Source organism: Larimichthys crocea, chromosome XV (genome assembly GCF_000972845.2).
Source record: "Larimichthys crocea isolate SSNF chromosome XV, L_crocea_2.0, whole genome shotgun sequence".
In the NCBI taxonomy this organism is placed as follows: Eukaryota; Metazoa; Chordata; class Actinopteri; family Sciaenidae; genus Larimichthys; species Larimichthys crocea.
Genome location: NC_040025.1, coordinates 11,336,320 through 11,407,590, shown reverse-complemented (window position 1 = coordinate 11,407,590; position 71,271 = coordinate 11,336,320). Strand labels below are relative to the sequence as shown.

At 40.7% G+C, this 71,271-nt stretch overlaps 4 protein-coding genes across 20 annotated transcripts in view; 2 read left to right on the top strand and 2 right to left on the bottom strand.

Annotated features, from left to right (window-relative positions):
- Positions 1-17,354: 17,354 nt before the first annotated feature.
- znf217 (zinc finger protein 217) lies at positions 17,355-22,450 on the bottom strand. Of its 5 annotated transcripts, none has more exons than XM_010737047.3 (5): positions 22,307-22,450; positions 19,494-20,835; positions 19,196-19,303; positions 17,718-19,100; positions 17,355-17,615 (listed from the first exon to the last, which is right to left on the bottom strand). In XM_010737047.3, exons 2-5 carry the CDS (start codon positions 20,809-20,811, stop codon positions 17,503-17,505), a joined length of 2,922 nt encoding a protein of 973 aa, XP_010735349.3. In that variant the 5' UTR covers positions 20,812-20,835; positions 22,307-22,450; the 3' UTR covers positions 17,355-17,502. The 5 variants fall into 5 exon arrangements, with proteins under 5 accessions (XP_010735349.3, XP_019129325.2, XP_010735350.3 ...); XM_019273780.2 differs by lacking the exon at positions 22,307-22,450 and adding an exon at positions 22,117-22,300 and having other exon boundaries at positions 17,491-17,615; XM_010737048.3 differs by lacking the exon at positions 22,307-22,450 and adding an exon at positions 22,131-22,300 and having other exon boundaries at positions 17,491-17,615.
- A 5,116-nt stretch (positions 22,451-27,566) lies between these two features.
- Positions 27,567-40,234, bottom strand: bcas1 (brain enriched myelin associated protein 1). Of its 11 annotated transcripts, none has more exons than XM_019273933.2 (17): positions 39,931-40,054; positions 39,736-39,826; positions 39,517-39,595; positions 38,337-38,743; positions 34,138-34,317; positions 33,096-33,152; positions 32,669-32,704; positions 32,219-32,434; positions 31,995-32,075; positions 31,330-31,392; positions 31,169-31,210; positions 30,969-31,034; positions 30,578-30,616; positions 29,754-29,876; positions 29,567-29,647; positions 29,062-29,277; positions 27,567-28,572 (listed from the first exon to the last, which is right to left on the bottom strand). In XM_019273933.2, the coding sequence occupies exons 2-17, from the start codon at positions 39,772-39,774 to the stop codon at positions 28,492-28,494; spliced, it is 1,806 nt and encodes a 601-aa protein (XP_019129478.2). In that variant the 5' UTR covers positions 39,775-39,826; positions 39,931-40,054; the 3' UTR covers positions 27,567-28,491. The 11 variants fall into 11 exon arrangements, with proteins under 11 accessions (XP_019129478.2, XP_019129479.2, XP_027144745.1 ...); XM_019273934.2 differs by having other exon boundaries at positions 31,995-32,069; XM_027288944.1 differs by lacking the exon at positions 34,138-34,317 and having other exon boundaries at positions 39,931-40,055.
- Positions 40,235-42,024: 1,790 nt separating this feature from the next.
- pfdn4 (prefoldin subunit 4) lies at positions 42,025-47,207 on the top strand. 2 transcript variants are annotated; one of them, XM_010737044.3, is made up of 4 exons: positions 42,025-42,145; positions 43,737-43,844; positions 44,167-44,307; positions 46,638-47,207. In XM_010737044.3, exons 1-4 carry the CDS (start codon positions 42,116-42,118, stop codon positions 46,767-46,769), a joined length of 411 nt encoding a protein of 136 aa, XP_010735346.1. In that variant the 5' UTR covers positions 42,025-42,115; the 3' UTR covers positions 46,770-47,207. The 2 variants fall into 2 exon arrangements, with proteins under 2 accessions (XP_010735346.1, XP_027144738.1); XM_027288937.1 differs by having other exon boundaries at positions 42,126-42,225.
- A 19,087-nt stretch (positions 47,208-66,294) lies between these two features.
- Positions 66,295-71,271, top strand: part of LOC104923878 (N-acetyltransferase family 8 member 3) — a 5,565-nt gene continuing 588 nt past the window's right edge. Inside the window, exons 1-3 of one of the 2 annotated variants that reach the window (XM_027288339.1) lie at positions 66,295-66,985; positions 70,275-70,419; positions 70,957-71,271. The exon at positions 70,957-71,271 is cut by the window's right edge and continues 588 nt beyond it. In XM_027288339.1, coding sequence (XP_027144140.1) covers positions 70,401-70,419; positions 70,957-71,271 — 334 coding nt within the window. In that variant the 5' untranslated portion in view covers positions 66,295-66,985; positions 70,275-70,400. Of the gene's footprint in view, positions 66,986-70,150; positions 70,420-70,956 lie in introns of those variants that run through there. The other variant, XM_010737075.3, reaches the window with a different exon arrangement.

Here is a 71,271-nt window from a genome sequence, read left to right as displayed (position 1 = left end):
CAAACATAAAACTTAGATCAGCTGTATTTTTAAAGGTGCGAAGGGGAAGTCACCATACTCGAAAAACCGAAATCAACATTTCAAAGTCTTCACGGAAGCCCTTGACTTTTGTGGCAGATCACAGAGGAGGAAGTGGATTGGCAAGACTCATTTACATTGTTCAGGGGGAAAAGAAAAAAAAAATCGCTGGCTGGTCGAACTTGAAAAGAAAGATTCCTCCTTTTTTTTTTTTTTTTACGAGCTTAAATATATATATATATAACCTTTTGTGTTACGCTCACGCAGAGGGAAAAATGCTCCAAAATAAATAAAGGCTGGAGTTACATGCAACTAAAAACAAGAACAGGACAGATAGGTGTAAAAATCTTTTATTATATTAATGTTTTTTAAAAGAGAAAAAGAAGAAAAAAGAAAAGAAGTTTGAGTGACTCCTTCAGCAAGCCAGATCTGTGGACCTGTCAGTTGATTAGTCCTCTTGATTACCATTTATAAGAGGCCCCAGCGCTCTATTATTTGCATTCCTATTTAGCCATGATTTTGCAGAGGGCACACCGTGATTAAACTTGTCAAGAGGCCTGATTGACAGGGTCAGATCTTCACATTGCGTCCTGCTGAAATGAGAAAAAAAAAAAAGAGAGAGAGAGAAAGTAAAATAGACACTGGATGTGTCAGCTTCCTTTTCCTTTTCCTCTCCCGCTGAACTCAAGCTCAGCAAACTCCCCCCTCCTCCTTCCCTCTCTCTCTCTCTCTCTCTCTCGTTCCCTCTTACAATCTCGGTCAGGAATGTTTTAATTTTAGGGATAGATTCTGCCTGTCAAAGCGAGGCTAGATGGCCCTGTAGTTCAGACGATGAGATGTGTGATGGGTGTAAAACAATAAAAAATAAAAAAAAGAAGAAGAAAGAAACGAGTAGGAGACGAGGAGAGAACAAAGAGGAAAAGAGCTCACTTTATTGGACAGATTTAATTACACCGAATAGAGATTAAGGCAGGCAATCCACTGAGGTGTGAAATTAACCCTTGATTACTGATGAAGCTCTGAACAGAGGCTGAAAACAACAGTTAAAAAAAAAAAAGATTGACCAGTTGGAAGTGGTAATTATTTCAGATATCACTTCTTTTTTTTTTTCTTTTTCAGTCTGGATAGGTAATGTTGGCATGCATAAATGAACGAGGATCGGTAACTACATTATTAACCAGGCTGAAAACGCTAACACAGAAGGACTTGACATGATTTGAAATCTAGCAGCTTGCTTGCATCAGAGATTACTAACCTTTCTGTTACACTGGGCTCTTTCCCTGGAGGGGAGTGAAGCCATGGAAGAAGAAGAAGGAGAAGAAGAAACACAATTAAAAATGCAGAAATTAGTTGATGCAAGCTGCTCTTTCTAAATGATGTTGTTGACTTATTCTCATGAAATCCTGCTGTACGGACTTTATGTAAGGCTGCAGATACCTGCGAGCATCTTCACAATAAACAATATCACATATTCAGAAATAATTTCACCTTATTTGGTGAGATAATAATCATTAATTCAAAATAAAACTTGTATTGTGCAAGAAAACTACAAAATAAAAGCATCATTAGTTAAGACGTGTTTCTCGCACCGTGATGTTTATTCATCTTACCGTCGTAACACGTTATCATCCAGCAGGGGAAATGGGACATCCACTCGTTCAGACCTGATGTTCACAACTCGCAGACAGCCAAATGCCCCGACAAGGCTAGCTGTTCGTATAATTAGCAGTAATTAATGAACAGAAAGCGAAGACTCGTTTGTATTTTAAATTATCTTAAATGATCCCATTAGCACTTGTCATAGTCCTGTACACTAAACAGCGTGAGTTCAATTAGATTTTTGTCATATTAAAGTGGTTTCACGATGCCACATTTGAAGTCTTCCAGTTGTGCTTTTTTTTTTCTTCCCCTCCAAATTATCTGCAAGATGGCTCCGACAAATCTTCCCCCTCCACGCCGTGAGCTTCCAGGCCTCTGAGATCACAGCCATCCTGGTATATCTATATTTTGTGAGTGTTTTTTCCTCTGCGACACTTTGCACTGTCTCTCATAAAAATAAAAAATAAAAGTGCTCAGTGAAGTGTATTATATTGGGTAGCTAGGCTAAACCACCACTGCCTACCTCTTATCCCTAACTGTGCGTGCATGACAGCATGCATACAATAAAATATGTACCCTGTCTTGTACATTTCATTCCCGGTGCTGAACGGACAAGGGAGGAGGACAGAGAGGAGAAATAAAGTGCCATAATGAATCTAAAGGGCATAATTCATTCTGATCAAACGCACTCAGGGATGAGTCATGCTCCGGTGAACCCTTCTGACCACTGATGGGTCCACGGCAGAGAGGAGAGGACGAGGCGGGATTGACGAGCGCACATAAATTCTAATTATTCCCAATGTATGCGATCCTGCAAATGGCCGTCCTCACAGTGGTGGCCGACGACGGTTTTCTCTGACAAAACCGCCACCGCCGCCCCCCTCTCCCCTTCTCAAAATGTCCCCTCAGACTTTTTATGAAGCGCTCTGGCTGTAAACCTGGGACAGGAGCTATAGAGCAGAAGGAATGAAAGCAGCGGGTCGTGTATAGTCGGGTACAGAAGGGAGAGAAAAAAAAAAACACACCGGCTCCGGCTCTGGTGCTGGGAAAAAGAAAGGTACGATGATCAATTAATCCAGGCAGTAATTGGATGAGTGTGTATGTAAAGCGGTAATGCTGTAATGAAAGTCATCCATTGTGCACATTCTCTCCCTGGCCGGTGAACCATCCCCCTCATCATCCTCTGGATCTCAGGTGCTTAGCCATGCAAATCTGTCTGACAGCCCAGTACATCTCTGTCTGCCTAATTGGACAGTATAGAGTTGTTTATGGATATTGCAGACATTTAGGACTCAGTTGGGGGCTGCTCAAAAATCATTAGCAAACGGCCCCTGTTACCGGACTGTCAGCTTCACTTCACCGACGTCAAAGCACTGCGATAAAAAAATGTTTATCTCTGTCAACAACAGGGGGAAAAGGCTCTTTTTAAATGGAACAGTATACTTGCTGAACATTCAAACATGTTATGAAATGAGAGTATCTGGATTCAAGCAGCTTGTTATACCACTCCCGCCGCTAGTTTTTGATGTGTAAGCGAGGTGGTGTTTTTGTTAATTAGAAAAACACTCCATCTGTAGAATTTGCAGCGGTGGATATTTACACATACCGCAGATGAAAGGTGCAAGAATATATCCTCAGACTGCCTTCCAAATATTTAGTTTTACCGCCTCATGCTCTCTTGTAATCCACATGTTTGTTATTTGGAAGATTTGAAGCTGCTATAATCAATATTTTTATATCAACAGTGGCTCAAATGACCGAGTGTGTGCAGGCGCTTCACTTCCCTGCGGTTTCAGCAGCTTTGAGATCATTGTTTTTGGTTTTATGGCCCATTTTGGTTCACCAGACAAAGCCAACAGCTTAGCTGGTGAACATAGTGAAGTGTAAAGAACCAGCTAGTAGGTGGAGACCAAAGATGGAGCTAAAAGAGAGTGAGTTCTGGGCTAGGTGGACACGAACATGACTCCAAATGTTGCTGCGTGTCTGCCGGGTGTGTAAATATGGCTCTATTAGTGAACACGTTCATCATTTCAAGTTAAATCTTGATGTGTTGTGTTTGCAGCTTCTTTCCATCGTCCCAAAGTGCCAGAAAAACAAAATCAGTTATCTGAAGAATCCGTCTCCTCCACTTCATTCACATCTCTCAGAGACACATTAAAGAAAGGGTGTTCAGGATCGGCGCCGCACAGGCCGAGATATCCTGACTTTTATTCTCTAGTATGAGTCAAGCTTCAGAAATGCTGGATCAATTCCCATAATGCAACACAGTTGCTTCTTTTCATTATGATTTATCTGCCTGTTAACTGGCCTCATTTTTCAGACGCCGTACCCTGAGTTTGGTACCGCAGGTTTTCCGTCAAATAGCTGAGGTTTCAGACCTCGAAATAACCCTGATGACATAATCAGGGTTCATTTCTCAGACTTCACAAAGCTTCCCTCAGAGCCGCGGAAGACATTACATGCTTGTTTTCACAGGCTCCGACTTAATCTGTGCAAACTGATGCCTTTAATAACAATTTTCATAATCGGTAAATAGTTTCAGTCATTTATCAGCCACAAATGACAAACATTTGCTTTACAGCATCTAAAATGTGGAAAAATTTGCTGCATGTTTCAGTTTGATAAGATTGTGCATGAAATATCTTTGAATAAAAACATTTAAATATGTCACCTCAGACTCACTATTTTGTGGTTTGTGGACTAAACAATTAATCAATTAATAGAGACAGATTAATTAAACATAATTGGTTTGTCCCACTTTACCAAAGAATGAAATGTTTCTGAAAGAATTTAAGAATCTCCATTGCCAGAAAAAGAATGTAATATGCATAATTATAATTCATTAGTGTATAATCGCCTAAAAATAAGAGTTGTATTTTTGTTATAATAAAGCTACAAACAACTTGACTTGTGGCTGTAACATTTTTAATAGTTGTTGAGTTGTTAAATGTCCCAAACTTTTATTTCAGACTCAGAATCCAGATAAAAGACAAGAAATGAAATCAAATAAATTAGATATAAAAGTTTTAAGGGTGGCAACAACTGGAAGACTAAATTATCCATCTGGCTTTTCTTTTCTTCTTCTTTTTGCCACTTGGGGGCAGCAAAAACAAGCTGTGAAGACAATACTGACATATTACCTTTCAAGATGATAGTTACCGAGACAATACTGACATATTACCTTTCAAGATGATAGTTACCGGAGCAATATTAGCATTTCCAAGTCCAGTACTCTCTTATTTTAAGTTCCGTTTTTGGTCTCTACCAACTCCTTAAGCAAGTATCTTTCTCTAAGAATTGTGTTTTTGTTACCTTAAAATAAGTCTTTTATATCTACAGGCACTGCGGGTCCTCTTCCATGGAGTCGACAGGGTTACAATCAGCAACTACGCCGCTAGATGTCACTAAATCCTTTAATTAAAACCACAAACGTAACATTTCTAACATTCCACATTCGATTCGACGCAGCACACACCTCTTTCTCTACCTTTTCATCCTTTTACACGAGGCGGCTGCCCCCTCCACCGAGCTTTCCGCCGTCTCCAAGCACGAGCTGCAGGTTTTCGGCTTATGAATGTTCAAATTGAAGGCGCTCTGATTTGCATGGCTGAACACGGTGAGGCAGGGGGAACAGGTCAGAGGGACTCCAGACACAAGCTTTTAGAGGGATGAGGCTGTGCCAAGCCGCACGGAGGCGATGCGCTCATTGCACTGACGTGACCTCACACACAGCGTGAACAAAAGAGGAGCTAGAGGGCTGCACCAGGATCACACACCTAACAACAGATAGCTGCATGTACGGTACTGTAAACATTACAGAACGCGCAGCGACGACTGAGATTTATCATCAGAGTTATTTATTAACGTTCATTAACACAAAGCCGTTTCAAAGACAAACCTTCAGCCAACGGTAATGGCCGTGTCATCAAGTGCTCTTCCATTTTTGCAGAGGAACTGTTTTATCATTGCACTTATCTCTGTCAGGATGCAAATGTACCGGACGATTGATCGGAGTGACCACGGAGGAAAAGACTTTACGAAGTGCACAAAAACTGGTGACAAGACAAGGGTAAATTCAGAAGGTGGTGCTCTTCTTCCGTCTCCCCCTCTTTCTCTCTCTCCGGCTCTTTAAGCCATTCCAGCTTTATAGCTGAGCCAATCAATGGCAAACCAGTGTCTATTGTCTGTTCTGTGCTCAGGCCACTGCCCTCCTCCAGCACCCCCCATTACAGAAATGTTTCTTCCCATCAGTGCCTTTACTTATCACTTCCCGGGTGACATTGAACTTCCTATGCCCCGGCCGCCGAGACACATCTCTGAACTCACACAATTACTCTTCATCCCCACTAACAATTTAGTAATGAAGTATTGATTTCCAGATTCCTCTCTTATGGATGATATTAGATTTTGTTTGATAAACTGTGCCTGGGCCTCTAATCTGCACTGTCCCTTTTCCCACTGTCTGTAAAACAAAGTGCCACTGGAGAGATAATGACCAGGGAACATCGATGAACTCATTTCATCAATTTGTAACACTTGACAATGAAAAAGGGCAGGCATTTTTCAAGCAGCAATGTCAAAGTTTATTGCTCTGGGTACGGTCTTATTGGAAGCCAGACATCTTGAGCAGCGTTCAGCTCTAATTTATGGGCCCCAATGTGCCAGTTACTTTTAAAGGAAATGTTTGGATACTGGGAGGATATTAGTGTTGCACCTGGGTTGTCTGATTTCCAGGGCCACCGGGGATTCATGTGTCATGTTCGAAAATACAAAAGCAGGAGAGGAGAGGCTGAGACTCTCGGTTATTTGCGATGCAAGAAAAAAAATGCTGTTTAGGACATGAATCATGCTGAGATGTTACGTGCAAGTCACACATGCACAGATGCAAGAGCCGCATAAATGCCTGAATCCTAATGCTCCCTGGCTAAACACTGTTCTCTCAGCATTAAATGCACCATTACTAACAAAGCCCACGTAGGTGAGGGCTAGAATTTAATCTCTATTCTGGGTGTTTCGTCCCTCAAAAAAAACAAATACATTGCATGTATAAATACATCTCGTTTGCAGCTGCGGTCTTTACTAATTGCAAATTGGAATAATTGGACTCAAAGCATGTTTTCCTCGCCAACTGTTGCATTGCGAACATGAGCCAATTTGCAGTACAGGTCAAATGTATCACATTTTGTCACATTATCTGCAAAGCATATGAGATATGCACCGCAGTTCAAATAAAGCTACAAACAACTTGACCCGTGGCTGTAGTATGAAATTATGTAACGTTTCAGTATATATTTATATTTGTTTTCTCTATAAATGTCAAGAAACAGACACAGAAATTCAATTCAGACTCTTTTATTTCAAATAAATAAAAATAAATTAGATATAAAGGTTTTAATAGGTATTTTTGCCTTACAGAGGCTGTTATTTGTACTTGTACCAGCAACAACTGGAAGATTAATTTATCTGGCTGGCTTTCTCTTCTATATTTCTATAAGTTATTTTTTAACCTGCACAAACACTTTATTGCCACTTGGGGGCAGCAAAAACAAGCTGTGAATCCAGCTAACATATCACCTTTCAGGTTTTTACATCCAGCAGACACACAGACGACCATGTCCAGTATTCTCTTACTTGTTTTTGGTCTCTACCAACTCCTCAAGCATTTGTCTCTTTAACAGCTAGATGCTCATTTAGCAGAGCTATTCCTGCTAAAAACAGCTGCCGTCTGCGGCCACAAATGATGCTACGAGAGCAGCGAGAGTGAATCACCACCTCCTTTCACATCACTAGTCATGTGATCCATTATTAATATAAAAAATGTTCATTACAGCCGCTTTAACGTCAGGCTGCATCTTATACATTTCATATGTCATTTTCAGCACTTAATGGTACAAAATAATACACACACACACACTCGTGCTGCACGATTACAGCGTCAGACATACTGACCTGAAACTGACCCAGTTCAGTGGAGTAGAAGTCATCTCCACTTCTGTCAGAGCCTGAGCTCACCGCTGGTCCACAACATGTTTGCTTCGTTTAACGTTGTTTGCTTTCCTCTAATTATTTTAATCTTCATATTACGTGTTTCACACACGTTGTGTTTCTGCTCTGTGGGGTTAAGAGCGTTGCAGTTTTTGTCTTTGCGTGTCTGTTTTCTCTATTATTCATTATTTGTATAATGAATGACCAGTTTTTGAGTCACGCTGGCAGCATGACTATGACTATTACTGGATGGTCTGCCATGAAATTCTGTTACATCCTCCTCAGGATGAATTGTAACAGTGATCTCTTAAAGGACCAGTGAGGATTGTGAGCTAATAGCCAAAGCCAACAAAGATATGTAGAGGTAGCAGCCTTCCTATCGTGAAAGAGAAACTATGGAGGCCAGGAAACACGCAAACATTAACATGTTAGTAACTACCAGCATGCCTGACTTCAGCCTCACTGTGCCGCTGGCGTGACTCTAAATCTGGTTAAACCAGACTTGAATTAGTTTGATCTCATCAGCTGTGAGTTTATGAAACAGATTAATCCTGGTTCTGTTTGTTAAGCTTAATTCAAGTCAGACTTTTCACAGTAAAACTCGCTTTTCTGAGCCACCTATCTGTTGTCCAATAAAGGTGTTAGTAGTTTATTACATTTTACCGGCTGATGTTTAGCCGCTTGTGAAGTTGGGAAGTTTCGCCCCGTGGTTGGATGATGGCAGAAGAAACACTGCAGCATTGCTGCCTCTAGATTAGTTTATCTCCTTAAATATCACAGAGGCAACTTTACATGAAGCATCCGACTACTTCAAACTTGTATTTTTTGCATTAAACATATATATAGATATATATATATACGGTGCATCGCCGTATGCTCAATAACCCCGGCAGTGTTTTTCTTTATGTGTGCTCCCTTGCAGACAATTTATCTGGTGCAAAGTCAAATCATTTATTTCCCCTCATTCATCCTGATAGAATGAGAGACCCGAGGAACAACAGCCAATTTAGACTGAAAATCCCAGTTCAGCTCAGGGTAATCTGATTTCTCTGCTCCCCAGAAATCTACATGTATAGTGCTTATCAACTGGATTACTGGCAGGTAGGAAGAATAACCCAATTTGAGGTTACTTGTTTCTCTGTGTGTAGTATTCAGTGTCACATCGCATTAGAAGAGGAGGGCTATTGCTTTGTGGGATGGATGCGTAACTTCCTCGCTCCTCCTTTCCCCGATCTATCCGCTCATTCATTCGCATGTTGTTGGAGTTTGTTTTTTTGTTTTGTTTTTTTTTGCATTACACCACACGTAGGATAACAAAGTAATCGAATGTAAATGTTCTGCAATCAGATAATGGCTTTAAGAGATGGATTTAAAAGGCAGATTCAGGCCTGTGCATTTTAAATGGACATTGTTTGTCTTCCTTCTTGTGGTGGAAGTGACAGATCTGAGATGGCGACACAGCCAGGAGGAGCAGGAGGAGGAGCAGGAGGAGGAGGGGACCTACTACTAGTGGTGGTCCCGCTCTGATCCCAATATGGGCTATATAAGGGGACCTCCTTCCAGACTCCCCCATCTGGGGATATTATACAGGGTCGAGTGTGGGTTGTGGTAACGGATGACCACCATCCACGTAACCTCATCACCGCAGAGGTCAGTCTCCCTCGAACAAGAGCAGAACTCCCTCCAAGGTGATTATTGATAAAGGATGACACGCCAATGTAGACACAGGGAGAAATTACACTCCGGGGCCAATCACTGCTCCTCTCTTGTTTCTGCAGAGGGAGACCTTGCTTAATGTATAAATACTGTGGTGGGACACTATTCCCATACCTATTGAGTGACTATAAAAGAAACGGAGTGGAAACCATCAGGGATGCAGGGAGCCATGTCAGTTTCCTTTAGACACAGTCCTCCTAATATCTTTTAAAGGAAACAATCATCTTTCCTGATGAACCAAAATGTCCTATAGCAGCCAAGGTCAAGTACGCCAACCACACGAGCAGAGACACAGATACACGGCCACAGAGAATGCATCATGTGTTCAACTGTGCATTATGTCCTCTCGTCTCGTCCCCCCCCCCGCTTTAGTCCACTACAGGGTACGTTTCGATCTCAAGGTGCTGAAAGGCAGATGGTTCACACAAAAGTGGTGTCTTAAAATAACACATTAACAACGCCGAACACAGCCCACAGGCACTTCTGTTCAAACCTGGAACTCCACTGTTTGTCTTTGTAATCACATCTATGGACCGGAGAGTAAATGAACTGCCCCCGTTTCAAATTTATTGGTTGTATATCCACACTGTAATGTAAACAAATGTTAATTAATGCGTTTGTTCTTTGCCGTAACTCATTTTATGGTAGGAGGCGTTCATAAGTGGTCGACAGTTTGATAACAGCACATAGTCGTAATCTAGCTTTAAAAGATGTTACAACACAATGTATAATTATAATGAATCAGTATATAAATATTGTTATTGCTTCATTTTAAGGCTGAAAAATACAAAATACAAAATGTTTACACGACATTAAGTATTAAAGATCCAGTGTAAGTGGAGTAATATTTAAGAGGCTCTATATGTGCTGTAATATGACATATGTTTTTATTAGTGTCCACAGAGTCCATCAGGTTTAACCAGCACATTTCTACGGTAGCCCAGAACAGACAAACTCAACACTGACTCTAGATGGGGCATTTATTGTTTTTGGGGCCGCTGTAGGGAAAGAGTGAGCGGGTTGCAATCCTAAACTACACCCCTTAAACAGTGCTTCTTTAACTTGTAAATGTGACATCATTAACATAATAACATGTAAATGTTTCCATCATAATGCACAGAGTTCTGTGCGTAAGATGCACATTGTTGCTCAGCGTGAAAGAATGCCATTACGGGAATAAACTTAACAATGAATCACTTGTCATATTGTATTTATTAGCATGGATCACGTTTTATGACTGAGCTGGATAATTCGGTTGAATCGTGTCCACAACAGGCCTTTCTGCATGAGAACATGTTCTAGTTTTTTTCAGATTTTGCTCAGAAAAATTATCCAAATAACTTCTTGGAACAGGCACCAGATTCTAATATACAGTTATGATCAGTGGGAACTGTTGCAGTATTTAGCTTTTCTAAATAATCAGGATTTGTATTGTTCCTAAATCTTAATATCATAAACTATATACAGCTTGATGTGACTTTATAATATTATTAAACATTATAAAGGTTAAGATTTGAAATAATTTCTATTGTCTTGTTATTAGTTTTAAATTTCCGTAAATTCATGAATAGTATTTAAACTGTATAGATGTATATAAAGCTAATATATATGATTACAACAAATACATTGTGCAATTATAAGCATACTTATACCTTCCTGCCATGACAGATTTATTGATTGTTTCTTATGTAGGCTGAACAGATATACACAGATATAGACAGACTCATAGGTTATTTAATTAGAAGAGAAAACATGGCTTATAAATATTCTAATGGATAATGAATATGTCTTGCAAAGCATCTTACCATACGTAATAAATATACCGTGTTCCGCATGCGATCCAAGCTGCAAAAAAAAGCGAGCAGTTAATTAGGTGACATCGTACGAATATTTACTGCACTGTAGCTTGTTGATGAGAACTGTAAGACGGGGAAACTCAGGGAAAACAGTTGCTTAGGAGGTGCCATGTCCTACCAATCACTCTCCCCTTCTAAAGGGGCTCCAATGGCACCTGAGGGGGAATCTCATGGCTGTCATCCCAGAAAGCCTGCCGCACTGATGCCTGCTTACCATCTGCTCCCCATATGAGCAAAAACAGGCAATTGTCTCAGAGAAAGCACCTCAATCACACTGTCAATGAACTAATATACTCGAACATGTTTCTCAGGTTGGTTTGGACAATATCTTGGTAGGAATCTGCAAAGCTGGAAACCCCTATTTGGCTCAAAGAGATAACAGTAAATGATCGTGTGTGCATGCAGTGTAGGTCGAGTGGGTTTGAAATGTATATCATAGCCCTGCCCTGTCTCAGCATGGACTTGGCATCTGACGGTGAAAAAAGCAGAACAGTGGGACCCTGTCAGTGTTACACTTCCTGTAAATAACCCCTCCATGCCTTTGGTTTTATCATTCCCTGCAAATGATTCCAGGCCCCTCCAGAGTCGACAAGAAATAGCATTATTTTATGGCATGGAAAAAAGAGGAGATAAAAAGAGGAGCCGGGGAGAGAAAAAAGGGAGATGGGGCTAAAAAAGGTCCTTCAGGGAACATGGTGTAAATGAAGTTCCAGGAATGACACAGGCGAGCAATGAGGCGTGGATGGAAAATATACGCTGCACATCATCGGATAGAGATGCCAGTGAAAATGGCTTCATTGAAGTGTCAGCCCTCATCCATCAATCAATCATCCGCAAGAAACAATAACGCTGCAGCGATGGGGCAGCTTTTATGGGGCTTACTCATGGGTATCGGAAACAGCACTTAAGTGTAGTTCTGACACTGGGAGAAAAACAGAGGTGAGGTGCTCGGCTTATTCCACATGCAGGTAGAGCAGATAGGAGGCGGGGAGGGGACTAAGTATACAGTGCCCCCCTCCTCTTTTGACTGGAGAGCTTTGGACGGAGGAGTTTTTATCTCTGCGACAGCAGCGGATTTCACCGTTTGTAACATCCGCTTTGTCCTGAAGGCCTGATATTGATATTTTAGATTTACAGTGTGTTTATGCTACTGTATGATTTTTTACTTCTATTGAAAATTAAACCAGACTAACACGCTTATGTTTAGCTGAAATGTTCATCGCCTTTGATTTACTGATGCTATAGATGAGGTTCTGATGAGCCGGACGCAATAAAAATAATTTTTAAATCAATTAAATCATTTATTTGGATTAATATTTTGCATGAATTTATTTTGTGAGTAGCCGTGTAATAATCAAGATAATGTACAGTGAGTGGATCATTGTTGTGATCACCCTGTCTGTGGTTTATTTTGCAATAACGACCAGCTCCCTGTACATTATCCCTTTCTAACATTTATTAATTAGCACTGAACACAACAGCTGAGCCTGGTGTAGTTTACAGTCCTAAACCAAAGTAGAGGACTCATTAAATTTAAAAAACACAGAGGAAAAGTCGTGTTTTTTATCCTCTGGGGACCGTGAATGTTTGTGCAAACTCTCATGGCAATCCATCCAATATCTGTTGAGATATTTGTGTCAGGGTTTGTAGACAAACAGACGTTATAGTAAGTTATCTTTGTATCTATCTTGTGCGTCTTTCTCTTTGTTCAGGAGGTTGTTATGCCGTTAAAAGCTGCGTGCTATGATATATATTAGCCTAACAGCCGACCAGAATCATCATGAGTTTACTCGCAAATAACCTCATCAGACCAAAGGCACTGGAAATAGAACACATTCTTCAAAGCTGTATCGATGCTCGGCGCTCTCCCAACATAAAAATAAACAGAAAAGAAAAAATGCTAAATGGTCCAACAGTCGCTTTTGCTGTATGTGAGCCTTTTGATTTCCCCAAACCGAGTCTCTTGATGGCTTCTCAGCAACATGAAACATGACACGTCATCTATTATTCTGTACATGTGCCTTGCTATCTCAGCCCGCTCCATATGGCCCCTGTTGTCTCCAGACACCCAAATCCCTTTCCTAAGGCCAGGGGCTGTTTTTGTGGGAACCATTACATTGCTCCTCTTCCTCAGAGGAATGGGGTGACGATGATGAGCAATCACAGCCAGAGCAGACTTTCTGCCTCAAATTCTGACAAGGATATTCAACAATTGACCGTATCTGCTTTGTTGGCCCAATTGCTAATTCATGCAAGTTGACAATCTGGAGGCAACAATTATGAGTGATGAAAGGACTGAAAATAAAGGAGGAGAGAGCACTTAAGGGGAAGGAGGGAAACATGAAGTTTACTTTGCAGGGAGGGAGGGAGGAGATTTGATAGTCATACTACTGGAGAGAAAGAGGCTGGAATTGCTTAACACATCCTCAGTCACAGATGAATGTATCCACAAACACTAAACATAACCTCCTCTGAAACCAAACACTGAACAGATGAACGGATGGCAATGCAAGCAGAAAATGCCATTTGTGTACTGAATTGTGCACTCAAACGGCTGCTGCGTGAATCCGTATCACACAGAAAAAGCTAATGTGCGACGAAAGAAACTCGACAAGGAGCCGCGAAGACCTCAGGTGTTTTTTTTTTTAATACGCCAAAGCATTTTGACAAAACAAAAAAAATATAAAATCCCCAAGTGAATTTGCATGAAACATATGAGATTTCTTGGGTTGTCATGTCTAAATCGCTGCATAATTGGCAAGGAATGCATCATGTTGGGATGAAAATCAAATCAAATGTCTGATCAGTACAGATAAAAATATCAAATAAATAAAGTTCTAATCAATGAAAGGAAATACCTGAGAGGTGCACCATGTGAAGATCTTTTCTTCCACTACATCACTGTGTCAAATTATTATTATTTAAGGCTTTCAAGCCCAGCAATGAGTGTGGTGTAATGAAAAGGAAGGCCTGCGGTGCCATTCTTCCGGCGTAGGTAAAGGTCAGTACGAATTCTGGCGGAAATGTACACATTTTTTAACTTTTCTCAAGGTCCAAAAAAAAAACAGGAACAGGAAATGGAGAGAAAATATCAAAAGTGTATCTTTGCCTATCAAAAGGAGACTTCTGACACGAAAACCCCCCTCGCAGCAGTCTGGACACGGGGATCGAGAGTAACAGCATGCATGTCATGAGCGGTTGTCAACTTGCGTTCGCTGCCATGCGTTTGCACTAAGTTTGCCATAGTGTGTGTGTGTGTGTGTGTGGAGGGTGGGTGTGGGGGAATATGAGGGTGATGCTAAGTGAAATGCTCATTTTGCGTTTGTGATTACCAAGGCCCATGGGCGATATGCACTAATGTGAGCTAATGCAATAGATTACACAGTGCTGGCCCAGGGGAACAGACAGCAAACAGATGTGGTCTACTCAGAAAGGAAAGGAAAGAAGAGGAGGGGGGGTGAAATCAAAGTTTAAAGTGTTCAATGTGCTGAAGATTGTCCCTTGCAATTTGTTGTTTACAGAATGTAGCGCCGTGATCGCTTTTGTCAGTCATCTGAGTTTATAGATATGGGATGAATTCAACACTAGCGTCCTGATGTCGTGCAGATGTGGAGGCTGTTAACCGAACTTCTCTCTGGAAAGCTTTTTAGGAAACGAACGCTCGTAGAATCACAAAGCGCCGCCACCAAACTCTTTTGTTTGAATACTTTCAAAACCACGCCGCCATCAGTGTGTGTGTCGTTGTCTTTGACAGCATGATGGGCAACACCTGTGTGACACGGCCAATGAGGGTGTGACCACAACACAACACAGCCATGTTTACTGCTGGAAGTTTGAAAGCAAAGAGAGAGGAGCAAGAAGACTTTAATATTATACTTCCAGCATCAAGACTAATAGATGATGCATTTTACTCTATAATTCTGTATTTTCTATATTAACCCGGCAACAATGCACAGATTAATCTAACTCCACACGTCGGCCTGCTGCTCAGACTGAAGCCTTTGAAAGAATCCGACACAGCTCTGATCTAGACTTTGTAAATACTGCCATCTAGTGTTCAACCTGAGACATTGACGGGCAAAGTAAACACGCCACATGTTCTTTAGTCCTAATGTAAGTGACAATAATAGAATTTAAAACATACTTTATTGTGCAGAAGAGTCTCGTACATGCAGCCTGTGTCGTTTAGTCGTATCACTCTGAGATCACGTTACTTCAGGAGTATGCGTGTTACAGTGCACCGATCATAAACAATCAGTACTCAATTCATCCAAATTAATGATTTTCATTCATGTCCGCAACCTGCAATTAAAGTCGTCACTGCCGGCTGACCTTAAGTTATTAAAGTTAACATCTTTTTGGTTTCTGTGTGTTTCCTTCTCGTTTTGAAACCGAACATTTTAATTCTTTCATATTTATTTTTTTCCTTTAACAACTATTTAACGCGTTGCTCTTGTTCCCATGTATATTTATGTGTGCTAATGAACCCCAGGAAGACTTAACAACCACAGAAGAGGAAGAAGCCAATTAGGATCCTCTCAACATTAAACAGCCTGAAGAGAAAAACATGCATTAGATTTACAGGAGGTGGAATAAAATGTCTGTTTTTCTATACCTATGAAAAATGAAAGTCAGGTTTGTCCTTAGACTGAAGCTGAATGTCTTCGTGCTGCGTGCGTTGTGGGTGAACTTAACAAAAAGATGCGACAGAGTTTTTCGCCTCTCACTTTATTACTGAAATGTGTCATACAATTCTCAAACAATATTTTCATTTTTACATAAGTACATGTTATGTGAATACCAAACAACAACAACAAAAAAGAAATAACTTAACCCGAGCCTTTCAAAGTGGCAAAAAAACAAAAACACTAGAGACTAAACAGCTTGTACATATGAGTTAACCTGAGACTTCTTGTTCACAGTGTGTCGTTAAATCGAGCCATAGATCAACATAGATGCTTTTGTGTTTATTTATTTTATCCACACTTCAAGACCAGCCGGGACTGACCGCTGCCACTTGAAATACAAGAACACTTTCAAGACTCTGCATAGTAGAAAACAAACTCCTGAACAGTGACAAAGAATGTGCAGCTCGAATAATCCAACACGACCAAGTTATTACTCAAACACGACTCGTGAAATTTGGTACATTTTTTTTTACAGCTTATGGATCTGAGGCACCGCTAAAGCAGATGATAGCCATTTCAAAAAAAAAAAAAAAGGGGGCCAGATAATAAACCACAAAGTCTGTTCTGTGTTTAAAACTGGGCTTGTAAATACCCAATGTATCAAAGAAAATCCACAGCCCATATTGTGTTACAGTTATGTCATGTGCCATAAGGTCGACGCGGCCTCGGCGGTAGTTGTTCTGTCACCAGATGAGTTTGTGTTTCATGCGGGTGCCTAACAAACATGTCCGTCTAGTTACAGCTCCAGCTCCAAACATCTGTCCCCACTTGATAGACGGCTGGGTATAGAGGCTCAGCTGACATAATGGCTACAGCAGCTTTACAAAAATAACAGTGTCTAGAGCACAAAATGAGGTAGACCACTTCAGTATACACAGGGACTTGTTACTGTGGCCTGTTTGTAAACCACTGGGCCGAAGCCGTCAAGTTATTCCACAGAAAAATCCACACACACCCTTCAGTGCCTCAGAAAAAGGAAAAAAAAATATATAATAGTGCCTAATTACTGCCTGGGCGTCAACACAGCAGCAATGTTTCACACAAATTATACGACTGAAGTTTTTAGATAATACAAATGTTATGCACTGAAAACTTAAGATTTATGTTATCCCACATACACTCTGTGCTGTTATGTCATAGACACTTACAGATATCTGAACATTAGAGTGGGTCAACTACGGATTTAGCAACTGTTCTGAGTGGGGGAAAGAAAAAAACGATGCACACCAGTGGAATATCTTGAAAGAGAGGTGATCTGCACTTTTCCATTTAGACAAAACAAACTAATGTAGACTAAAGGCCCCAGCCCTGAAATGTCTGTCATATAATTTTCCTCTATTGAAAAAAAATATATATATTAAATTAGAGGAACTTTCTGAGCACGAGTCATCTCTCTTAAACCTGAATATTAAACAAATTTTTGCAGGTTTTCCCAGAAAAAATAAGGTAGCAGCACAGTTCAAATCTAGAGAAAAAAAGGGGGAAAAATACTTTTTCAAACACGACCTGATTCATTTCTATAAAGCACCAGGTGAAACCTTACAAAGAAGTCAGGGTTTGAAAATCCCAAACAAAAAAAGCTCTAATTTTATGTACTACTCAATATTTTTCAACCTTTTTTTTTTTACCTTGGTGCCACTTTAGGTACTTTTGTCAGTGGTCCCATAGCGTTGGTTAGGATAAAGGCCTGAGGGGTCTCTCCTCTGCAGGTTGGGCAGAGTGGGTAAGTGTTGGTACAGCACAGTTCTGCCCCCTGAGAAAAAAATCTATTATTATAAACTTCACAAACTGCTTGAATGTGAGATGTTTGGTGGTTTGTGCAACCTCTCCTGGATACAGCTGACCTAATACGTACCTGCCCTCGGGTTGGCCAGCCCTCCGTGACTGGGGTTGGCTGGTGTGCTGTGGTAGAGAGATGCCAGGTCACTGGGTGTGTAGGAGCGCAGGAGGTTCATCATGCCCCACTCAGTGTCCAAACTTCCTCCAATAGCTGCTGATGTGGTCTTCAGAGGAGCCAAGTTCTCAGAAATGGACGATGGACCCGACCCCTGTGATGTGGTTTTCACACTTCTCTCCGAGATGAGCAGCCTGTTGGATCCATCCCGTGCCGGTCCTCTAAAGCCGGGCTTGTCGCTGGGGTCAGCCTCTCTGTTTGTGGGTACTCCGTACTTTAATCTCTTGCTGGAAGGTTCACCAAAGTCCATCTGGGGGAGGCTCGCGAATCGACTCGACAGGCACAACCTGGCAGCGTCTGAGTGCCAAATGACACCACTCCTCGCTGGGTAACTCCTCTCGCCTATTCCCACTCTGTCCGGGGGGCCCGGTCGGTCCAAAACATACTTGCTTCCCGTGTTGGATTTCCTCATGAGCTCTGTAAACTTGGACGATTCCTGGCTGGGGTGTGCATCAGCGCTTTGTCTCTGACGCTGGGTGTCGACATCGGGTTGGGGTGCATGTACAGGGGACTGTTTAGGACCATGAGGTGGGTTAGCAGGTGTCTTCTCTTGTGGTTTTGGTGGTTGAGGAGGTGGGGACTTGGTCCGACGAGGGTGGCGTCGGTCAATCATCGGCAGTGGGGTGACGTCTTTCCCGTCAAGCGCTGGGGGGCAACCTGTAAAACGTTTTTGCTTCGAACCGCCTGCGAATCCATTCTTTTTTGTACCGTCTGACTTGTCTTTATGGGTTAGCTTTTTGTGCATCATCAGAACCTCTGGGTACATGGTTTTATATGCACAGAACGAACAGGCAATTGGAATTAATGCATTTCTTGGTTCTGCACTGGCAGGGATGGAGAGAGACACTTTTAAGGACAGATTTAATGGGGCCTCAGAGTTCTCATCTTTTATCTCCTCCCTTTCAATCTTCGGGTTAACAGGTACTGGACACTTTACGACATCATCAATCGGGGAGTAAGCAGACTTAGCAATTAATTTCTCATACTCAGCATTCGTCTGGACGAGCGGTTTGCTAGACTTGCTATCTGTGCCATCAAATCTGTCCTCTGGTTTCCCGCCGGTGGACGATTTTGTTCCGGGAACCCAAAGCTTGGATCTAGTCGGAGCAGGGTTTTCGTGGTCATTTTCATGTTTTCCGTCATTAGGAGAAGGCACCAAAGGCACGGGTCTGCTGGGAATCTCCACATAAGGTTTGTCCTTGTGACGCCGATCCAGGTGGTATTTCAGTGAAGTCTTCTGGGCCGCGGCGTAGTCGCAGTAAGCACACTTAAATGGCTTTTCACCTGGAAACAAAACAGTTTGAAAATTTAGGAGCTGTGCGTGATGAACAGATGCCATCTCATTAATTCATCACACGAGCCAAATGTGTTGAATATACCTGTGTGAGTCCTCAGATGAACCGTCAGGTAATAGCTCGATCGGAATGATTTGCCACAGTAGCTGCATTCTTTTGATCTGACTTTTGATCGATCAAAACCATCTTCACCTTCGGGAAAGAAAACAAAGAAGCATAAGGAGCACAGAAAATCATTTAAAAATCACAAAAGACATGTAATTATCCCTCCCAACAGCAGAGGGGGCACTTGGTAACATAGTTCTTTGTGTAAAACAATCCCTAAATCACAGTTTAGACAGCATGAGTGCAGCCTGAGGATGTAATGAACTCCTAAACTCACCTGGACCCAGGTTTTCTGTCAGCGCGGCCTCCTCGAAGCCCTCCTCAGAGCCTTCCTCTGCGTGCTCAAGCGAGCCTGCTCTTGATAACTTCCCATCGACAGAAGTTGGACTCTCCTCGCCACCTCTCTCACGCTTGTGGACCCTGGAGTGAAGGACTAACTGATGGTAGGTCCTGAAGGTTCTCTGACAGTCCTCACAAGTGGTTGGCCTTTCTTTATCTTTCTGCATAAGAGACCTCCGCTGGGGTTCTGGGTGTTCTGCTGCACTCGGCTGCTGAGACCGGAGCTCTCTCCCGAGGACCTCTTTTGTCGCTTTGTCTCCTTGTCCCTCAGACCAAATATTATTCAACTCCTCCTTATCAGAGCCGCATTCTTCGTTGTCTGTGCTTGCTTCCTGGCCGATATCTTTAGTAGTATTCGGACCAACTGCTAACTTGCCTTTTGTAGCCAGTTGCCAGGCCTGATATGTGTTGAAGGGATCCAGCTGGGGGATCCATTTTGATGATTTCTCATGCTGCACACTGTTTCCTGTAGAGCGAGGCATTAGTCTTAGACCGTGGAGAAATGTTTCCTGTTCGACAGGGGATTCAGTAGTGCCATCCTTGCTCTCCTTGTCTTTATCTTTGCCAGGGTCTACCTCTCGGTTATGTACTTTACTATGTTCAACCAAGCTGTCATGGTCGGGAAAGAAAAACCCACAAACCATGCACATTTTGTAAACTGTGACTACGGGCTCAGGAGGTTGATCTTGGACGATGCCATTGACTGTGACGGGGGTCTCCAGGTCTTGCTGGGCCTTGCTCTTTGCTCCTGGCTTCACGTGCATCTTCATGTGATTCTTGAGGAACCACGGCTCTCTAAACCGCCGTCCACAGACATTGCAGCAGTACGTAAAGTAGTCCTTGTGCTTCCTCATGTGGGTTTCCAACTCACCGGCGTCTTGTGAAACCTGGCCGCACACGATACAACTGTGCACCTCCTCTTTTTCGACCGGTAGGCTGCTGGATTTGACCCGGGCTCTCTCCCCCGGGATCCTGAATTCTGCTTCGACTCGCAGCACGGCCGGTTCGTAGAAGGTGGTGGGGTGCTGCGTTAACACGTGGGGTCCTAGCTCATCCTGATGAGCGAAGGTCTGATCACAGAACATACAAGATAATGGCACACTTCCTCCAGATTGCGACACCGCCTTTTCCGAGTAGGTAGTGTGCGGCGTCATGCTCGAGCCGGACCCTGGGATACTCGCATTGTTACTAATAAGAATATCTTGGGCGAGTCCATCTGGGCTCTCCACACACGGGAGCAAAGAATGAGTCGGCATTGTCCTCTAGTCTCGATCAGGAACCTGTAAATAATAGGAAAAGTCTCTTTAGGCGGTATCACAACAGAAAAACAAAAAAAAAATGCTTAAAATAAACCACACAGAGAATTGTCTTCCCTTTTACTGAAACAGGAAATGTATCTTTTTAGCAATCAACTGCACAGACAACTCATTTCCTCTGGCCACTGATAAAATATGTGTACACACACACACCACAAGTGTGTATGCTTAGTTTGTCTCTGGCACACTAACTCGGTTTAATGTATGGATTCATTCCAGGTCACAAACGTCTAAAATCATTTTGCAACCGTTTCCTGATCACGCCCTAATTTCTTGAGAAATGTTACGTGGACCTAAACTTGGCCTTGTTGCCTTGTTGACTCACACATTGTACGTTTTTATAATGGCATGCACTCCTCCTCCTCCAGGTGTAGGTTTTGTTTTCCTTTTTGGCGACCATGGGGACCTCCCCCCCTCCACCACCTCTTTATATCTCTCTCTCCTCCACCTTTCTTTTGTGTGTGTGTGTTTGTCATAGCAGCTCTTTCAGTACGTCTAATGAACTGCTTATACATAAAGAGAAAGAAAGAGAAATTCAAATCACACACTCTTAGTTTGATTAACACAGGAGGAGTGGAGTGACTGGACCAACAAGTTCAAGACAAAAAGCCAGTATGACAAACAACATATGGCAGCCTGCAACCTATTTAATTTAACCTAATAAAAATCAGCTGATTAAAACATGCAGATTACTTTGTCTAAATCTAGTTGTAATTAACTTTAAGTTAAATCCAGGTGAGGCAACTGTCGATAATGAGCCAGTGTGTTTTCTTTAAAGCACACACACACACACACACACACACACACACACACACATGCTGTGTAAGTGTGTGTGTGTGTGTGTTAAAGGTTTAGTGGTTTGGAGATGATGCAGATTAAAACTACTCGAGAGAAAAAAACAAGTTGCTATTACATTAGTATAGTCGCTTAACAATAAGAGGCAGGACACGAGGTTTCCTCGCACAGATCGTACAAACAAACAAACAAACAAACGTTTGCTCAAACTTTAAAACTTGCTTTGTCTTTACTCACGTACGCTTTCACTTTGCTTTGTGTGTGTGTGTTTGAGTTTTTAAAAGCATCTTAAACCATTCGCCATTTGTCGACAAAGTTATGCTGAAGTCGTGAACTCGACAACTCAAACAAACAAAAACAAAAAAAACAAACGTTAAGCGTTAAGAATAAAAAAAAATTTCAAAATAAAAGCCGAAGCTTGACTCCGAACTGTTGTAAGAGAAAACTCACCAAACAATACCTACCAAAGAGTTTCCGGATTAATAATGACACAGATAAAACACACACACACCGAGAGACTCAGCTGTGTGTGTGTGTGTGTGTCTGTGTGTGTGTGCGTGAGCGCGTCTTCATGTCACAACGGCAGTTATTGTTGTTTTATAAAAAAATAAAAAAAAAAGTTAGCCGGAGGACAGCTCACCTATTCAATTGTTTGAAATCATATTTGCTCTACTTGGCGACTCCTCGTCCTCCTCCTCCTCGTCCTCCTCCTCCTCCTCCTCCTCCGTCACCTCCTCCTCCTCCTCCTCCTCACTGTGTGCAGCTGTTGAGCTCCGAGGCGCGCGTGCGTGCGTCCTCCCAACGACTCGCGAAGCGCGTGCACGACAAAACCTTAAAAAAAAGAGAGGGGGTGGTCACGTGGTCACGAATAACAGAAAAAAACTACATTATATATATATTTTATTTATATATATATATATATAAATACATGTAAGCTTGTCTTATATATACATATTTATATATATATGATTAAAAACACCTTCAATTGTTTGCCATGTATTTAAACAGGTATGACAAATCCATTGAATCACTGTCATGTGCTGCTATAAATCACCCAGGTTACATTTCCACACTGCTATACACTAAAAAAGGAAGTGTTTGTTTTTAACTTCAGCCTAAACCTGTTCATAGTCATCTTTAATGTACATAAATAATATCCACACAAACATAAACAAACAGTGGTTTGATGGTTGCTGAATTGAACCTACTTGAAAGTGTATAGTAGCCTCCTCTCTCTCTCTCTCTCTCTCTCTCTCTCTCTTCCACGCTCTTTTCAACGTCATGCATCGGCTACCATGTGGAGATGGGGGAGGGGTGCTTCAAACTTTTTTCACAGTAACATGAGGGATTTTGCAGAAGCAGGTTGGTTGAGTCATGACACCCTCTTCCTATTTCACGACATAAAAAAAAAAAAAAAACATGGCCAGTTTTATATCCAGCTCGGATTTTGTTTTTGTTTTTTTGCTAAACATAGATCTGAAAAAGTCATATGCAGAGCTTAAATACAAAGAGGGAGGCTTTTATAGCCTGTTATGAAAGGAAGGTCATATAAAACCTATAAAAACTATATTATAATAATGCTAAAGATAATACTAAATTTCACCATTGAGTTGCATAGTAAACAAATTCCTCACACTGTTTTCGTCAGATAAAGACATCACCTACAGTAGCACCCACTGGCTATAATGTGAAGTTAAATAACAGCCCCTCCTCCACCCTTTAGAGCCTTTCCAAAGAGACTTCAGCTTAAAGCCATACATCGCACAATCAATGAAGATATTCAGTGGATTTCAGTGTGCATTGACACACACTCACACACACACACACCCTTCTGCTAAATGGCAGCAATGTCTGAAAGAAGAAGAAGAAGGAAAAAAACTTTATCAGTAACCACTCCCAGCTAAGGAACAGTGAACAAAGACCAGAAGGCAGCGTTTGCCAAAACCATCTCTCACTGTAGGCCCGTGTAGTTTCTTCATGTTTTCCTCTTATGTTGATTATCAGACAGCCTATAGGTTAAAAAGTTGTTTTGATACACTTTACCAAATTCAGTTTCTAATGGAAACACAAGCAGACTTCATTCAAATTAGCCACAGCAGTAATTCATGTGATTATTGTGTACATGCCAGATAAAAAAATCACACATTAGTGGAGCTAAAAACATTTTTAATACTTGTTTAGTCTTGTCAAACGGTGGGTTAAATAGAGCACGTGGTTTCTGAGCACATACAGTGCAAATGAAGACATCCTGTGTGTGTGTGTGTGTGTGTGTGTTTTGCATTAAATTAACACGACTCATTTACACGTGTTGCCATAAACAGACAATATTCTCATCACCACCCCACCCCTCCTGCAATACTGTGATTCAATTTTTGGTGTGTTCTTGCTGCCTCACCCTGAGATCCTGTTACACAAACAAGTCTAGTATGTTAATCAAAGGCAACACATGTGACACTTTGAGGCCTCCCTCTCATTTCCTATTGTTCTGTGGCCACAAAGACTCTGAAAGGCTATCAATCTGGAGGGAGAGTGAGAGGCTGTATGATGCCCCAGGATGATGACATTCCCAAGAAGAAGTGTTTGAGCCTATCATAAGCTTTGAAGTACTCAGGCAATACTTCTCTCTGCATATACTCATATTTACAAGTATAATCTTTACTATTAGTAAACTACCTGGGCAGAAGTGTCCCTAAATATAGCATATCATTGGAATATTACTGATGCTTCATAAATGGCGCAAAATCTTAATCTGTAAAGTAATTCCAGCTGTTTGACAAATATTTATTTGATCATAGATTATACTGTGGTTATTTAATTAGCATTCATGCTCTGCAGTGGCAGCAACAAGTGGCCAAACATTGTTTACTTTAAACTGATTTAATTAACTCGCTCCTATTGTTTGTTTGTCTTTATGCTAATGTAATTTCTTCTTTTCCGAAATCCTGCAAACTCATTGTCTCCAATTGTTTCTTTTCCAGAGCAAGCGTACATGTACGCGTTGTTGGGTAAATTCTAATTAAAGATAAAGCAGCAGCATCTTTGACAAAAGTGAATAATTATGTATTCAGTTGACGGACAAGCCTGATAGGAACTGGATCAGCGAATCGTTGGGGGGTGAAAGACGAAAAAAAAAAACGGGCTGTGGTGGTGGCTTCTTTTTTGTCTTGACGTGTCAGGAGCAGCTGACTGCATTGTTCTCCTCCAGATTCACAGCCTGGCTTCTTTCATAATCCTGGTGTCGCTCCTGAAAGACACTGATAATATATAATCTCCTTTCTCACTCCAAGCCAGTCATGTTTATTCAGTGCAGCCAGCTGTTGTGTTGTTGATCGTCAGAGAAATTTAATCAGTCAGCAAAAGCATTCCTTTTTTTTGGGGGGAGTTTCTATGTGTTTGAAAATCCTTTCCCCGGGAACAAACTGAGAAAATGGGGAGTGTGTTTGTTCTGCTGCTAACACACAGTTGTCTGTTTTGACTTTTAGACTTGCTGTTTCTGATGAACTTTTAAGCCTCACAGTGCTTGGATTAATCCTTAATAGTCACATTTATCGTCAATCAATCAAACTAATGTCAATATAATGACTGTCCTGACCCTAATCTTTCGTCAGCTGAGAACTATACAGACTCAAAACATGATCACAGAGATATTTCATGTGCCACACCTCCGCTTTGGCAGAATCTTTATTATGTCAATCTGAATTTAATGCGCAAAATGCTCACAGATTTCATTATGTCAGTCCGAAAGAGCGAATGTGACTCATGATTCGGTCTGAGTCATGATTCGTGATCATCGTGACTGATAGCTGAATTCCGTCAAGAACATTTTTAAACCATAGCAACGCAAGTTGATTCGTATCAAGGTTGTCATAACTATTTCTGTAGCAGCACTGCATCTTGTTAAAGAGGGGGGCGCCGTTCTTTCTCTGCATTTCTGACTTATCTTCGAGTGTTTGCTGTGTTTCTGTTTGCTCGCAGCAAACCGAGTGTAGAAAAGTCAAACTGAAGCATGAAAATCTGAAACTTTTATTTTGAAGTCAAAGGTTTTTCTCAGCTTGAAATCATTGATTTTGTTGGATTTCTGGTTAAAACTATGCGACACCTTTTGTCCCCGAGCACCAACCCCTAAAAACCTCCAGAGAGCATCTGCATCAGAATGCCTCTCTCTAACACACACACAAACATGTGCTGCCTGCAGGACCTGCGGATTCACACTTAGATAAATAAGACTAGATCACTGCTATCAGAATTAGGTGATTATCGGTGTCTTCTCACTCGCTGCCACCTTGAATTGTTTCACTCTAACGTTTCCCCCACAGAAAACAGACTTGCTACACGGGGAACAAGTTCCATGATGCACATTAGTGCTGACAGCAGGCCTCCTGTCAGGCCTCCCTGCCCACTGTTCCCTTGTTCCACCCCCTCTGAGCTCAGAGCATTCACACAGTCACATGCATTGTCCTGGGATGAACCGCAGCAACATGGCAAGTCAAGCAGATCTTGTGCAGTGTGCACGGTTAAATTCATACCCATAACCGTTTTTTTATTTTAATAACCTCGTCGGTTCAGAGCAGACTGCACAGACGGGATTGCCCGGGCCCTCATGAAATTTGATTGCTGTATAGAAAAGCAGTTTCTTTAGAGGCTCACCATTCTGGCATTCTGCATGTGTGGACATGCAGCTGTTATCTTTGCCTGCACCATCTTTTTTTTTTTTTTTGCTGTTGCCAGGACGCTCTGATAAAAGTAAAGAGCATAAGACCAGAAACCAGTGGTGAGGCTCAGTGTGGGCGCTATAAAGTTTGTCATGATTTCATGCTTGATAATGAACATGAGCTCTTTGCACATAGTTTCTCACACTGCATCTTAATGTGAAGCAATCCTCAGTGGGGGAAAGGACAGACAATGGACCACATGTCTTATACAGTGCAAAAAAAAAAAGTACCTTTTTCTCCTTCAGTGCCACGGCAATTACTTTGATGCACAATTTAAAATGATCACACCTATTATAGAGGGTAATGCAAGAGGAGTGTGTCTCATTGATAACAAAGGAGCAGTGTGAGTTATGCCTTCGGGGGCCGCGACTCATCACTTAATGGCGGGTGAATGGAGGGTCTCAGACATTACTATCTAAAACACATCCTTTCCACAGACTTCACACTCTGCTATCCATCATGAAAATTACATCATAAAAGCTAAAAGAAGATTTGAGGGCTTCCTTTACCTGAAATATACAATTCCTTAGATCTTGTTTTACATCTTTTTATCTCTAAGGTGTCTCGTGGATTGTAAAAAAATGTATGAATTAGTATTCATAGTGATGCCCCGGCAGTTGTCTCTCTCTCTCTCTCTCTGTCTGTCTATTGCGGTTACAAATGACGACCTGAGCTGCGGTCAGTTGTCTTCTTTGTGACTGTCAGATCTGCCTGATAGCTGTCACCTGTCTGTCAGTGATACAAATAAATACAACAGACAAAGGCTTCTTGCCTCTACACCTAGATTAGCAAGGCGTGACTCATGTGGCATGCCCACATTACATTGAGGTTAGTGTTTTGACTTGTGTGCAGTAAAATGAATGGAAGTCAATGGTGGAAGAATGTCATGAATGTTGGCTGTTTACTCTAGCTCATTGTTGACATTACTTGAACTTATACAGTCCCTGCACTGTATAACTTTTTGTTTATGCTGTATATATCTTTGCCTGTTAACATCTATGCCCTGCTGTTTGTTCTACATCTTTATTTATACACAGATATACACTGACCTGCATTCGGTTGTCTCAGCAATTGCAGTGATAATTAATAATCTAATCACCGATACTGTTTGTAAAACTCGCTGAGTCATTCGTTCTTGATTATGTTTGCCATCACCGCTATAGTTAATACACCGATGAAGAACAGACGAATGGTGAACATATTTATTGTCTTCGAGATAGCAGAAGTTACACGTACATGCATACACACACACATAGGCAAACAAAAGCACGGAATTAATTGCAACGTATGCCGAACACAAACGACTGACACCGTAAGACTTCTGTTTAATTACATGACATCAGATTAAAAGCTAATCGACGGCCACCTCGGATGCATTTGTTAACATGAACACTTACAATCAGTTCCCCACAGAACAGTAAAGATTGTGATTTTCCCGTACGGCCCCAATACATGACTGTTAGGTATGTATGTGTGTGCTTTAGTCTATATATAGAGCTTACATAAAGTTAAAAAATCTGTAAGTGCAGTTTGTTATATGAACATGCTCCTTTTTTTTATCAGCTGTTACTTTTAATGTCAAACTATCATTTCATATCTTGCATTGCCACAACTGCATGATTCCTCTGGTATGAAGTGTAAAAAATAGAACCTATATGACAATGTGCTTTTAAATGTTTTTTGACAAGTTAATTATTAAAAGCAAAGCGTGGTAACTGTCTATTGCATAAGCCCAATATGTCAGGTTGCAATAACAGAAAGAAGTCACATTAAATGTCTGTAGAAAAGTCTTCACACTCACATTGCTATTCTTGTCAAGACATTTATATGACCAAAAATATATATATATCTCAACAACCTCGCCTTTGTCCATTTCAAATCACCACCAGTTCAACTACCTGCCCACTGTTCACTTGCTTTTATCCTCCCGGTTACTTTTCCTTTCATATTGCAACTTCTAAACAGTAACAAAAACAAAACAACAAAAAAAAGTAGTTAAAGGAATTCAATAAGGGTTGAAAAGGAGATGAGATAAAGAGAGAGAGAGATAAAGACTGAGAGAGAGAGGGGGGAGGAGGGTCTGTACAAGGAAACTTCAGTGTTGGTTTTGGTTTCATTTGGCCTTCTCAGCTGGTTGAGCAATAGCGCCTTGCTCTGTCTGAATCCCGGCATCTGTAGAGTTACGTTTCTGACCCTGAAATGTAAAAGGGAAAAATGTAAATGTCAATGTTTGTCCATGCTAATCCTTTCTTTACATCCATGCCAAGTCCTAATCCTAGTCTCCTAGAATCCTTGTTCTTGATGCTATAGTTGTGGGGAACCATTCATAACTTGAGGTTCTTTGTTTGATTTCCAAAAGCACCTCCTACTTTTTCTCACTTGTGTCATTTCATTAAACTGCACAGCTTGCAACATTGCATGGAATACATGTCTCTCTTTTTTTTTTTATTAACTTGTAAGTGATCAAAAAACCAAACCGTGCAAAAATAATTCACAGGACGTGTAACATGAGAGCACAGCACTGTGAAATAGAGCCCACGCCTTTAAGTTACTTAATGAATCCTTGCTGCCATCTAGTGGAGGTGAAGCTACAAGGTACAAGGTTTTATTATAGGTCTGAATGTGGGGGTTGGGGGTTGGGGGCTGTGGGGTTGGGAGGGGAGGTGGGGGATGCTCTCCTCACAAGAATTTTAAAGAACAGCTGGATGGAGTTCCTCTTCTCCAGTTTCTTGGGCACATTGGCTGCGTCGTCTCCAGATTGGGAGGCCGCTGAGGCCGGTTTATCTACAACCGCCTCTGATGACTTGGCTGCTGCTTTGGGTTCCTCCTTGGCTTTGGCTGCCTGAGCTGCCTCTCCTGCCGCAGCTGGGGCGGGGGTTGCCTTCTTGGGATCGGCAGCCTTTAAAAGTGTTGCGGCCACGAAAAACTGAATTACTCTCTACTCTCTACTCATGAAGTGCAGATGGACTTTGAGGAACACATCAGATGTAAAGTTTGGGATTAGTGTACCGGCTGTTAGGATCGAGTCAACATTATGAGAGGTGATCACAAAAGAATTTATGTTTGTTGTTATGATTTTCAAATATAAAAATGGAGATCAAACATCTGCAAAAGAAGTTGTTTGAGAGCAGGTTTTAATACCAGATGCAATCGATGGAATTACTCCGGTTAATAATGCGTCTATTTACCACTCCAGTTGTTTTCCTGAGGAGCCGAACTCCACTTGTGGAGGCTGCTTGGACTTTTGTTGTCATGCGGTCTAACAGTACCTCAAATTCACATTAATCTGTTACTTTTATGTTTAGTATTTCTACCACAATTCATATTCAAGAGATTTTCAGAGACCCGTCAAGGTTTAAATAAATAGCTTCTTACTTTAGGCTTGAAGAGAGACAGGAAGGATGATTTCGAGCCCGCTTTCTTCTCTTCCTGAACAGGCGGGGGTGGTTCTGGCTTTGGAGTAGCCTCCAAGGTGCTGGCTTTCGAGGGATCCACCTTCTTTTGTCAAAAAGAAAGAAGAAGAAAGGGAAATACACATCATGAGCTATTAATGAATTTCATTTGTGTCTATCATTGAAGCTGACAGAGTGTGGGCAGGAGCTGCCACCTGTGAAGTGAAAGAAGAAGGTAAAAGGGGGCAGAAAAATCCAGGGTCAGAGCAGAAAAGGAGGCAGACAAATCTGATAAGAACCGGCGCCTGTAAGAAGAAAGAAGCCCACATTGTCATGTGCAAAAGTAAAGAATATTAGCATCTCTAAAAAAAGACAGAAAGAAAATAGGAAAGGGAATAATTCTCCACCGAAGATGAGAGAGAGAAAATTTAAGAAATAGTTCAACACAGTGGGAAATACTCTCATTTGCTTTCTGGCTATAAGAGATGAGAAGATGGATACCATTTTCATATTTGATGGTTCGTTTAGCATAAAGAATGGAAACAGCTATCCAAAAGTAATAAAATCTTACTCTTTAGCATGTTATATCTTGTTTGTTCAGTCCATGCATAGACAAAGCGGAAAGTAAGAACATACAACATGTTAATCGTGAGCTTTAGAGGCACTAGTAGGCCAGCTGTTTCTATTCTTTATGCTAAGCTGCGCTAAGTTAACCATGAGAGTGGTATCGATTTCCCAACCTACTGTAACTCGTGGTAAGAAAGCAAATGAGCGTATTTCCCGATGTGTCGAACTCCTTTAATTTACCTCATCTTCTACCACTGGCTGTGGTACTTCTTCCACCGTCTGCAGGGAAGGAAAAATTATTTGTTTTCCCATTCGTTCAAATGCTGAATTCATTCAAAATGCTGAATGAAATGCAATAAATCACGGGCTGACTCATCTGTCATGATGGAGATTTACAGCAGGGATTAATTGGTGAGTGAATTAATTCGTCAAAACATGAAATATAGTCGGCCTTTTTTTTTTTTTTATAAACTGCAAATGCCAAATTTCATGTGTGTTAAGTGAAATGAATGAAAGATTATGTTTGGTTCAGCGTAATAATTGGTACATCTGGTACACCATCATGTCAGAGGCGCCTGTAGAGTGAAGAAAATTAAGAATTAATATTCCCAAGCACTTCCTGCTGATTTACCTGCTCTTCTACAACTAGCTGTGCCACTTCCTCTGCTGTCTCTTGAGCTTCAACATTTTGTTCGCTCTGAGCAAATGAATCAGAACATGTCAAATAAATCTATGCATTGTGATTAGAGGTTTGATCAGAAGATTTTTTTTTTTTCCACTCCCTGAAAAAAGACAAAACCCCAAAGAGTGAGAGCTCTCCTTTTGATTTACCTGGACTTCTACAACTGGTTCTGGCACCTCCACTGGTGTCTCCTGCAGAGCAAAACTAATTTTTTATTGCGAAGAGATTCAAATTAAGAAAAATGCTGTAATTTACTTTAACATCCTAAAAAAAAGATGACTCGAACCGAGAAGATACTCTATGAGGTTACCTGAACTTCTACAACTGGTTGTACCTCTACTTCTACTGCTGGCTGTGGTTCCTCCTTGTTTGTCTGCAGGACAGTGAAGGAATTTTTCTGTTGTTAGTTAAAGCCAGCAAGACAGAATGGAAATGTCCTCGTGAACAGAGAGAAAGTTTTAATCATGAAATGCTTTAATGTGTTAGCACGGTGATGCGGCATCACTGACTAATATGAACTGGTTAAAGGGATAGTTTGACAATTTGGGAAACATTTATGAGCTTTCTTGGAAAGAGTTAGATGAGAAGATCGATCGCCGTTCTCCTAATTCAGTGCACAGGCATGAGAGCAGTATCAATCTTTTTATCCGACTCTAAGCAAGACAGCAAAAAAAGGTGTATTTCCCAAAATGTTGAACTATTTTCGATCTTTATACCACCAATATAATATCATCATGAAAATATGGACTGTGGTAGAAACAGTGGTGTTAATATAAGGCCATTTTTCCAGAGAACCGTTCTGACCGAAGTCACATTATTTATTGCTTGTCAGGGTAAATACACAATTGCTGCGAGTCCCAATTTGGAAACAGCAAATCGTTTCAAGTTTCTTCCACCTCCAGACAAATCAGCTCTTGTTCAAGTTAGTAACAGGATGAGCCATGGTCAGTTTGAGAATATGATAATCTACTGTACCACTGGTGCAGTCTTGGCCGGGGCATTGGCTCCACTTGCTGAAGCGCCTTTGCCTTTGGGTGCCTTGATACCTATCTGTACCTCAAATTCACATACAGTATGTTTCACACTACGTTATAATGTGACACACTGTGGAATATGCACTCACTGAAAGACCACATGATTAACAATCCCTTTAAAATAATCATCTCATCTTGCAATCGTCACTTTTGCAGTTTATTTACCTTTGAGCGGAAGAATTTGCTCAGAGTATCTTTGGCTGATTTTCCTTTTGAGGCCTCGGGTTCCTTCGCAGCAGCTTTGGGTTCTTCTTTTGGCGTGGGTTTTACAGGTTTGGCAGCTGGTTCTCCTTTGACTTCCATTTTCGGTGGCTCTGGAGGAGGGGGTGGTGGGATAGACATTCCTTTGGGTGCTGCTGGGGGCTCAGATACTTGTGCAACCTATTCAAGAGAGCATGTGTTAAAATGATAGTTTCATATCCACGCTGTCTCCACATTTTAAGATACATTTTAGGTGAGCTATGATGACATAAACACAAAGTTTTTTGTCCAACATAAGCTATTAAGATGGAATTAGCATATAAAATAAAACATAAGCAAATAAAATGGCCTTTCACACTATAGAAAGGCCACTAAACTACAGAAATAAAAGCACTTTATGGGCAGTGTGCTCACAGTAGTGGTTGCCGCTGGTTGGCTCTCCTTCTGGGACTATTTGGCAACAGAAAAAGGGAAGCGGTTAGAGACATAAAGTCAAACTGAAGCGAACAAATATCTGCAAAAAGCTTACATGTCCTAAAGCAATAGGAGAACTTACTGATTCTTTAGAAATTAAATGTATTTTTGGGGAGAATCAGGGAATTCAAGCAGGAACAGAAATGAAATGCCAGCTAGCAACCGGCAAAAACTTTATTTTTGTTCAATATATAATAATCAAACCTCAACATTTCTTTGATACAGCTTTGTAAACCAAAATAGGCATGATATAAAATGGAAATCGAAATAAAAAACAAACAATAATATCAAAATCATATGAATAAACCCATGGTGATACTGTTATTATTATCGGTTAGTTATAAGTGAGTCATAAACGTCTGTTCACCTGATCTTTTGTTGCATCAGGAGTTGCTGTTTCCTTTTTGGCTGTTTTTGGAGTCACCTGTGCAACAATACAAAAAAAATAATCTGTCTTTAAAAACTTATTATTCATGCCACACATACAAGACGCCTGTCGTTCAAACGTTAAATGTCTTCGCATTATAATACTGCGTGGAGCTGGCAATGAAGCTGTAATGTTAAACATTCAGAATCAGCATATACATAGCTGATGTAACGGGGACAGAAAATGAATTACTCAGATAAAACAGAAGCCTTTCATGGACGCAGACATAGGCCTTTATGGTAAGCTAACTGAGGCACACTGAGGTCCCTGACAGAGCACATACAGTACATGCGCTGTCATTGTGACAGCCATTGTGCTCCGGCGATGGCGTAGGCCTGCCCTCGCTCTATCTTCACAAATCTCAACTTCCAACTTGCACAGGCCTCCCTTGTGAGCTCACACTATGGGTTGAACAATAGGCCACCACATTCCCGCATGTTCAAAGACTTGATTAGCATGGGGCTAGGGCAATGGTAACTCTTTAAAACGGCATGAGTCCAAAAGACAGCACGATGAAGAGGAAACACAATGGCTGCTTGTTGTAGGTTTTCCATCAGGCACTGTCATCGTGACAGATTCAGTTATGGATACTGGCATAAAACTCCCGTTTCACATATCTCAATATAGAATAAGAGCAATCACACACACACACACACCAATCAAAACTGAAATCATCTTCACCAGTTAATTTATTATCGTTGATTTACACTTTATCAGGCAAATTACCACATTTCTTGGCTTCACTGAGGCTTTTAAGTAAAAAATTGGAACACAAATTAACTTAATTTTTGTTGTTTGAGCAGCTGTTCGCCTTCAGTAATAGTTGGCGACAACAAGGGTGGATTTGTTTTTGCACTTTTGATTACAGCAGTTCTTCAATTAATTTTCTCCAAGCAGCAGTCTAATTTTTACAAGCGAGGCAATTAGAAATATCAAGAAGCGCATACAAACCACGCTTAATTTCTCAAATCCTGTCACTTACTAGTGTTTTGAAGAAGTTCATAACTGGATTCTCTTCGGCGAGACTGTCCACTTGGATTTCCACAGGTTGACTGTTTCCGTTGTCAGTTTCGGGAGCTTTTTCTTCCTCTGAGCTCTGGTCTAGAGTCACACTCTCTGGCTCCGTTAATGATTCTGATTCTGGGTTTAGGTTAGCTGTCTCCTATACACCATCACAAAGAATTAGCCTTTTGAGAATTATGTTAGAGCAGCGGAGCTGATATGCAAGCAGTGAGTGTCTTAATCGCAGCATTGAGATGGGAGCACAATTCCAACCATGCCTCTGCCTACTCGGGGCATTGTCAACAATCACCCTTTTATTAATGTTTGTGTCCCACCCCTCACTCATTGATATTCAACAATGTGTGAGAGTTATGCTCTGAGAAATGTCAGGAAACTCAAATACCTTGCTGTATCTTGATGGCATCTTTAAACTGGTCGACCCTGATTTTAAGATCATTTTTTTGTGAATTTGTTCCCTTTAGTTTTTCTTCAATGTGGCCTGATTAAAATATAGTTTCAAACTAAGTCACAGCTATTCTTTTTTCTGGACCAAGGCCTACTGTTTCTCACTAAACACTGACCAAAGGAATGCAAATAAATTATGTATAAATTCATGAATGAATAAGACATTTTTCAAGCCTTTAAAGCCAGTGTTTTCATTTTTGATTTTATTGGAAAATGTTTCAGTACTTTACAATGTGAGCTTTGTGTCGGCGATATATACAAACAAAAGGCACTTTGCATTATTATAAAACACAAATCATTTTACAATCCAGTTGTAATTACTACCAAATACCATTAAACACATGATAGACCAATTTTTTTTACAAACAGAAACAATTTCTTCAAAACTTTACTGTTGTTCTTTGTTTGGAGCCACATGAATGGTAACAGTAATAGTGTATCCCATTGAAGACTGACTGCAACCTAGAAAGTAAATTGTTCATGTCTGTACTTCAAATGGTTTTTGCGCTTTGGGTTGAATCTGTTGGGTTCACCAATGATTCATTCTCTCCCTCTGTGATCTCTGGTGCTTCTTTATCTGAAGACACGAGGTTAAATTCAGTTGCAACGTTTTCCGTAATGATTTCTTCCACAATGGTCTCAAGAACAGCCTCGACGCGCTCTGCAACAGACTGAACTGAAGTGCCAGTGTCAGAATCTTTAGAGTTTTCGATGATCCACGGTACTTCCTTCCACTGTAGTCACAAGGTTACATTCAGCCGTAATGTCTTCCATGATGATTTCTTCCACAATGGTCTCAAAAACAACCTCAACACACTCTGCCATAAGCTCATCTGAAGCGACAATTTCCGAGTCTTTAGAGTTTATGTCAACGGTAGTTGAAACATCTCCAGAATTATCCATTTCATGTATTACCTCTTCTGTAACTTCATCTACCGTTGTCCCAACAATTACCACTAGCATTTGTGACTCAAGAGGGCTCGCACTCTGTTCCACGGGCTCTACAGGACTGGGATCAGTTGGTTCTTCCACAGCAACCACAGATGGAGCGACATTGTCCTCTTGTACTGAAACGTGAGGCTGAAACTCTCCTGTGACCAATAAAACATCATCAGATTCTTTAGTTTTTATTCCCACAGGGTCATTGGAACTGGTAACCTCTCCTCCAGTAGATGACTCAAGGACAGTGGTATCATCCTCCACACTTCCAGGCACTGCTTCAAATTCATTTGATAAAGCCTCTATAGCTTCTTCATTCAGCTCCTCAGCAGTTGTCTCACTTGGCTCTTCTGAAATGGTAAGAATCGTATCTAGTTCTCCAGAAAGGGGCATAAAATATGTTGCAACGATCACCTCTTCTTCCAGGGGGAGGTCATTATCCATCGCAGGGTCCTGTGGAGTGATGGCACTAAATTCTTGAGAGAGGACATCAATTGCTGCTTCTAGTATCATGGCAATGGCAGGACTTGGTTCTGCTTCTTCAACCGTTCCCTCATGAACTATCACATCTTCACCAACCTTAGCAGTCTCACCTGTAGCAATAACTTCAGGAATACACTCAGGCTTCACTTCATTATCGGGAGAATTTAAAATGTCCTCCAAAAGTTCCTCAATAGTGATGAGCTCATTGGATGGAGCGCCTTCTTCACTTACATCCTTGAACTCGACAGCATCTTCAGCGTTGACCTCTTCATGGGCAGATTCCTCCTTAACTAGAATTTGTGTCGCAACAAGATCAGAAAGTTCTTTGACTTGGTTTGCAGATGTTGGATTTGGCTCCTCGCAAACAACCTCCGTGATTGCTTCTGCCACCGTTGTCACAGGCTTTTTGTCTAGGGAAGGTAGGTCATTTGCTTTCCCGGCCTCAGGAGTGACAGCATTATACTCAGGTTCAGCAACTTTAATCACCACCACATCAGCTGACACCTCCCTGGTTCCTTCAATATTGTCTTCAGTAATTACTTCAGCTACGCGTGGCTGTGATGTGTTTACAGCAGGAAAGTCAGTGGAATCAGAATCAGCGGCGAAAACCGCGTTAACGCAATCTGCCACCACTTTAGGGAGGCTGAAAGAGAACTCCAACGGCGCAGTTTCATCAACATTATTATCTTCTGTAACTATTTCACATTGTGTAATGGATTTGTTTGGAGTAAGTTCTGGTTCTGCAGAAATTTCTGGCATTTCAGGAACGTCGGTTTTGATGTGGCTGATTTCAAAAATGTCTGTAATTTCTACTCGCTCTGCTCTGAACACTATATACTCGTACACATCGTTCCCCCTGATGACCACTTCTTCAATGCTGATCTCAGCTGTCTCGTCGCCTCGGGGATCCTCACCTGCCGTTTCTTCAAAAACCTCCTCGGCCATGACAACAGTTTCCGCCGTCTCGACAATGACTGTATCATCATCATCGCCAGTTTGCGTTGAAATGTCTGCTTTGCTTTCTGTGTCCGTTTGCGTTGATACTTCAGCTTTTTGATGTAGATTTTCCAAGTCCTCTCTATGCTCAGCGACAATCATGGTGGCAGCTTCGTCTCCAATGGAGCCCGACTCCTTTATCATGAGAACATTCAAGTTTAGATGAAATACAGTTGTTCTTGGTTCCGGAACAAATATAACAACCACGTGCATGATCACACTGTGAGTTAGCAGCAAATTAAACAAAAACTCATTCTACAACAACAGTCCTGCAATAAATACCTGAAAAAATACTTGTTTTAGTTACTGTTGATATAATGTGACAAAGCTATTAATCAAACTCTGTGGTAGTCTTTAAGATTGTTGCAGCAGAATGCATCATTTTGTAATATCTTATGTTTTATCTATGTAAAAAAAAACTTGCCAATGCAGTGTTGTCACAAAAACTTAAACTACAAATCTTCAAAACTGGTTTAACACGCAACTGAACTAACAACAGCTTTTAAAGTAAGGTTTTATTTATTGCAGGGCTGGTGTGTATAACATTTTAGAAATGTTGAGGGGTTGTTAGTGATGTATTTGTTTCTTGATTACAGAAATGAGTTATTTCTTTTTGTGCTTTATGATTTTAGACTGGTTTATGTTCCACTAAGGAAATCAAATTTAATGTGATTTGGCAGCCAGATTGGTTTAGAGGTTAGTGCAGAACTGTAAAAGATAAGATAAATCTAATGAAAAGACCAAAACCAACAATTCATTGGTCCTTCTCTTAATGCTTTCTGGTTTCCCTACTCTCCTGTTGTAGCATGTAAATCTTCAACTATGCCTTTAGATATTTATTTCAAGGGCTAAATCATTTTCTGAAAGAGCTGGGCACTCTTGAGGACTACATTTAGTGGAAGAATAACACACATTTGTTGCTTTACTCCTTCCACCAGCTGGACAGTGTATGTGGAGTCTAAATAAACTCCATTTGTATGAGATGAATTCAAACCATTCTCTCCCCAAATACTCCCCCTGTTTCCTCGACATATTTACTGCCTCCATTAGGGACAAATTTAGACACATTACGACTCCAAGAGTTAGGTCTATATCTGGTTCAACATAATGAAGGGAAATGCTGCCCAGTGCAACAGTGTGCTCAGTTTTTATTGTGAACAACAATGGAGGTCAAAGGCACAAGCTACCATGCTTTCCCAGGCGACACCTGTTGGTATCAGTATCAACTCATTGGGGGTTTTTGTCTTTTCATGGTATTAGTATCACTATTGTTTAAAAGTTGAAAAGCTTACTCACCGGCTGTGGCTCAGCAGCAGGAACACTTACATCTGTCGGATTATCGTTTGGGATCTCTTTTTCTTGAATTTTCTCGACCGGTTCAGCTGGAGGTCCTGCCTTCTTCTTGAACATATTGCCAAAACCTCGAGCTTTTTCTCCTTTATTTTTCTTTGCTTCTTCCTTCTTGACGGCGGGTTCAGGGGTTGCAGGTGTTGCAGGGGGTTCAAGGGTTGCAGGTGTTGCAGGGGGTTCAGGGGTTGCAGGTTTTTCAGGGGTTGCAGGGGTTTCAGGGGTTTCGGAGATAACCAGAGCCTCGGCTTTCTGAGCGACTGATTCGACTACCACACAATCAGGCTCAGTTAATTCTATGGCGTGGTTTAAGGAGAGAGGTCCACCATTTGTTTTGACTACGGTCTCACCGTTAACTGCAAAAGAGAAGAAGACGTTATCAAATAAGAAATGAATCAAATTTCAAAATCGGAACCTGCTAAGTCCATGTTGCAATCATTTATCTTATGTAATTTATCTCTACTTATGTGAGACTGGTGCATCTTCTTTTCCAACAAAGATCACTGTTGTTTTTTTAGATAACAGCTGATTTGAATGCTAAACCTTTTGCACACAACATTAAATTCATGAATGATTTCCACTTCTTGGAATCTAGGTGCAGTTCTCCATGAAGTAAACATGGGATAGTCGCCGTGAGTAAAGTGACATTATCTATCTCCAGCGTCAACATTAGCTCTTAGACAAACTCAGGTTCCAGCAGGAATCCTACAGCATTATTGTTACTGCAGGCGGACAAACCACACCATGACAGGTTAAATAGAAGGTCCTTCTCAATATCAGAGGCTACGCCCATAGTTTACATTGGAGGACTCGAGACACAGTCCAGCTGGGAGTCACTGTGTTTACAAAGTATTATAGGAGTCCAAAGGACTAGTCCAGCATAGACATGGAGAGATCAGCTGATTTTGTTTGTCATGGACTTAGATACCAATATGTTAAGATAAGACAAAAGAAAATAAAGAAAACCTAATCTTCTCTCATCGTCACATTCTCCAAATTTAGAGAAAAATATGTCTTTATGTCTGTATTTATATATGACATATTATCACTCAAACAGTTAAACCGGGATCTTTCATTACTTTTTTTTGTTAATTTTCTTAACAAGGAGAAATGAAGAAATCTCACTCACAGTCCAATCCATTAGATGTGATGCTTGCAGAGACGCCATTCACTGATCCATTCTCATGCTTCTCGGGAATTGTCCCATTCTATAAAAGACAATAAAGAAATATTGATAACACTATGTTAGCGTCACAGTTCGCAAGACATCATTTACAGCAAGTTACATTCTCAAACATTTCAGATCTAAGAAGCATCAGCTGTTCATTCATTTGTTGTGTAATTTTACCTTTGTTAGCTCGTTGCTCTTGGAGTTCTCGTTTCCCATTTTTCCCACTTGAGATCTGCAGTCAAAGGTTGACTTTGAATTTCAGATTCAACTGAAAAAAATTAAATAGAAAAAAATACAGTTTTGTTACGTTGCCTTGGCAAGCAATCAGCAATCTTGAAGCGATCGACTTAAGTTACCATTCAAATATCTCACCTTGTTACACTCCTGTAAAACAAGCAAGTGCTATCCTCCTCAAGAAAAAAAAACATATGAGAAGCGTTGTCCCTGTCAGAGAGAGTCACTGATCCTGCCCAACTGTGTATATAGGCTATTGTTAGCAGGCTATTTTATGTGTGCTTTAAAATGGGTGGGACTGTTTTTAAGTAATCAATTGGATTTCCTCCAGTGAAAAGCCCGCCATACGCCCAACAGAGCGATGGTGCTCATTAGTAAAGACACATGATCAGCTCATCATGATCTCTGTGAATTTAATGTAAAACACCCCAACGACACATGAGGTTATGCTCTCAGTCAATCAATGCCTCGATGATAAGTTGGTGCTGGTTGACTTTTGGGTGACAGGAATGAAACAGGATGCGTGTTAAGGATATCATCCTGGCATGTTTCCACACTGTGAAAACAAAAAAAATAAATAAATGTTTGCACTGACAGTCATGCTCTACTAACCTGCTTATTTTGGTTTCCGTAAATCTTCAAGCGTGTTATGATTTAGGTCGTTATGATCAGGATTTTTTTAAAGATTCAGATTTAGAGTTTGTTGATCACAAGAACAGCGAAAAAAACAAAACGACACTCACTCGACCTGCCTTAAAAATATCCACTGTACTGCTTTGATATTTTATCTTGCAAGGAGCAAGTATCTGCAGCATTATCACAGTCAATCAAGACACACAAAGAGCTCTGTTAATGAAATCATCTGCCTTTAAAGACTTCCACATAGTCATGTTTAGATGTCTCTGAGGGTCTGTCAATGCGTCAATACACACAGGACGATCTAAGAGACGTTCAGGGACTTTAGCTCATCAACTGAGCTTTTATTATTCTCATCCTTTTTGTTTGGTGCTTCTGTGAGTAAGTGATCATGCTGACAAAAGCTCCTTAAACACTCATTTTGTTTTATCCTCCATCACCTCTAAGAATTTAAGCCTCTTTGTGCCAATAAACCAAAGCACAGTTGAGTTTATCTCAGCGTGTTACCACAAATAATTGCAAAATAAACTGCAAATGTGCAGTATTTATTGAATTCATTATGACAAGGATTGGAATGCGTGAACACAATGTGCCGATTGTAGCCTATAGCCTGCACATTGAGGTGGGAGTTGGATTCCCCTGTTTGGATTGTGCACTTCTGACTTCATGCAAAGGCCGAGAGCCTTTGAGCAGCTGAGAGACCTCAAGCAAACTCTTTATGATGTACCAACGCAATGGCAGCCCACTAGTTTTTATTAGCGGAACAACCCTTACAAAAAATGCCTCGGACGTCACGTCATTGAACTCAAATAACAACATGATTTCTTGGATGATTTTTCATACGGTACACTTTATTGATATCTTCCGCAGCTACGGTCAGAATCGGATTAATAGTACTCGAGCTTTTGGTGGATGAATTATGTAAATATTTGAACTTGGGTGCAGCACTGTTTGCTGTGGAAATATTTACATAGCAGCAGTTCCGGTTTGATATAACCAGCTAGTTTGACATATTGTAAGCAAGTCTGCACATTTCTAGAGGTAATTAATGAAAGTGGCTTAATTCTCACTTATGGGCGACTAAAATAATAAAATATGTTAGTTTACTGGGCGTTGAAAAAGAAATAACCACGTTAGTGTCATGATTATTAGATTAGATTAGATTACATATACTTTATTCATCCCACCATGGGGAAATTTTCTTGTTATAGCAGCAGAGGAAAGTGTAGCATACACTACAGAATTAGAAAAAAGTAGAAAAGGCAAAAAAACAAAAAAAACCCAATAAACAGAAATATCTATAACCTGCACAATAAACACGAAAAACAATCAACCTTCAAAACAGACTGAGGATAAAAGTGGCATGATATATAAAAAGAGTATTGTGATGTAAAGTGACCACAGTGTGAGAAATATTGCAAAGAAAGTGACCATGATACAAATAATAATATTGCAATAGTAGTGACCATAATATAAATAATATTACAAAAGTGACCATGATTTAAATAATAACTGCAAGGTATAAATGAAATAAAAAGCAAGTTTAAGGTATTTAAAGAACAATAATAATAATCTAATTAATCGTTATTTCTCGGTCATGCTCTAGGCTCTCTGCCCCGCCAGGTGGCGCTGTGGCTTTGTTGTCGCGTTGAGTCTGCGCTGTCTTTGTGCAGCCGAGGAAGCCGAGATGGCAGCCACCACCATGAAGGGACCTGTAGTGAGTTTAAATGAACAGAAATTATGTTTTTAACGCAGGAAACCGACGCTGTTGTTTCGTGTGGAGGTAGAAATAGACGCGTATGTTGTGCGTGCGGATGAAGCCTCGCAGATAACGGTGTCAGTGACTCCTAAAAGCTCGGTCACACCCTCGTGCGGGTCATGACAGCGACGGTTGCTAACGCGTTAGCTCAGCCTTAGCTCTACTTTTATATTCTCTGCTGTTATATAACCGGGCTAATTATGATAATGAGAGTCACGATGATGATTAAACGAGCGGTGTGTGTGGCTAGTAGTGACAACGGTGACGGTGCACTACTCAAACCGACGTCTGTGAGCGTGATAGCTAACGCTGCTAAGCTATTCAACCGGTGTTTCGGTTTAACGTGCGACCGTGTTACCTGGGGTCGGGGGGGCTTTGGTTGCCGTAGTTACGACAGCCGTTGAAACTCGAGAATCTGTCAAATGAAATACTAAAGACGAATAATTTGTTTTTATTTTTAAACTGTAACGTTAATTAAAAAAAAAACTAAACAAAGAGCCATTCATTTTGACAGCAGCTATGTAGATTCCTGTTTTTAAACGGTTTGGGGGGTCACCGGTTAACATGGTCTCTCTTTAAACCGTAACACTGACGAACGTTAGATTTAATTTAAGATTTAATTTAAGATTTCCTTTGTGTTTAAACCGTTGAAACTCGACCAGAGCACGTATCTGTCTCAGTAAGACAGCAAATACGAATGAAGTGTTTTAAACTGTAACGTTAAATTAAAAAAAAAAAAAAAACTAAACAAAGAACCATTTATTTTGACAGCAGCTATGTGGGTACCTGTTTTTTTTTTTTTAAACGGTTTGGGGGTCACCGGTTAACATGGTCTCTCTTTAAACCGTAACACTGGCGAACGTTAGATTTAACTTAAGATTTCCTTTGTGTTTAAACCGTTGAAACTCGACGAGAGTACGTGTCTGTCTCAGTAAGACATCAAATACGAATGAAGTGTTTTCATTTTAAACTGTAACGTTAATTAAAAAAAATAAACTAAGCAGGGACAGATATGTGTTTCCCTGTTTTCAACGGCTGCCGGTCGGCAGTTAACATGGTCGCCCGTTAAACCGTAACACCGGCGAACGTTAGACGTTGATTTAACTTGATTTCCTTTTTTATTTAAACTCGACGAGAATACGTATCTGTCTCGGTAAGACACCAAATACCATTGAAGTATTTTAATTGCAAACTGTAACGTTGATTTAAAAAATAAATAATCCGAGCCATTAATTTGGACAGCAGCTATGTATATTCCTGTTTTCAACAGTTTGGGGGTCACCAGTTAACATGGTCTCTCTTTAAACCGTAACACCGACCGTTGATTTAATTTGATATCCTTTTTTGTTTAAACCGTTGAAACTCGACAAGAATACGTATCTGTCTCGGTAGGAAGTATTTTAATTTTAAACTGTAACGTTAATAAATAATAACAAAAAAAAGCCATTGAGTGGGACAGCAGGCTGCCGGTCGCCAGTTAACAGGGTCTCTCTTTAAACCGTAACACCGGCGAACGTTAGATTTAACTGGAGCTCCTTTTTGTTTGCAGGCTGTTGAAGATGTGAACGTCACATTTGAAGACCAACAGAAGATCAACAAGTTCGCCAGGAACACGAGTCGGATGACGGAGCTGAAAAACGAGATAGAAGCTAAGAAAGTAAGAGTCACCTCTGTGTGTGTGTGTGTGTGTGTGTGTGTGAATACAGTCACATCACACACAGCTGGGTTTAAATGAATGTAAATATAACAGCAGTCATACTATAATTTATTCTGGGGCCTGTAGTTTGTTTGACCAAGACATATTTATAATGGTCATCATCCTAAACTACACCTTAGTTCAACATGGTCCAATTCATCAGATCCAGCCTTTTAAAGGTGACCGTATGCTTGAACCAACACTTTGTTTGTCTAGATGAGTCACAGTTCAGTGTTGTTTGCCAGTGGAGACTTTATAATGTCTCGTCGATGTCTCCACGCAGAAGTCGCTGCAGAACCTACAGGACGCCAGCGATGACCTCATGATGTTAGACGACGACTCCCTATTGATCCCTTATCAAATCGGCGACGTCTTTGTCAGTCACACCCAGGAAGAAACACAAGAGATGCTGGAGGCCGCAAAGGTAGCTTTTTAAAAAATTTTCTTACACCACTTTCACAATCTTCAGGCCCGTAATCACCAGTGAAAGACTCTGATTAGGTCAAAGTCATCAAGTTGAAGTGCTGTGGAGGAGAATTTAGCATATAAAGACAGATGTGGGACAGCATTTGATGAGAAATTAGTCTCTAGATTGCTGTGAAATACCAGAAAATACTTAAAAAGTGATTTAAAACAACATAATGTCAAAGTTTGTGCATGAACGACTAACATCATGATCATTTTTATAGCTTTAATGCAAAATGACATCACGAGCCATTCAAGAAGAAGAGAATGAATCACCGCCTTGTGACTTTTATGTCAACAAATATTAGTTTTAATTGTCCTGAATGGACATCATATAACCCAGTTGGATTGAACAAACAGCTATCAAGTAGATTACTGCATCTGGTGTTACATTATTTAACCAAAATAAAGTCATTTAACCTGATGGAAAACATAGTTTCAGTGAGGCGTGGAGATATCGTAGACTCTCTGAGCTTCCTGCCCTCAAAAAGATGTTTTACTAACATCGTGAAAGCCTGTATGATCGCTCCATTGGCCCTTTTTATACATCAGTGAGAAGCTGCTGATTAAAACATTATAACAAGGTTGAGGATGTGAAACAACCAACAGAATCTGGAGTCATGTTTCAACATGAGTCGAGCCTTAAGTGTTATACATATTAATGCATGCACATGCCGAGTGCACGCTTTGACGTGTAGTTGATTACTCTTAGTAACTACACAGATTCTGCTGAGCTGCTGTAAATCACAACTGCACAAAGAATCATGTGTAAATCTGACAGTGTTTATGTGTGATGGAGTTTAAAAACAGTAAATGTTGCATATAGTCTTATTGGAAGTCATGCCAGCATCTGTCGATTGAAAATACACGACACAATGTTTGAACTTTAAATAAACACATCACAAGAAAATGTTACTGCACACACATACAGTGTTTTTTATCAGACGCATCTTATTTTAGCAGCTTTTAACAAGTCACACTAGCACGACACTGTCAAACGCTCCCTTTAAAGCTGATGACATGAGAAAAAGCACAAAGATTTGAGATCGGCTTCGTGTCAGGTACACATGTACATTTTTAAAGAGTGCGTTCAGCTGTTAGAGATGTTCCAAAGTTGGCAAAAGTTCAGTGTCGACACCTCATCGGACCAAGTTTACTGACAGAATATGTATTTTTCAACAAAATGAAGAACTGTTTCAAGAGCTGGATGAGAAGATTGATTCCACTCCGCCTGGCTGTGTCTAAAGGCAACATGTCAGCCTCAAAGCTCATTAATAATTAACATGTTATATTGTTTGTTTTAATCTGTACTAAAGACGACAGAGAGACGGCTTCTTTGCCAGGTGCAGTGACGTCTTAGTGTCTCCACAGGTTGCCTAAAACCTCAAGACTCCAGACGTGAGAGTGGTATTGACCTTAGACAGACAGACAGACCTTACTTTCTTTCTTTTTTTATTTATCCCAAGCTGGGAAATTACAGTGCAGCAGCAGCATTACACACAGTGACGATAGACAACACAAGAATAAAAATATAAAGAACAAACTATACATAATAAAATATCAAAATAGCAATAGTAAATGAAATATATTGTACAAAAGTATATATGGCACGGCAAATTGGCCGTGTTGATGGTTGCAAAGTGAGAAAGGAGAAAGAAGTATTCCTTTACGTAGACGTGCAGAGACGTTTGGAACAGCGATAAACAGTCCACAGCAGTTTATCAGGACGTGGCAGTGCAGCCTCCCCCCCCCAGGCTGGCTCAGGTCTTGTTTAGCCAGATGGCGGTTGCCACAAAGAGGAGCCCGAGATCGTCCTCGGTGCACCTTTGGGAGAAGAGTTTGGTAGTGTCAGGGCTTCCACCATTTAGCGAGGGCAGCTGTGCACCAAGAAGGAGGACAGATTAGAGGTTGTCCTCCCGCTCTGTCACGTCCAGGATCTTCCTGTTTGTCTTTGTGTTTGCTGCCGTTTGATCGCACAACAAAGCACCCCCACGCAGGCGTCTGCTGATTGATGTGGAGCCGTCTGCTACACACACCGAATGACAATTATGCTGAGGACAGCTCACTCTTCAGTCTGCTGATTATAATTTAGAGCACATTTATATACATACTAATTTTCCATATTTTCTTTCCTCATCACATTTTCTCCCACTGCCCTCAGAGCGTGTTTTCACTGAGTCAGCCGGCGTGAGCGTTTTATTAAAACCGGTTTGAGGAAATGTCTTACACCCGTCGATGCTTGTCTCATGTGGCTATCATGTGATCGGACTTTCCATGTTCTGTGATCAGGAAGCGCTGGAGCAGGAGGTCAAAGGCCTCGAGGAGCGAGTGTCGGCGATACAGCAATTGCTGGGCGACCTGAAGGTCCAGCTCTACGCCAAGTTTGGTAACAACATTAACCTGGAGGCAGACGAGAGCTGAGCGGTGAAATGGACAATGACAGAACGTTTGCCAAACAAAGCATCAAGTAGGACTCTGCATGAACGGCTTAGATTCGCAGCTTCTGGCTCACACACGATGTATCCGTCTTCAGTTTAGTTTCAGCAAACAAGTTCACAAGGACGACAAAGGTAAAGATTTGGAGTTGGAATAAATGCACATCATTTCTACCGTATTTTTTTGATTGGTCCTTTTATTTAATGTGTTTTATTTTTTTTTCTTTATCTGTTGCTCAAACGAACAAAGCAGCTGTGTAGTATTTCACGAACACTTGTTTCATTTGTAATGAAGTTAAGTAAATGACTCTCTCAGTGTACTGTACTGTCTCCGCCTTAATGACTGAAAAGTGAAAGTCCTTATTCAATCAGCTTGACCTAAATTCACTCCAAATCGAGTTGATTAAATTAAGTACGTCTGTTACTGATCTCAATGTTTGTCGTCTTTTACCCACTTGGCTGTGGTGGGAAATCTTGTTAGAGGGACAGCAGTCGGTGTATTTCTTCAGACGTCTGGTCACAGATATCTCAGGCAGAGACAAAGAAGTCTGGCCGTTTGTTAGGAAACAACAACTGAACTCAAACTGATGTCGTGGTATTAAAATCCTCAGAAAGACTCAATTACAGGTCAGAATTCTGCATTTAAAATCCTGGTAAAAGTGCAAAAATGTCATCAGTAAATGCACCTAAAGTATCAAAGGTAAAAGTACCTCCTCTGTCGAAAATGTGTATTATATAAAGTCGTTTACTAAGAGATAAATACTGATGCATTGATGTGCATTGGTGCTAGTTTTAACTACTTTATAGACCATTTAGTTCAATGGCTGATCAGGCCTCCTTCAAAAGGTCGGCAGATAAATCTGAGGGGTCATGAGATGATTAATGAGAGAGGAAATAAAAACAGATCTGCAGAGACTTTTTTTCTTATCTTATTTGAGGACTATTAAATAATTTGACCTCTTATCTTTTTGTGGAATATTAAATAAGTTGACCTCTTGGGGTCTCAGAGAGTTATTTAAATGAAATCATCTAAGAAGTTGTCCGTGTGCTGGAACTGCCAACAGACTCAACGGACCCAAAGTAGACATCGCTCTGTTGTGGTGGGAGCTGCTGTTATAGCATTTTGTAAAATTTAAATCTTACATTTAGCTGTCAAATAAAAGTAATAAAAAAGTCCAATATTAAACACTTGACTTATATAAAATCATCCTGACAGTCATTACAGTCCACATGTGTTTGATTTAAATGGTTATTACAAAAGCTAAGATTACCTTTTAAGTAGTCTCTTTATAAAATTAAAGAAAGCAGCCGTGCACTTCATGAACGTGTTCCCGCACAGTTCGTACCGAGACCGATTATTCCTCATGCGGTTTAGAAAAACTGATGATCAGAGGAGCAGATCAGTCTTTAATGGTAAAACTTTTGTGAGACAAAGGGAGGAACAGGACTTCCCGTGCACACATTAGATATGAAAATGTTAAAGGTCCAGTGTGTTTTTGTTAGTGTGTAATCACCTGAAAATAATGTTTTATGTCACCTTAGAGCGTTTCACGGCCACTGTAGTTTCTCCTTTATGCTTGAAACGAAAGGATGAGGCGAGGGGTGTTCAGTTGGTTGCATTCTGCACCACTATAGATGCCACTAAATTCTACACACCGGACCTTTAACACGTACAGGACATGAATGTTTGTGATTTGCGACACATTGGATGGATAAAAATAACTAAAATTTACTAAAACAATGAAAAAAAAAATGAATAAATGACCAATAACGTGTACGTAGAGTTTATTTAGACGTTTCTGTGTGAATTACATAGGAAAGAAACAAGAAGGGAGAAGGTAACTTCAGAATTGAAGTAGTTTAGGTTAAAGAAAGGACGACTATGATATGCTATATTTCATAAACAGGTTCCCTGTATCTGATACGGATATGACAAAGAGCCAAAATCTTGGAAAATGCTAAATCATTCCCGCGTTTGTGGTTACACGTGAGGACTGAAATGTGATTATAGGTGCCAGATAGATAAGTGTATATTTTATTATGGTAATTACTGCTGCATCAGTTCAGCAAATCTCTCCATGAATCAAGATGAGCGCCGGGATTAAACTAATGAATTCAGGTGAAATCTAGATTTTTTTTTGTTGTTGTTGTTGTGGGAATATCCTCCTTTCTTCTTTTTTTTTCCAGATAATTCTCTGTATATGCTGGAATGGTTGGTGGCTCCCACAAAATATCAACAATGCACAAACCTCATTAAATCGTGCCCTCAAGTGTGGCCTGCATGAGCTAATAAAATGTCTGGGAAAAAAGAGAGAGAGAGAATAATGGAGAGCTCGAAGTTATAGCAGACACCTCTGGAGGATCAAGATCTCAATTAACAAGTTTTCTCCTCCCGGTAGGTTTCCTGCTGAACATTCATAGCTATGATTAAGAGGAACTCCACCCACACAGACTTGTCTTCATGCACAGCTTGTTAAACCCCGGCTCGGAGGAACACGCATGGAAATGACTGGACTTATTTCCCAGATGGCCTTGTTTACTCTGCCCCCTCTCTGTCTCTCTCTCTTTCCTTCTTTCTTTCTATCTGTCCTCTCACTCCCTTTGCTTCCTCTCTAATGACACAGATGTTGATATTCATCAACCTTGCTGTTGTGGTGAACATCAAGAACTTTCTGACAGCTCCTAAATTGGTGCGTTTCCAGCTGAAGCAAACCTTTGTCACTGAATTGTCAAATATGGTAGAGAGCGCAGTCTGCCGAGAACCTGACGCTTTATTGATCAGCGTTTTCACCTCCTCTGATACAGCTGTAGAAACCTTTACTAATTAGACTAAAATATGACAGGAACACGATCTGATTATGTGTCAGAGAATATGGCACGTAACGTATGTGATCTGTGATATTCTTGGGTTTATTCTTAAGCAGCACAGGTCGGCTGCAGTAACAGCAGGAACAGACCAGAGGGTGTCTCTGTCTCACCAGGAATTTTACAGTGAAATCAAACAGCTTCAGAATCAAGATGAGCTCTTTGAGTTTACCGCACACTGTAAATACTGGAGGAATATGTCAAAGATAAATCAGGGTGTAGAGGAAATTACAGTAATAATTGAGGGATCCTGTTTAAATGAAGCTACGTCCACCCCTTGATCACGCCCCACCTCCTCCCCGTCTACTTTATCATCGTCGTCGTCGTAGTGGGATCTGCCCCCACAAAGAGCCTGTGCACACTTCATCATTCCCCCCTCTGCACTCGTGCTACAGTGAAAAATTGTGTTTGCTCACTCTGTCTGTATGTTAGCTTAAATGTCACGAGAGTCAACCCAGACGGTTTGAAAAATCCATAGCAGCTACAGCTATTCTTCATCACTTTACAGCTGTTCCGTCTTAGCCGGCTTTCTAGACATTACGAACGAGGAGCGTTCTCGAAAGCACAACACGACACGCGACCTGTCAGAGGGCCGCGTAGTTCACGCTGAATAATACTTTCTATTTGCAAAATAAATAGCTTATTGTTCTTCTGCGTCGGTGCAATATTTCTTCCCCCCTCACACTTTATGGCCTTTCCAGAAAAACTGGAGTTATTTTCTTGCTGTTTTTCTGTCTTCGATGAACAAATCACAGCAGAGAATTATGTGCTCTGTGTGTCTTGGACGGAGCTGAAACGAATCGATCAGCAGGAAATGAATCACCCGTTGCACCTTTTGTTGACACGAAAGAGTTGATGACATCAAATTGTCACTGCTGTGGTTATTTTTGAGTTTTCTGACATTCAACCGGATTCATTGAACAATCTAGCGACAGATTTATCGACGTTGATAATAATTGTTATTTGCCCCAGTCTAGTAGAGACCGTCGGGCCTTGTCAGCCAAACTCGAAAAACCCAACTGAATTTCTGAGTGATGGGCCAGGATATGAGGATGCTTAGCCTCGACAGCTGCAGTGCAACACATTACGGGAGGATGTCACGTAAAGCTGTATCGTGGGGGTTAAGACGAGAAACCCTGAAAAAAAAGCACAAAGCGAGATTGAGTGCAGCGAAAAAGATCGAGTGTCACGAGCCGCGAGAGGCACGAACGCAGTGATGGCACCTGTGTGGACGCAACAAAAGGGCACGCGGCCTCACCTGCAGATGGACCGAAGGAACCAGACTCTGAAGACTAATGACTCTGTTGATAATGAATGCTATTCCCTCACTTCCTGTGGACAGGGACTCTGGATTTATGAGTGCTATGCCGGGATATCGTCTGTCATTCATTTCATTACTGTCTGTCAAGTTGATCAGCCAAGACAATAAAGGCACAATTCCACTGTGGCAGCGTATGAATCATCTGAATGATGAAGACAAAGTCTTTGTGTGGACTGATCCCTCTGTGAGCATCTGTGTGTGTGTGTGTGTGGCATCAGTGCAGCAATCAGGACTTCTAAGTGCTAAGCACTTTGAAAACAAATTGGTGTCCCAGAGCCAGCACGCAGCGGTTTATTTAAAGATTTGTTTATCTTTCATTTATGAAATGCTGAATTGGAAATTAAAACTTTTCACCGTCTAAAAACATGTGGGAGTCTGAGCTTGTAATTTTTCCATCAGTTACGTACTTTAATCAGTGACCCCTAATATGCGGAGAATATTACTTCAGAGAGGCATTTCCATATCCACCATGGAACAATAGACTAAATAACTTACCATATGAAAGATAGTGGAACGCTTCCAAATATTTCAATGAATATCATTACCCACGACTAAATTTATGACAGTTACACTGCAAAGACCTTGAAGAAACCGACGCATCCAAGCTGTGGGGAGACCGCTGTTCTTAAGAAGTGATGGACGGCTGAAATCTTACCAAACATTTCCCTCTGATTAGGGATCCTTCATGGACTTTATTGTATTTCAAACCCTAGTGAGTTTTGTTTTAACCATTTTAGCCACTAATTGTTCATTTTAAGGGAATGCTCGTCCACCACTCTAGTCCAAACTATTGGATGGATTGCCATTCTGATTCTTTGTACAGTCCGGTTGACATTTTTTAGACAATCAATCCTCGAGACTTTGGTGATTTCCTGCAACTTCCCTTGACTTTTCCCCTCTCGCCACCACGACGAGGACATATTTCGGTTCTCCAGTTAAATGTCTTGGCAACAATTGAATCAATCGCTATGATAATGTACAAACGTTCATGTCCCTCCCTACAGATGACTCTAAATACTTTAGTAATTGCCTGACCTTTAATCTAGCGACATCATAGGGTCAATTTTAATTTGCCCAATATGTCCAATTTGCCAAAAATGTAATGTTACAGGTATTTTTAAAGAAAAACTCTTGAATAAGGGAGACTGGATTCAAAGTATGAACGTTTAAGTTGAATTTATTATTCTTTAACAGTGCAACACACAAAGGGATTACAGAGAAAAGGCTCCTCGAGGAGCTCTAACAGTTGGTTCTTATACAATTTTCTTAAAACAGGCTGTCTCGGACACCTTCCTCACTGATGAGTCTGCTCAGCAATGAACATTATGTATGAAAATGAAACTTCTCAGGCCTGTTTCTCACGTCCTCGTCTCTCCTGTCCTTGAACTACTCTCTCCCCTGCCATCCAACACACATTATATGAGTTAAAACATCTGAACCCCAGTATAAATCCTATTTTTTATAACATTTGCATTTGTTAGAATTACATTACCTATGATCAAAAACTAGCGAGTCGACAACTTTGCCAACACAGCTAAGTATCAAACAAGTGCAACAACACAAGACAAAGCAGCCGGCTGATGTCAAGAAGCCCAGCTCGGTGACTGAACAAAATCTAGTCCAATATTTACTCGTCTGGTGGCCTCTGCCACGTTCACAGAGTGAACTGAGCCAGGTTACGTTGGTGCTCACTCCGGCTCCAGTTCTGGCATGACACTGGCTCCTCCTCACACTGCTCACACAAAGCTCCTTTGCTAGCAGTGTGAATAAGACCAATCCACCGGTGCTTTGAGGTCAAACTCTGGGCATCAAGAAAAGAAAATCATCATTGTGAGCATGTTATCATGCTGACGTTAGCGCGTAACTGCATCAAACCCCCTTTGTGCCTCAGTGCAGCCTCACAGAGCTGCTGTAGTAGTAGTAAGTAGTCTTGCTGCTCATTAGGTGTCAGAGCCATATTTCAAGTCCCCCAGTAAGGGAGTGCTATCTGTAAACACACATACCACAGGGCACCACAACCTTGGTGGTCCAGTCAGTAACGTACGCTGAGCTGATGACCGCTGGGCAGCTTTGGCGGACCAATCCAAAGTTCTGTGTGTTGCACAGCGGTACTCCTAATGGCATTTACTGAGGAAGGATGAATGCTTCACATTCACTCTGGCAGGATTTTCCCCAAGTAGAGATTTAAACCAATGATCCTTCAGTCATAATAGTGTTGCACTGACTCAGCTCTACTGTCACCCAATTAGCTTCAATTTATGGTCCAACAACAGCAAGTAACAGCACAAAAGATGGTTTCATATAGGCGCGTCCTTTAGGGTGACATTTTTTCTGTGATTCTGTGAGTTCTGAAATCGCCCCGGTATTCATATTCTCCCCGTCTTCTCTTTAAAAAAACAACAACAAACAAACAAAAAAACACACATAGCTTAATTAATGGGAGGAAATTGAAGGGAGGAAAAACAAGGATGAATTATGACTTGTCTGTTTTTCATCCAATTAACTCTAATTGGTCAACAGCGGTCCAAATTTAAGCACAAACAAAAAACAAAAAAAATCAGGCATCTGCATTGTGGATGAGCGGTAAAAAAAGGTTCATCAAACCAACAACGCCGCATTAAAAATCCTCATTCATGTGGTTTGTGAATTCCATTATAATCCCTGACACTTTGGGTGATGTCTGTGGGTGTTGTTCACCTTGAGCCTGTTACTGTATCTCTTCTATTAACGCCTCAGTAGGTGATGTGCTGTGTTTTCACTTCAGTTTTGGTTTCAACACATCACCCCGCCTCCAACTGGCAAATGTAACTTTGATGTGTGCCAGTAAGCAAATGTCATGCTGCCAATAAATTGTCTATTGAATACTTTCAATTAGGCTACTCGACCAGCTCAGCGGAGAATACCATAAAAGAGGAATACATAATATCGCAGCACAATTAAGTCTGGCCTGGTCGTGAGTGGTTTAATTGGATGAGGCTCAACGGCTGACAACAAAAACAATAGAGCTTGTGTCATTTAAACACACACACACACACACACACCCTTACATTTATTAGGCTGAAAATGGTTCTGCGGATTGTGACATGTTGTGTATTCAGCATTGTTAACAAAGCGCCATCATCATCATCATGTCAAGGGTTTCATTGAGATTCATGACAGGAAGTTGACTGTTATATTATTAGTATCTATATGGAATCCTATGCGGATGGATGTGTTAAAGCCACCCTAAAAAAAAATCTGAAGTTTTCCTCTAAAAACTAAAAGTATTTGTGGCTAAAGCGAGAAACAATATCCTGGTAGTGAAAGGTAACTAAGTACATTTACTCAATTTCTGTAATTTTGTTGTACTTCTCAACTACACCTCAATGGCAAATACTGTATTCTTTTTACTCCACTAAATCTATTTGATAACTTTAACTTTCTAGATTCATTTTAATAATGCAGAATATAATAGAACAGAATATATATATATATTAATATTAATATAACTCATATCCAGCAGCATATAAAGTGTACATATATAAATATATAAAATTAAAGTATTGAAGTGATTCACATATAAATGCATCAATATTTAAAATCCAATAATATATATTTTTCCTGAAGTTGATCATTACGCACATATACTCTCAGTTTTGGAACTTTATGTATATTTTAATGCTTTTACTTCAGGAAAATCTTCAATGCAGGAACTAATACTTGTAACTGAGTATTTGTACACTGTGGTTCTGCTACTTTTACCTAAAGGAGCTGTGTGTCAGATACATATGTCCCTGTGTAAGGACAGAAACCCAGAACATGACGGACACTGCGGTAGAGGATGCACGGCTTCTGTAGACATCAGGTGATTATTCACTACTACAAAACATACTATATATTATATTTAAATCTGACAAATAGAGCCTTCTATATCTTACACACTGGACCTTTAAGTACAAGATCTGAATACTTCTTCTACCACTGCTTGATACTGATGTGTGCATGGAGACTACTTGAAAACAAAACCATGTCAAGTCAAAACCATAGCAGAAAATCACATTTTCTTAGCTGACCACTTTGTTTTATGAAGTTAAAAGAAACAGTTAAGTATCAGCTGGCGTTGATACGATACTACAACTTGTACTGCAAGACTTGTACTGAAACATTCAAGTTGGGAACATCAGTATAGTGTATAATTATGACTAACAGTGTATGATTTACAATCTGTGTGTCAGGATGACTCTGGCAGCCTGATTATATGTTAAAATGTGACCTCGTGTTTGATATGCGGCTGTTTGCTGCCTGTCAGTGTAACATGTGCTGCATATCTCCGACAGCATTGGTTGAATACTCTGCCTTCTTTCTTTCTTTCTTTTCTTTTCTTTTTTTCTTCTGCTTTGTTGTTATTATTATGATCAGATGGCAGAGTGCATGCAAATCCCACAAAGAGTGTCATCTCGAGCACTGCAATCATAAAAGAAAGAAAATGTTGTCGTGTCACGAGGACGTTTCACGCAGTAATTCAGACACTTAAAGAGTGACTGGAGCTCGCTGTGCCTCGCAGGTCGGATGGTTCCCCGGTTGAAGATATATTACAGAATAATCTACCTGCAGCTGTGCATGTAACTGTTGAGACCATACCTGCATTATGTATACATAAGGTAACAATTTCAGCATGATATTATTAGGTATGCCAGGAAAACTGAGCTGCTTTTGAATAGCACAGACGTTCTTGGAGATGTAAAAAAGCGTCACACAGGCTATAAAGGCTATTTTTACGACACTACTGTGAACTATCTTGCAGGTGAGCCTATTTATAAATGCAAAAAAAAAAAAATAATTGTAATATTAATCCTGGCTGGGATGAACAACATGGGAGACCATTATGCTTTTTGAGTTAAGGCTGGGAAAGTTTAGCAAAAGCTCTTATGTGAGCTTTAAAAAAATGAGCCAGGGTAAGATTTAAATATGATCTCAACTTTCATTAAATGAAATGAGAAAACGGCGAGGGCTGATGTGCCTGCCAGAAAAGCATTGCAAAGCAAAACTTCTAAAGAATTCGGGAATGAGGTCAGAATTATGAATAACAGTACTAATGGTGTTGATTTCACTGAAGGCCTGATGGCGAGATTAATGAAGCTATAATCCTCGTGATGAGTCAAATAAGACATTTTTAACTGACTTTCTAGTCTGTGCTATTCTACCTGCATCTTTGCAGGTGTATCATTTCAGGTCCGCACGGCAGGATCGCGTCTCTCTCCTAGTTGAATTTGTATGTAGATAACTCATCCAGGCTGCTGAATGCTTGTAAAAACAGGTCATCTTTGGTCATCTCAAAATGAATCATGCATCTATGCAGATTTGTTTGAATTCTCAGTGCTGTTCCGGTCTGTTGATCCTTCAGTACGGTGCTGACTTTGACATCAGATCTAATGCTCAAAGGAGTGAAGTAAAAAGAGCCAGGCCATCTGGGGACTTTGCCCTTGCACCCGCTTTTAAGGTGAAAGCAGTCGCTCTAATATGACTGGCGGTAAATGCAAATTCGAAGGCCTTTGCTTATTTAGTAGCAAAAAACACCATACCAAAGAATAACATGTTGCTTTTTGAATATTGGGAGCTCAGATCTTGCAACTAACTGCTACCTTATTGAATCTCAAGCATATATATTTATAACGTCTGTCATTTGTTGTCATTAAGACACTGTTTTTATGTTTTGGTACTCTGTCTAATGTAACGTTACTGGAAACTTAGACTGTTAAACCAAACTCAATTCTTGAAGCAACCACCCAACCGACCAAAGCGCTGCCATCCTTTGTTACTGATGCTACCAAACTTTCCATTCAATTTAACGGTGGCAAATTTACCACTCGAAGTTTGTGGTATAATAATAGACACAGAAATGAACAAATGCAGGCTTATCACAGCCACCTGCTGAAACGAGGACTGTAGCAGTTTGTAACAATAACTCTGTTGCTTTGCAGCAGACTTGATTTGAAGTGAGAACCCTGTAAGTATGCATCTACGTGACATCATGCTAAAAGATTGAGGCTTAAGTTACATGTCCAAAAGTCAAATTCAATTTAATTCAATTTTATTCATGCACCAAATCATAACAAAAGTTATTCTATGATATTTTTCACATATGTTGTTGTTGTTGTTCTTGCATTGTAGGGCAGAGCTAATTCAGTATGGATCTATTTAAAAACATACTTGGATTTAGGATTTGTATTAGACTTACGAGAGTTGTTTTAGCAGGTACAGATATATGAAGCTTCAGACGCTCTCAAATAAATCAGCCATCACTTACAGTAAACTTCACATGATGTCCAGAACTTTGCTATAAAAGGAGCAGTGTGCAGAGACAGTACAGTTAGAGACGCTACGAGGATGTTATTGTGCACGACAAGATTTATAATGCAAGTCATCCATCAACATAAATGCACCCATGGGTAAGACAGTAATAAGGAACCTTATGTATGTATGTGGATGGGGTAGAAAACACCATAATTGATGCAGACATCCTCGACACAGTCGCACACGTTACAGCAAACTTTGAAGATGCCAATGCTGGAGTCTGTTTGTACATCATAGGTGTGTGTGTGTGTGTGTGTGTGCTGTGAGGTGCATCTTCTGCTTAATGTTTCTGGATGTTTAAAACTGGCGAAATTTGACGAAAGACCTCTTCATAAATTCCTTTATACGTAAGTACAGTATGAGACAACATTGATCATTATTTTAATTAATTAATACGTGTGATTAGTTGTGTCTTATAATTAGATTTGCTTTTGCTGCAGCTCAGCTCGTAATGATCTTCAGATCTACATACCTTCCCCCGATGTTTGCATCATTCACACCTTTGATTCTTACAGTTTTCTACAGTTGTTAACACACATTTCTATAAGTTCACTTTAAAAAAAAAAGAACTGAGCAACAGTTAATGTCACATTGAAAATCAGCGAATGCATCCAACCAATGAAAACACTTCAAACACGTCTCTGCATCACTTTTTGTGGAGCATTAACAACATTCATCTCCAAACGATGACACTTAGTCACACATTATATAATGGCATTACCATATGCAACACTGTTGTCTTTAAAGTAGCTGAAGTTGTTATTCAATTTGATTTCCTTATCCAGGGTCGTGGTGGTAGCAGGTTTAGCAGGACGCTCCGGATGTCCTTCTCCTCAACACATTCCAGTTCCTCCTGAGGGATCCCGAGGCATTCCCAGGCTAGATGGGCTAAATAGTCCCTCCAGCAGGTTCTGGGTCTGGGTTGGACTTGCCCAGAACACCTCCAAAGGGAGGTGCCCAGGGGGCATCCTAATCAGATGCCCAAACCACCTCAGCTGAATCCTTTCGAGACAAAGGAGCAGCGTCTCTACTCCTCAAGCTCCCCTGGATGTCCAAGCTTCTGACCCGATCTCTAAGGCTGAGCCCGGTCACCCGGCGGAGGAAGCTCATTTCGGCCGATTATATATCCGTGATCTCGTTCTTTCGGTCACTACTCAAACCTCATGACCATAGGTGAGGGTTTGAACGCAGACGGACTGGAAAATCGAGAGCTTTGCCTTCTGGCTTAGCTCCTGCTTCCCCACAACGGTCCGGTACAACGTCCACAGTACTGCAGATCCCTTACCAAACCAAACCGCCGATCCATCTCACACCCCATTTTCCCATTGTCACTCGTGAAGAAGACCCAGAGATACTTGAACTGCCTCGATCGGGGAGGGAGCATTCCACCGTTTTTCCTGCAGAGAACCATGAACCTCAGAATTTTATTTAATTTTTACATGAACCAAAATTCCTTTACGTCAAAATGAATGCCATTTTTTTTACTGCATGGATTACTGGACTGTGCTGCCTTATAAGATTTCTTACATAAATGCTTCAGTGAGCTTTATTTTTCTGAGCTAAGTCAGTTATGTGATGCACAGATTTCCCATACACACATATATAGATATACAACAACCCTGTCTTCTTTCTTCTTCAGTGGCCACAAATTCTCATCCACATCACACCTTGTTCCCTCTATTGAAACACACCAGGGAAAGAATCTTTTGTTTTTGCATGCCTTGATCCATCCTTCTTGTCTAGACATCCAAATTCATTTCATCCAAGAGGGACGTCTGATGATGTGGACATAAACTCCAGGAGGATATGAGGTTGAGGACTCTCCGGAAAACAAAACCTCATACCAAATATTCTTCTTTTTACAATAAACATATGGCATGAAATTGAAAAAGCAAAAACACTTGGGTAGGAAAAATGGAAATCAGCTGCTTCTTTATTTTATTTCTTCAGAGTTTTGGTGGTGGTTGAGTTTGAGGTGAGAAAATGAATTTTTTCCCCAGGTTTAACTCACATTGACTTCCTCTTTGGTGACTGTGTGAAGAGTTTTGAACTCTTGAATACTGACTGACCTCGTTTGAGCATATAGGTTTGAGAGCTTCCCGCCCACAGAGGCTCGTACAAAAGGATTAGAAATCACCTCATGCTGGGAAATCCAACCTCCTTCATCGTGACATATACCTTTATCTTTCACTTGTGCGTTGTAAACCACATTGGGTGATCTATGTTTGAATCTTATTGAGCTGGCAGCGTGGCAAAGTTTCCACAGCGCAGATGGGACATCGCATAAAGAAAGGTGACACTCACTGTCAGTCACTTCACTTCTTTAAGTCTTGACGTGTTTGGAGAAATATGAATATTCACTGTTCGTTCACACTGCACGTGGATGTCAAAACAAAATTTAGGTGTATGATCACAAGAGACAAAGACACCTTAACTTGTATCTGATACCTTTCATATATCTGTGTATCAAAACAATGCATATACTAATCAGTTCTCACCGCCGAGGAGTTAACCTCATCTGCATTCACTGTGTTTCTCAGTCTCTGCAACTGCTGGAACAGATTTGAAGGCTGCCAGCCAGCATACATTTCCAACAATGAAGTGTTTTTTTTAAGTAAGTGGACCTTTAATTCTGTCCTTTAAATGTCCAGTGTGTCAAATTTAGGGATCTTAATTACAACATAAACTTCCACAGTGTCCCCCATGATCCACAGTAGCCCAGAGCGGACAAAGTAACGGAGAGAACCTTTTGTGTTTTCTGTATGTTCTGCAGCCACTGTAGTTTCTAAAGGGTGAAGCAAGGGGATTGCAATCAGCAACTACACTGATAGATTGAAAGCAAGGGGATTGCAATCAGCAACTACACTGATAGATTGATAATTGATCATTATTTTAATTAATTAATACGTGTGATTAGTTACGTGTGACACACTGGTCCTTCAAGACTTGTAACATACTTTAGAAGACCCACACAAATGAAAAAGGTCATCCCAGAGTTGAATATTTATGAGGTAAGCTATGAGCTCTTGGCTCTTCATAGTCAGTGCACAGACTTAAACATCATAAAATGAATAAATGTAAATGTTTTCTAAAGGAGAACTGTATCAAAATCTAATGTCAGCATCTGTTATTTTTGTTTATTTTGCGCAGACGTGGTTGATATTCACTTGAGTATTGACCGTTTATGCAATTTTATTATATACTTAAATCTCGTAATTTTCCTCCGCGCTATTTCACAGATCAAGATTTAGCACAAAGATGTGATCATCTTAGAAAACAACAATATATATATAACATTTAAATGATCTCCCTCTTGACCGACTGCAACATTAACATTGCTGCTTACACATTAACACAGTGAAAGAAACAATCATTTCTCACTGCTACAGTCATTTCTGCATAGAGAGTATTTTTACTTTTGAATGTTTATTAAGTTTTACTGACCACACTCCTGTTCTTATTAAGTATTCTCTCCATAGTGGTATTAAAGTTAAGTTAGTTTCATTCGTTCGTTTCAGCCTTCATTGTTCTCACCTGCTCCCCCTCATCACTCACCTGTTTGTCATTCCCCTCATTACTCTCAGGCATATATATATCAGTCCTTAGCTGCTAGATCTCTTCCAGACTGTTTATGTGCTACGAGCCTTAACTTTCCAGCTCACATTTATATGCCAGCCTGTCTTTTGACCCTTATTCTGTTTTTTTGACCTGGTCTTAAGTGTTTGAATTTTGCTGCAGCCCTTTAACTTTGTTTGCCTGGACTTTCTACCCTTGAACATTTGTCTAGTAAAGACGTGCATATGGGTTCTGTTTATGTTGAACTGTATCACAGCTGTACACGTGTTCTGATTTTATATTAGCAAACACTGGCAAGTCAACAACTTTGTTAACAGTCAAACATCAAGCAAGAGCAACAATACAAGACACAGCAGCAGCTGATATTACTGACTAGTCCAACAGCAGTCAGCCCAGCTCGGCGTCTGTCTTTCAGCCTTTTATTTCACCAAGCCAACGACTAAAAGTCAGTCCCAGATTTACTCATTTTCTCTTCCATCAACATCCCCTTCAATCTTTTCGTCTCTGTCACTATGTCTATAGAGTTACAGTTACATTACCTGCTTGCCCAGCTCCGGTTCTGACACGACACTGGCTCCACTCCCAATAAACAGGGCGCCAGAGGACTTCTCATGGGTGCTCGTATCCGGAGCTCAAAGTTGGTGCAAGAACAGACGTAGTTGGTGCAGAGTAGAAATGACAAGACACCATTCACCTGATTACAAGCTGGTGTAACATCAGTATGATTTTAAAATCTGTTAGAAAAGTTACACAATGTAGCTTTAGAGGATCTGAATCCTAAATGCAGCCAGTTATTTTTGTCCACTAGCAGCACTCGAGCAGTTGTTAATGCTCTTATGAAAGTTAAGACTTGGAGCAGACGAGCTTACAAATGTGGCTGCGAAATACACTGAGATGATGTAGTTTACCATAAATCTGGGGATGAGAAATGCTGATGTTGTATCTTAATTGAATTTCACAAATGTAACTATGGCCACATGATCCAAAACATTGTGACGCAGCTGTTGTTGTTGTCTCACTGATTATAATTCTAGTCTAGAGGTGGAGGTACAGTGTTTGAAATTGGCTGGACCAAAGGTCGTTTAGAGAATCTTTATCATACAGCGGTGATGAGAAGCAGGATGCCAAGGTGATGTCTTATTTAGTTGTTTACTTTAAAAAAATATTGCCCTTTTACTGAAGCCTCACTGAACCAGCAACGATTGATAAAATATTCTCAAAAATACAGAAAATTGATCAAGTAAATAGCTTTTTTTATTATTATTCATCCTTTCAATCCCAGAGTTTAATTTGCATTCTGAAATTGTGCTTTCACCTTGTCAAAAGACAAAAGAGCTGCGCTTTTTATGCATAGTGCATGATGGGATCTGCAATTGTAATGTTATATCAGAGCAAATCATTTGATGCATAGAAAATGTTTATGCTTTAATCCTCCCCTACATCTAATCCAATTTCGGGATACAGTTCGGCGGAGTCCATTTAAAGAATCCTCTCAGTCATACAGGAGGCTGTTTACTTTTAAATGAACTCCGAGCACCACCAGGTCATGGAAAAATAAATAGCTGAAAGTGCCAATAAAAAAGACTTCTACCTCTCTGCCGGCGCGACCGTGTAAAATCAAGACCTGCATTAAGCAGAGCATTCCATCGGCCTGTCGTGCATTAACATCAGAAATGGAGGCGAAATGAAAATGACATTATTTAACTTTTACGGGCGAAGAAAGAACACATGAATAATAATGACGACATTACAACGGGTGTATTGGGTCGACACCTTCACAAACAGTTCGTCTCCGCAGGGAGTCTCAGGATCAGTCGAGCTGAGAGCAGAGAGGTTGTCTTTTGAATGGAGGTGGATGAGATGCACAAAGTAAAGCACGACAGTCGCACAGCTCTTTAAAAAAAAAATCCATCGAAATCTGTGTGATAATCACAGCTGTAGTCGCGTTTCCGCAATTATAATTCGTGTGATCGTCTCGCCTTGAATCTACATATATAAATGCATTGTGTAATTCGTGCTTGCGGAGGCGTATCTCTGTTGATTTCTCAAACTGACACCAAAAGACGAGCGTTAAAGGTTGAAAAGAACATTCACCAGCTCGCCGTGTTTCCATTCAGTGGTTTTCAAGACATTCCTGCCTTTTTTTTTTAGTGTTGATGTCGGATACAAGGTTGTCTAGCAGCAGTGTCCATTTCTGCATTCATTGTACCACTTCATGGCCACAGTGTCTGTGACTGAGTGACTGAAATATCCAGATATTTACCTACATATTGTCATACACTTTATTCTGAGTACTTTTCTTTGATCGTGTTTTCTTGAGACAAAAATCAGTAGTTTAGCCCACAGCCATACAGGGACTTCTATTCTTCTGCACCATGTCAGTAATTAACCTTTAAACAATGCTAGCTTCGTCCAAAGAAAAACAAGGCAATATTCACAGCTTTATCTTGCTGCAAAAAATCCCCTTCTATAAAGCCCCCCACCCACCCACCCATGGCATATTGGTGGCTAGGTGGAGGTGGGCAGCTTTTTTTAAGTGTGATAGATGGAGTTTAGTTTCAGGCTGCTGCTGCTGCAGCTTCCCTCCCTGACCCAGCCATCCCCAGAGAGCCCAGGATGAGCCTGAGCCACAATATATAAGTTCTGCTGAAAAGCCTTTTGTTGTCGTTCAATCTGTATTCAGGGGGAGAGCAAAGCGACCACCTTTTACTCAATGGTTTTTCTTTAACTTGTTGTTTGTGGAGTTTATTTAGATTTGATTAACAATTTAGCAAAAAGGGCAAGAATCCAATATCAATATTTTATATTGTGTAGATATACTTTTTTCTGTGTTCCTCTTGGACCGTAAAATCATCTCAGTGATAAGGTTATTTTTGCTGCCGGCTCCCTCTGAGGAGATCAAGCCAATAAAACCTCATTTGGCTTGCAATCTTTCAGAAAACTTACTTAATTTATGATTTAACGAATAGACAGCTGCATGTATAAAAGATGCACTTAGAACTAGAAATATATTTACCAGTCACATACTGTACTTTGGAAGATGTAATGTAAAATGCAGCATAAATAAGCATACATCAGACTTGCCTTGTAAAATGGTAGTCAGGGTGGAAGTGGCTGGAATGTGCCAATCTGGAGAGCAAATAAGATAAAACTGCTGCCTCTCTGGATAATTGACGCACATCAAGAAGCTTCCAGTGTGCTGGTGCACAAAAAAAAACACTTTACCAATCTGTGTTGGCCTTAACCCCGAAATCCCTCCGGGCATGTTGCAGCCATGATGCTGTCCTCAACCCAACCTCGAACCCCGTTTAGCCCGACAGACTTTGTTTACTTGCTCAGATTTTCCTTTGTTTAGGTGCTTCCAAATACGCTTCTACGTGTGTAGGTATGCTACGTAGTTAATTTGTTTCGCTTTTGTCTGTTTTTACGACCGGCACAGGGTGTTTTATTTTGAAAATCCAGCTTGAGGCGCTCTGTGTAAATTGACGCGGGCTGCTCGTGGAACAGCCACGGAGCCCCGTTTCTGAACTGGACAAGGCTGGAGGATGGTGGAATTTAGGGGTTAAGATAGAAACGAGAGCATCAACAAATGCCCCCAAAATGACTTTTAGCAGCCATATGAACTATGACGACTCTCCATTCAGTGCAAAGATCAAAGTCTGGGGTGACATTTTTCTCCCTCAAATGTCCCTTTGGAATATAATCTGGCTTTTCTTGACTCGATTTGATATTTCTGCTCAGGAATGCATCATCTTTCCAACAGGGCTACCTGCTTGAAGGTGCGTCTAACTAATATCAGGCTTATCTTGAGTCAGTGATGTTTAAAAGTTGTGCAATGGTTGTTAGTACCCAGATTATCATCATACATTTTCAGGCTCTTGTTGTTGCGATTTCTCTTGACATCTACCACTTGTTACTTGCAAGACAGGACGACAAAATGGATCCACCTAACATCACTGTAACCTGCTTGGAAGCAGGTTGGGTACACGTTGACTTATGAGATGATCCGTCCCAGGCATGATTTATGCACAACTCTGCCTGTTTTGCTTTACCAGTAACACAAGTCAACATTTGACCCAGTGTGGCCAAAAGTGCCAATTTTTCAGTTGTGGAAATGAAAAGCTGATAAGTGGTTTCCAGCTGGGTGACCACTTTGACTTGCTATCAACCACCCTCAGGCCAAAAATATAAATTAATAAAAAATAAAATGGAGATGTAGCGGAGCTAAACACTCATGTCCACCAGAGGATGAATAGGTTTGATTTAGGTAACAACACATCCTTTTCTCTGGCACAACCCTGAGGCCAAACTTTACATTATTCGTCCCATGGATGGCCGAGAATAACAAAGATTTACTACTTGCTTATCTTTCCAATTGTCTTGTGTGCAGAGAAAGCCTCGCGGGGGCTATTGTGGTTATTATAAAACTTTTACTTTTTGTGATGATATAAAATCCTCAGTGTTGCATAAAGGCATGAAACATCTGTGAGCTTCAGAGGGACGCACGATAACGTCCCGTACTGATCGTCTGTCATTCGTGCGCTGTTTACGACTGACCCTGTCATCGTCTTCCATTTCATAAAACGTGTCTAGACAGCTTCGTCGTTCAGTATTCAACACGCCGTAGACTGCGGCGTCTTGAGGGAGTCTTGTGTCTCTGAAATCCTGTTATTTCCGATACAAAAATTACCTGCGACTCTTACTTTTTGAGGTGAGACAATCACTTTTGTCTGCTTACAGTGGGTGAAGTGTCTGAGCAGTTACAAAGAGTGAGGCATGACTCGGATTGTGAAAGTAAGATTACCATAAAATAAGATTTTGAAAGAAGACAACCACCTACTGCCATGGCAATCACACCAAACATACAATACATGAGGCGTTATATAATAAACGTTTATCGCATTAACATGCAGAAAAATGGCTATCAAAGCTTATTCATATAGCCATTTGACACTGTACATATACTAATTAAACACTTATGCCACTTTTCAGTCTGTCGCCTGCATGCCATTAAATGCCTCTGCATATTTTATTATTGATAGGTGGAAGATATTCCATTTTGTTACAGCTCTGCAAATTACTTCTTTCAGTGCACTGGTTCCACTAATGTGTACTGAGAAATATGCTTTGTAAGAACTTAAATGCTTCCTGTATTATTTTTCTCTGAGTGGAGAAAAGATGCAGTTTATTTACTGAAAATATATATATTTTTCTAAGGAAGTGGTTGGGTGGATGGTGGGTGTACAAAGTGCAGGATTTTGACAGAGACAGAGGTTCACATCCTGAGTTGTTTAGGGATTAGGGAACAAAAGCACTTTGCATAAGGTTTGGGAAAGATTGTGATTTCTGTTAAATATTAAGTCTTGTGCTTAAAGTCGACATTGGCAATGCAAGAATTGATATTTTTTTTGGGGGGGGGGTTTACAGGCTGGGATTGCAATTCAGTTATACGCCGCTGTCATATGATTACATCACTTATGAGAGTTGACAACTTTGCTAACAGCCAAACATCAAGACATAGCAGCCACTTACTAGTTCAACAGCAGTCAGCCCAGCTCGGCGTCTGTCTCTCAGCCTTGAATTTCCTTCGGGATCAATAAAGTATCTATCTTTTATTTCCCCAAGCTCTCCCCAATGACTAAAAGCCAGATTCTTGACCGGCCTCTTGCTCTGTCACCTTCTCTCTTCTTAGCCTCCTCCTGTTATCAGCCTCTTTAGTCACTCCGTCTCTGCCATGATGCCTGAAGCTGCTAAACCCAGATTCATTGCCGGCTTGTCAGCCTCCTGTTCCCGTTTCAGGACTGTACTCCCCCGCCACTTGTTCCTGCTCCTGTCCTGAAAACTTGCTTCCTACCAATGCTCTCACTCCAAAGCACAGTTATCAGTTTTACATGTTGCTAGATTAACCACTATTTGTCCATCTGTATTACAAAAGGAGCTGAGGTGAAGCAGCTGGAGGACATCAGAGGAAAATATGATCCAGTTTTTTTCAGTGTTGTGAAGCGTTGCGCACTTCTCGTGGGAGCTTGTACACGGCAACCCGATTAATACGGTTCAAGCACAGGCGTTGAGCGGGATTGACAGAAGCAGCATTCTCCCCATTACAGGTCAGTGAAGCATCAAAATGATTTTGAAGTTGTTGTTTTAAGGTAAAATGGTTGCTTTTGAACCAATTTTTGAAAATGCGTAAATTGTCATTCTTGTTGAAACTTGTGATGAGAAGATTGATACCACTCTGTACTTTGAAGCCAATGGAAACAGCTCATCTGAAGGTATAGATAGATCCAGACTGTTTCTCTGCACTCTTGATGCTTAGATAAGTTCGCCAGCTGCTAGTGATAGAAGGATTGAGAGTGAAGCGTGATCTCGTGTACTTCTTCTGTCTAGTGCTGCAATGTAGGGAATCCGTCGTATGATGGACCCCCCTCAGGACCCTATGGAGAGTAGGAAAGAGAGGGGGGGAAAAGGTGAAAGAAATGGGCTGGGCGGGAAGGATGTGTGTGGAATACGAGAGTGAAGCGAGGGTTAGGAGGGTATCTAAGATTCGTGGTAGATGAGGTGTGGTCCGGATCCTGAAACTCTGCTTTAAGTTCCAATAGAAATCTTCTCATCTAACTCTTAACAAGAACCCAAACACATATTTATCAAGATGTCAAACTTCTTTAACCAAGAGCCAGTGCTTAAACATAACCATAAAGTATGTACAGTATCAACAGTCTTGGACTTTCTAAATATATTTAAATTATTATGCAATGCTGCCCATGCGTTGCATTGCTTTCAGAACATATTCGCTGTATATGAATGTATTTTCTTGGAGTAAAAGTTTAAATGAGCAGTAATTTGAACATGGCACCATAGACTGTCATGTTTACTAAAAAATCCAGTTTCGAAGTTGAAGTTTTTACACGTTGATGTGCGAAGTGTTTGCCAGAGTTACTGTATGTCAAGTGCAGGGAGAGGGCATTACCATTACTGCATAAAACTGAGTAAGCTTTCAAGCATAGGTGAAAATCACAGGTCCAACTCTATGTCTATGTTTTACTCTGACAGGAGCACTTTCAGACATTACCGTATCATAAAAGCGGAAGCATTTTCGAACATATTCTATACAAGAGCAAATGCATTACTATAATAATGAAAGATGGCTGGAACTAAATGGAAATCTCCGGGGAGTGTTTTAGCTTTGTATGTATGCATTTTTGAGCCTCAGGAAGCTCACTAAGGAAAAGTCAGATTCAAATGAGAGTTTCTGAAGAGGCAGTGGGTTGAAATAAAGTTGTATGGCGACTACAGCCACTGGATTTTAAAGGGAGGGGAAACTCGGTGTAATGTTTTAATCCCTTAATGTCACACCTATGACGAGCATACTGAACAGGCTCTTTCTCTTACAATCCTTGTGCAAGTTCATGTCCATGAATAAAAATGTAATCCGTCGGGCACTCGTGTTCCTTTTTTTTAGAAGTGGAGCATGTGGTCGGTGGTTTGTTTCCAGGGCAACGTTTTCTTGTGACCTTTTTTTTTTTTTGTTTTTGTTTTGTTTGTTTCAAGACAATGTGCAATCAACTCTGAAGCACTCTTAGCTAATTTTATCCAGTGAGATTAATGATGAAGTATTATGTACTGAATCAATTCGTGCCATGACACATTCATGATCAAATGTGGCTTGATTAATGCTACGCCTTGTTATCGTTCATTTAAAAGTAATGGTCACCAGTCGTTTTTTTTTAGTTTTCAACTTTGCCATAAGTGCTTTTGAGAGCGTTCGTGGTTTGACATGATTGTTATGTCTGTTTCCACACATCTATCATCTTTTTTGTTTGTTGTTCTGATTTATGACTTCAATGTTACGAGGTAAATGTCCATCTATTATGTAAAATCAGATCATTCAGTGTCCCGTAGTGTGTTAAACTGATTTATTTTCTGTCAGCGCCAGTGATGACTTGCATGAAAAATGATTGTTTTTAGCAGAAGTTGACTGGGATGATGTTACTTGGTCTCTTCATTTATTTCATTTCTTCACAGATGACACATGTAACAGATGTAGGTGTGCTTTACGCCAGAACCCGACCAGGCACGGCTGTTTTGGTCGGCTCGCCACACTTCTTCGTACCCCACCAGGAGCGTTTTTGACTCGTTTTGCCCACCAGACTTTGTTAACTTGCTCATATTTGATCCTTTTTTTTTCGTGGTTCACATGCTTCTACCATACAAGTAGGTTACGTAGTTAAACAGTTTCCCTTTTGGCTGTTTATACGATTGAAAGTTTGCACAGTGTTCCTCAAAACACATCGCAGACAAGCCCTTTGAAATCAAGCAATTAAGATGGTGGGAGCCCTCTTATGCGTCTGCCCTGTTGACGTTAATATGTTGAGTGTTTTTGTGTTGCTGGCTTGTTAAATTATATTTTCTGTTTTTTTTTTTGTTAATGGCCATGTATTGTGCCTGAGGGCCCCCTTGAAAACCATGTGGTGCAAATGGTTTAGCCTCTTTAATCAGGCGAACAAGATGTATATTTTATATTTCTTTGTGTGTGCACCCTTGAAGATTTCATGTTTATCAGAGACATGTGTCCTGTTATGGATTATATTATATTATTTATACATTTTTCTTTTTACCCATACATTTCTCTATATGTAAACATAAGAAATAATGTATACTCGACATGTGCTTGCAGTCGGTTTTGACGGTTTTCTCTTGCAAGGTGCAAAACTGCAGAATTCGCATGGTGCTGGTGAAATGGCTGGAGAAAGTTCCAGAGTTGCTTGACCTTCGATCACTCACAGATTCATGAGGCAGCGCTATTGATTTAAACAGGTGTAAAGGCCTTTCTCCTGCTGAGGAAATTTAATCATGTCAGAGGACCACCGGGTTATTGCACAAGACACTGTCACCGACGCCATAGGACACTTTTATGTCAAGAGGGCGCGGCAATAATAATTTCACTTTCACCTTATATTCCGGGGAAAGGAGGAGGAGGAGGAGAAGAAGTGGTGTGGAGATCCTGAGAGAACGCCACAAATACTGAAGCACCCAAAACGAGCTCAATAAGAACATTTTTATTCTTGGAAAATATCTGAAGTGCTCGAACGAGCAGTGAATTCACATTCAGCTCAGTATTTTGACTTAATGTATTCAGGATCTGTGCTCATCCTCCTTTTAGAAATCCAATGATAGAGCTCTTTACTCTGATGACTAAGCTTAATGAAGTTTTTAAAAAGGCCGTGTTTCATAATCAAAGCAACACTGCGATTAATTTCAGTTCAACTTCAAATCACTGCAAGATTTCTTATATAATCGATATTTTACATAAATAGCAGGAGGTTTGTTTCAAAGTCATTTAAGGTAAACAAGTTTTTGTGTGTGTGTGTGTGTGTGTGTGTGTGTGTGTCCTCATAGGTGAGCATGCTCAATCCCTTTTGTGAATGGCTGATTACCACAATCTGTAGCTTAAGTTCAGAGTGAGCAGTGAGCGGCGTTAAATCCTTCAGAGCGAGCGAAAGACGGTGAGGGGAAACAGTCAGCATGGCCCAGAAACATAACTGTAAGTTGATGTTCTGATTATGTTGATCTTTTATACTTTTTTTTTATCAAATGATTGTGAACAAATGCACTAATAAGAGAGTTAGGGTGTGAATGAATGGCAGTACTAACACGCCTGGATGACACATAACACATTTCTGCTGAAACTAAAAAACTTTTTTTTTTTTGTTGCCTCGGGATTCTCATCTTGCTCTTTGATTTTCTTCATTGGCACTTTGGAGATTTAATTGTATTGCATCTCAGAATGACGCATCTTACTCCTGAAGTCTTGCAAGAGAAACAATGCAATAGTCATTTTAATTGTGGTTTTCACCTCAGGTTGTCAAATCTTAAATGCCAGGTGTTATATTCAAGTAGAGAGAATGACAAAGGGGTGAGGTTCTGTACGAGGTGTATTGATTTATTTTTTTTTTCCTTTTTTCAACAAGTTACGTGAGCGTATTGAGCCCATTGTGAAATCCAGCAGGAATTTCTTGTGCAACAACAGGCAGATTAGTCTCACTGAGCTCTCATTCTCTTCCTCCTCTCTAACATACAGTCCAGTTCTCCATCAGGGAATACAGACCCACAGATGGACGCGTGGTCACGTCACTGTTTCGTGATGGGATACTTGAACACGTATACCCGGCTTTCTTCAAGGCCATGAGCCATCCAGACCACGTTGGCGTCGCTCTGAGCATTTCCATGGCTGGTTATGTGCTGGGAGGCAGCTCCTACTTTCAAGCTTTACTCTTTGGCAGTGCATGGGCTGGCCTCATTTATTACTGCTGTCACGAGATCTACGAAGGCTACATGATGAGTAGGCTGAGCTCAGACATGGCTGACATTCAGGCCAACTACCTGGAAAACCCAG

Coding starts and splice junctions, on each gene's coding strand:
- znf217 (XM_010737047.3), bottom strand. CDS start 20,811: ATGCCGACTCATTCTTTGCTCCCGTGTGTGGAGAGCCCAGATGGACTC. Junction 19,304..19,493: donor GACAGAAAACCTGGGTCCAG/GTGAGTTTAGGA, acceptor TCTTTCCCGAAG/GTGAAGATGGTTTTGATCGA. Junction 17,616..17,717: donor GCTGGCCAACCCGAGGGCAG/GTACGTATTAGG, acceptor TTTTTTTCTCAG/GGGGCAGAACTGTGCTGTAC.
- bcas1 (XM_010737045.3), bottom strand. CDS start 39,774: ATGGGAAACGAGAACTCCAAGAGCAACGAGCTAACAAAG. Junction 39,596..39,735: donor AGAGCAACGAGCTAACAAAG/GTAAAATTACAC, acceptor TGTCTTTTATAG/AATGGGACAATTCCCGAGAA. Junction 37,176..38,336: donor CTGCTGCTGAGCCACAGCCG/GTGAGTAAGCTT, acceptor CTCATGATAAAG/GAGTCGGGCTCCATTGGAGA.
- pfdn4 (XM_027288937.1), top strand. CDS start 42,169: ATGTTTTTAACGCAGGAAACCGACGCTGTTGTTTCGTGTGGAGGTAGA. Junction 43,845..44,166: donor ACGAGATAGAAGCTAAGAAA/GTAAGAGTCACC, acceptor GTCTCCACGCAG/AAGTCGCTGCAGAACCTACA. Junction 44,308..46,637: donor AGATGCTGGAGGCCGCAAAG/GTAGCTTTTTAA, acceptor TTCTGTGATCAG/GAAGCGCTGGAGCAGGAGGT.